Here is a 61,861-nt window from a genome sequence, read left to right on the forward strand (position 1 = left end):
TCAGGTATTCAGGTTAGTGTCATCATGAGGACGGCAGGAGGGAATGTTGATAAATGAGTCCCATAGCCAGTCAATTCTACCGTCTGTGATCAGCTCTCACCTCCATCCCATACTGTTAAAGTAACATATCCACTTGGTTCCAGAACATTGTTTTTATGAAGGCTTGTGTAGTGTTACTATTAGCAGTCGTACAGTATCTGAATCATACATGTTAGAGAGAACAAAGCAGATGAATACAGAGCCCACAGTCCCCAGTGTATAACCCATGCCTCAGCAGCAGCAGCAGCAGCATTAAAGCATCGCTTGCTTTAGTGCTGAGAGGCAGGTTTGTATGGTGGGCTCGGTCAGTGGGGCCTGACTGCTTCATTAGACCCTGTGGCTATGCTGAGCTGGGTGCTCTTTGTGACATTTCCCATCTTGCCTGAAATGAAAACCCACTCACAAGCTTTTGCTCCTTTCCTCTCCTCCTCTCCCCCCAGGAGCCATAGCACTGGAACCAAGACCTGTCACAACAGAGTGCCTAAAACAAACCTCTCCACACTGCATGGGCCCAGAAAAATGCCCCTCAACTAAAGGAAACTAAATAGCACCAGGCGGTGCTAACTGTAAATGACTCATGAGGCCACAAGACCATACTGCACATTACTGCCATAGAACCCACAGTCATTGCATAGAACCCACAGTCATTGCATAGAACCCACAGTCATTGCATAGAACCCACAGTCATTGCATAGAACCCACAGTCATTGCATAGAACCCACAGTCATTGCATAGAACACACAGTCATTGCATAGAACCCACAGTCATTGCATAGAACCCACAGTCATTGCATAGAACCCACAGTCATTGCATAGAACACACATCTGTGATCCCACTTCCGGCGCCGACAGAGATGGCCGCCTCGCTTCACGTTCCTAGGAAACTATGCAGTTTTTTGTTTTTTTACGTGTTATTTCTTACATTAGTACCCCAGGTCATCTTAGGTTTCATTACATACAGTCGAGAAGAACTACTGAATATAAGATCAGCATCAACTCACCATCAGTACGACCAAGAATATGTTTTTCGCGACGCGGATCCTGTGTTCTGCCTTACAAACAGGACAACGGAGTGGATTCCATGCAGCGACCCAAAAAAACGACTCCGAAAGAGAGGGAAACGAGGCGGTCTTCTGGTCAGACTCCGGAGACGGGCACAGCGCGCACCACTCCCTAGCATTCTTCTTGCCAATGTCCAGTCTCTTGACAACAAGGTTGATGAAATCCGAGCAAGGGTAGCATTCCAGAGGGACATCAGAGACTGTAACGTTCTTTGCTTCACGGAAACGTGGCTTACTGGAGAGACGCAATCCGAAGCGGTGCAGCCAACAGGTTTCTCCACGCATCGCGCAGACAGGAAAAAACATCTTTCTGGTAAAAAGAGGGGCGGGGGCGTATGCCTTATGACTAACGTGACATGGTGCGATGAAAGAAACATACAGGAACTCAAATCCTTCTGTTCACCTGATTTAGAATTCCTCACAATCAAATGTAGACCGCATTATCTACCAAGAGAATTCTCTTCGATTATAATCACAGCCGTATATATCCCCCCCCAAGCAGACACATCGATGGCTCTGAACGAACTTTATTTAACTCTCTGCAAACTGGAAACAATTTATCCGGAGGCTGCATTCATTGTAGCTGGGGATTTTAACAAGGCTAATCTGAAAACAAGACTCCCCAAATTTTATCAGCATATCGATTGCGCAACCAGGGGAGGAAAGACCTTGGACCATTGTTACTCTAACTTCCGCGACGCATATAAGGCCCTGCCCCGCCCCCCTTTCGGAAAAGCTGACCACGACTCCATTTTGTTGATCCCTGCCTACAGACAGAAACTAAAACAAGAGGCTCCCACGCTGAGGTCTGTCCAACGCTGGTCCGACCAAGCTGACTCCACACTCCAAGACTGCTTCCATCACGTGGACTGGGAGATGTTTCGTATTGCGTCAGATAACAACATTGACGAATACGCTGATTCGGTGTGCGAGTTCATTAGAACGTGCGTTGAAGATGTCGTTCCCATAGCAACGATTAAAACATTCCCTAACCAGAAACCGTGGATTGATGGCAGCATTCGTGTGAAACTGAAAGCGCGAACCACTGCTTTTAATCAGGGCAAGGTGTCTGGTAACATGACTGAATACAAACAGTGCAGCTATTCCCTCCGCAAGGCTATCAAACAAGCTAAGCGCCAGTACAGAGACAAAGTAGAATCTCAATTCAACGGCTCAGACACAAGAGGCATGTGGCAGGGTCTACAGTCAATCACGGACTACAGGAAGAAACCCAGCCCAGTCACGGACCAGGATGTCTTGCTCCCAGGCAGACTAAATAACTTTTTTGCCCGCTTTGAGGACAATACAGTGCCACTGACACGGCCTGCAACGAAAACATGCGGTCTCTCCTTCACTGCAGCCGAGGTGAGTAAGACATTTAAACGTGTTAACCCTCGCAAGGCTGCAGGCCCAGATGGCATCCCCAGCCGCGCCCTCAGAGCATGCGCAGACCAGCTGGCCGGTGTGTTTACGGACATATTCAATCAATCCCTATACCAGTCTGCTGTTCCCACATGCTTCAAGAGGGCCACCATTGTTCCTGTTCCCAAGAAAGCTAAGGTAACTGAGCTAAATGACTACCGCCCCGTAGCACTCACATCCGTCATCATGAAGTGCTTTGAGAGACTAGTCAAGGACCATATCACCTCCACCCTACCTGACACCCTAGACCCACTCCAATTTGCTTACCGCCCAAATAGGTCCACAGACGATGCAATCTCAACCACACTGCACACTGCCCTAACCCATCTGGACAAGAGGAATACCTATGTGAGAATGCTGTTCATCGACTACAGCTCGGCATTCAACACCATAGTACCCTCCAAGCTCGTCATCAAGCTCGAGACCCTGGGTCTCGACCCCGCCCTGTGCAACTGGGTACTGGACTTCCTGACGGGCCGCCCCCAGGTGGTGAGGGTAGGCAACAACATCTCCTCCCCGCTGATCCTCAACACTGGGGCCCCACAAGGTTGCGTTCTGAGCCCTCTCCTGTACTCCCTGTTCACCCATGACTGCGTGGCCACGCACGCCTCCAACTCAATCATCAAGTTTGCGGACGACACAACAGTGGTAGGCTTGATTACCAACAACGATGAGACGGCCTACAGGGAGGAGGTGAGGGCCCTCGGAGTGTGGTGTCAGGAAAACAACCTCACACTCAACGTCAACAAAACTAAGGAGATGATTGTGGACTTCAGGAAACAGCAGAGGGAACACCCCCCTATCCACATCGATGGAACAGTAGTGGAGAGGGTAGCAAGTTTTAAGTTCCTCGGCATACACATCACAGACAAACTGAATTGGTCCACTCACACAGACAGCATCGTGAAGAAGGCGCAGCAGCGCCTCTTCAACCTCAGGAGGCTGAAGAAATTCGGCTTGTCACCAAAAGCACTCACAAACTTCTACAGATGCACAATCGAGAGCATCCTGGCGGGCTGTATCACCGCCTGGTATGGCAACTGCACCGCCCTCAACCGTAAGGCTCTCCAGAGGGTAGTGAGGTCTGCACAACGCATCACCGGGGGCAAACTACCTGCCCTCCAGGACACCTACACCACCCGATGTCACAGGAAGGCCATAAAGATCATCAAGGACATCAACCACCCGAGCCACTGCCTGTTCACCCCGCTATCATCCAGAAGGCGAGGTCAGTACAGGTGCATCAAAGCTGGGACCGAGAGACTGAAAAACAGCTTCTATCTCAAGGCCATCAGACTGTTAAACAGCCACCACTAACACTGAGTGGCTGCTGCCAACACACTGACACAACTCCAGCCACTTTAATAATGGGAATTGATAGAAAATGATGTAAATATATCACTAGCCACTTTAAACAATGCTACCTTATATAAATGTTACTTACCCTACATTATTCATCTCATACGCATACGTATATACTGTACTCTATATCATCGACGGTATCCTTATGTAATACATGTATCACTAGCCACTTTATACTATACTATGCCACTTTGTTTACATACTCATCTCATTTGTACATACTGTACCCGATACCATCTACTGTATCTTGCCTATGCTGCTCTGTACCATCACTCATTCATATATCCTTATGTACATATTCTTTATCCCCTTACACTGTGTACAAGACAGTAGTTTTGGAATTGTTAGTTAGATTACTTGTTATTACTGCATTGTCGGAACTAGAAGCACAAGCATTTCGCTACACTCGCATTAACATCTGCTAACCATGTGTATGTGACAAATAAAATTTGATTTGATTTGATTTGATTTGACATGTATATACATGTTTTGAGCACTCCTCCTATTAATCCACAAAAAGAAGATCAAATCATTTTGCATATGCACCTTGATTTCATCAATAAAACCTGGTAAAAAGGGATATTACAGAACATGCTGCGTTAACATAAGTAACAACATTACTGTGGGTATAGGCTGCTAGAGGCAAAAGACACAGTTACAGCTCTTCCCAACCACAGCTTCACCAGTCCTCCACACCATGCCAGGCAGGCTCTGTACCAGTCAGCTCTGCCCTCATGCCTGCAACCTCTCCCATCCGTCACACGCACACGCACGCACACACACACACACACACACACACACACACACACACACACACACACACACACACACACACACACAAAACAACATAGACTACATGTACACTCAGAAATACCTTGTTTGCACATGCACCTGCAGTTGCATCTTAGATAGCCCTCTAAAATATGAAACAAAAACTGGAACAGCATGATATGGTGCAAGGGAAAGTAGCTTTTTCTTCAGAGTTGACAGGTAGGTTAAGAAGTTGAGTAGAGGAGAGTGGTTCTAAAGGGAGACATGGCTTTAGGCTGGCTGCACATCCATGTGCCTGTGTCTTCTCTCCTGCACCAGGACTGTTGGGGTTGTCGGTGGTGAGGCATATGCTGCCTGGCAGGGGAATCTGCTTTTGTTCCAAGACTTTCTCTCACTCCCTGGCTGTATACATCTCTGGCACAGGGTGCAATAACATTACTGTGACCTTAGCCCGTAACCTGGAAGAAACTGGAGGAAACTTCAGGACCAATAGATCACAGAGGACTGATTAGACATGAGAAAACATATCTTTAACACGAGTGGAGGGATGGTAGAGTAGTGATATCACCTTGTCAGCCTAATGAGTGGATAATTAGGTCCAAGTTAATTGAATTAAACACTGCAATCTAATTTAATCAGAATGTGTCTCACTTTGTTCACTCTTTAATTTCTGAACCAGATTATTCCTGATCCTGAAGCTGAGGATCGTTGGGCTGCTAAGCCTTCTCTTTGGATGCTGCATTCAATTCATCAGTGATGATGATTCTGCATTTCCAAGCACTTAAGAGCGATGCAATCAATGCAGGATGGCCACATTAGGTCAAGCTGATCAAGGGAGGTAGTGAGAGTAGAGAGGGATGCAACTCTGATGATGGCTAGCAAGTCAAAACCATGTGTGTGGCGGGGGGAACCCTTTGGACTGGTCTGTTATGGTCAAATCTGCTGCAAAACGTCTCGCCGCCAGCAGTGTTTGGTTGTGGAAATTAGCATGTGTTCATCAACCTCGTTTGTGACATCAGAGAGACAGGGTAGGAGACAGAAAGGGGGGAGGAGGGTGCAGTCTCCTGGGGCACTGGGGCATTGGGGATGGGAGGGGCACGGGATGGCAGGTGGGGGGGGGGGGGGGTAGTTTAGGAGGTTGGGTAAGTCTTCTGGTCAGCACTGGCTGCTATGAGATGTCAGTCCCATCTAGCACAACCCTGTGCCACAAGGTGAGTCAGTTAGACTGACACATTGGTTCTGTTTTTATGTCAATACAAATACTTGTACAGTCATTTACCTACAAATGATGCATTCTCTTCCACTGAAACAATTCAGTATTAAGCAGAAATGACATCTACAGTGGTGTGCTCATATTCCTAATGTAAAGACAATAGGTATAGCAGGTGAGAATAGAGATGGCATCACACATTGATTCACCCGTTAAAAAGCCCTGTCTGTAACAAAGCCCGGACCAAAGCTCCGTCTTCTACATTTCCATATGGCATCCTAGAGAACTGGAGCAAATTACGCTGATCGGCATCAATTATGGTATGACGTTTCACTGGAGTTTTGGGAAAGGACTTTAAGAGCAACTTGGATGGGTGACATTAAGAGATTGCAATTGCCTGTTAAAGTGTCCCTTGTGTCAGCTAGTTGTAGCTGCAGTAAAAAACAGATAGGAAGGAGTAAAGGGATGTCAGTGGCTGCCACTGCCAGTCCTCTCACAGACGGTCCTCTCACAGATCCAGTCCTCTCACAGACGGTCCTCTCACAGATCCAGTCCTCTCACAGACGGTCCTCTCACAGATCCAGTCCTCTCACAGACGGTAATCTCACAGATCCAGTCCTCTCACAGACGGTCCTCTCACAGATCCAGTCCTCTCACAGACGGTCCTCTCACAGATCCAGTCCTCTCACAGACATCAGATGTAGCTAGCATTTTACTGATGAGAAAAACATGTCTTCTGACTCATATTTGACTTTCATTTGACACAGATAAATGCACTTTATGTCTCTTCACACAGATTTCACCACAGGTAAACATAATCATGATGATGTTATTTGTTGTCACAGTAAATCCTAGCAATTAAGTTAGTATTCAATGTGTTATATCGTTGTGTCGTTAGGAGTTTTAACCTTGCTAATGTATGACCTTGGGTTCACTGGTAACATGAATGTGCATTTTTATTATCTGCAGATTTATTGTCGACTACTGACTTCTACAGAGTCTAAATGAAATCTTTCTGCTGCAATGATTTCACAAATTTCATTAACAGAGTCCATCAGTAGGAATATGACAAAAATAATTGGAAAAATATTGTGTAAGTGTGTCCAGTGAAAGATAAATCTTTTAATTACATTTTCTTTGAACCAAATGTGTTTATTATGGGTGAATAATGATTAACCTTTCAAATGGGACTGACATTTCCCTTTTTCCTCCAAATGCAGAATTAATGTACATTTTAAAATCATTAGTTGAATTTTCAGGATGATACTTTGGTTCTTTTGTCTGTTGAACTGTTATGGATGTTACAACCCTTCAGATTGTTTGCCTCCTTCATGGAGACTATTAAAAAAAAAAATCATTAAGAATTTTTAGCCAAGCGTGCAGCACCTCATTTAGCAGAGCATTCTTTCCTTATGTGTGCCTGACAGGCAATCAAAGTTTGTATCAGTCCAGAAAATCTGCAATTTAGAAATATACTTGCAATCAGATAACCCAGGATTGGCATGTTGGGGGGAGAGATAGAGGATTAAATTAAGCGGAGAATAGCTAGGCATGGTTTAGACAGAGCAAAACAAAGAGTCAGCTTCTTCAAAGTGATAGGGTGATAATAGGTTCTTCTTATTAACCTACTGCCTAACAATCTCTCTGCATGAAAACAGCTTAATTTCATCTACAAGTTACAGTGAATAACAACCATAGAGTAAGCCATTTTCAGGCTGGCTGCACATCTGCCTGCATATGTTCTCAGAGGAGGTCTTCCTAATCATGCCATCTCTCTCAAGCACAATTACAATGCTCATAATGAAAGGGCAGTCGAAGCCCAGAAATGTAGGCTATCCCTACCCTGTGTAACTGTTCTAAATATGTCTGTGGCCCCATGGGGCATCTCCGCCAGGCTATTCAGGTAGGCCTTTACTTGTTTCTATCAATATTCAATAAACTATTGGTGTTAAAAGTATTTGATATGTTTTTAAAGTGTTTCTATCCTCGGACGCGCGCGCGTCACACGCAAAAACAGACCGAGCTGCGCACCCGGTTGCTTAATACTCTGGACAGTAATGTGGTGAGGAAAAACACGGGTCCATTAAAACATCTCCCACCCTTCCCTGACCCTCATTAAATACACGGCCAGTCTTGTTAAAATACAAGCCATTTTTGCGCTTAATGATCTCGAAAGAAATGTAATTGACTGTGCATTACCATCCAAATGGCCTCCCAGCACACGATGTGTACCGTACATATTTCTGGAGCGATGGCTGATCAACTCAACATCAACTGCTTGCGAATGAAGAAAGTGTTTGACCAAATACAACCATGGATTTGACCCCTCAGTCGATTACTCATTACGTAACAGTTCCAAAGATACAAACGGAGAAATAATATTATGTTACATAATATAATATACAATAGAAGCCTAGTGCATTGCAGTAAACTATTAGGCTACTAAACAATGATGGCTTTGAGGCCGCAACCTAAAATGAGCTGTCCTTTCAACACCACATAGTGTCTTTCAGTCCACAACTCAAGTAATTCAAAAGTTTTTGATAAATGCAAGTGGTAGTTTGATTCTAAAGAAATATAAAATTGTGCCAATAGCTTACTCACAAATTTGAAACTGTGCCAAAAAAAGTTTTTTCAAATCATTGTGTCGTTTCTCAGTTCCATCAAAACGTAACTATTAAAAACTAAAAACCACAAAGAAAGTGATGTCAGACTATTTGAATCGTAGGCAACTGAAGCCATCCCATGGATGTATGCTATTTTCTACCGCTAGAGGGCATTCCAACATTATGCACCAGGCAACCGCTGCAGCGTGAGTGTGAGGAAGTAGCAGTGGTGGACGAACCCTGCGTACGACGGAGGCAACTGAACTGTTTACCATACTGCCACGGACTCTCAAGTGAATTTTCAAAATCATTGGACCCCAAACGTTAACCTTACTAATTACCTTACTAAGAATGATACTTTGGTGAGCCTCAGAAAAATGCACAGGGAATGCACAGAAACTATTGCTATGCCAAGTGAAGCAATAAGCAAAGTTTTTATCCACAAAGCTATTTGTTTTCTGAAAGAGTTAGTTCAATTGATCTCTGTACTTCGGTAAACTGCTTTAGTGGGCCTATAGGACAATCATTTTTGTTTTTGTTGATTTTGTTCTATGCAGAACTCCGTCGTGTGTTTTTAGCACTTGATTGTAGCCCTTCATTTGTGGAGAATTTTCTGAAGTGTTGTGTAAGCGTTAAGGACTGTTGAGTGTCCTAACTTTCCATCTGTTGTCTATATTAGCTAATCAAAGTCCTTAGGCCTGGCACAAGTAGGCTAGTCCACTATTACTGCAGACAATACAAAAATAACAATAACTTTTATTTACAATTACTATTCCTTAATAAGCAGTGGCATGTTTATCCTGTCTTTTTTGTGCATGTGAGAGCGTGGACCCAATCCCCTGAATATATGCATGAATTATGGGACAGAGAGAGAGGAGTCTCTTAACATCTGTAAACACTGTGTTGATTGTATGTGGCAATGGAGCATCCAGCCACAAAATGTTTCTTATTTTAGAGTTCTGTGGAATAATTTGTGTTTTCAGTCAAAGTGCACGCACAGATCATTAACAAAGGTATGTATGTCCAGAATATATTTCCACCACGTGGAATAACATTGTTTTCCCAAAAGTTAAACCAAAGTAGCCATAATTCATGACAGACAATTGACATGTTAATCTTGCAAACTAATGGCTGATCCTAGTTTGAGAAACATGCGGGCAACTCAAACATACGCTTTTTTTTGTGTCTATAGACAACCACTGTCATGGAGTAAAGTAGTTAACATTTATTCAAACCAGTTTAACGTCATTCCTGTTTAATCGTTTGGCCTCTACCATACATTAGCAACAAGCTGATTTAGTGTAGCTGTAAAAAGGCGGACACAGTTATGGCACAGTGGTCACCATTTTGGATTCTATTTGTATCATAGAATAAATGTCAGTATTTGCATTGAGTATGGTCATGCAGCTGGGGAGATGTGTTGATAACATGAACATGGGTCAATGACCATGTTATCATGTGCTGCAGTCAGAGGTCAGGCCAGGATCCGATGCTGGATGATATGATCCAAAATAGAGAATGACATATGTAGTCACCTGACCCCAATGCATTAGATACTATTTTGAGATGGTTGAATATGGAGCTACAGAAAGCTTATACAAGTGTGCATCATACATGAATGTGTATTGGCAGTGTATAGGCCGCTGAGGGGTGCATAGAATAGTAATACTTAGCCTACTATACAATCTTGGTTCCCGGTTACAAGGAGAAAAAACGGCAAAGTGATTAAGAAAATTCCGAATTTGAGGAACAGCATTTACAGCATTACAGCATTTCTAAACAACTTGGAACACTCATTTTATGACAAATGTTGAAATGTATTATAAAAACATTGGTTGTATTTGCTTGTTACATTTTTATAATAAATAAATAATTACTGAGCGTTATTATAAAGAAGAAAATATGCCACTGCTCACGTGGTCCGCTATCTCCCAACGTTCGAGTTGTGCCATTAAACTAACGCGTTGTGACTTCTCTTCTCTCTTGAGACAAAGTCTTACAGCTGCTTCGAAATCAATAGATGTCAAAGAAATATGAAAACTATCATGACAAACCTGCATGACTAACGAAAAACGTGCCCCTATTCTCAAGACAACAGATTAATTCTACTCAAATTTTGGTCGAATTGTATTTAGTATACATTGTTTCATCCCGCAGATAATGGCAGTCAGTCACATATGTTGGGGTTGAAGTGTAATTTGTAATGTTCTTCATGTGTTCTACAGCTTTGAACCATCTTTAATTAAAAACATAATTAAGGGTCTATCTTAAGCAATACCATAACCACAATAGCCTAGACGAAGTGAGGACTTATGCTGACTTGTCACTAGGCGGCCATTCATGCTCATTCAAAGTGAGAAAAAAGCCTCTGAACTTAAAATGAAACAAGAAAAAAAAGTATTTTATTGGATTTCATTAATAAATGAAATCAACTGATTCAAAAATGTCCCCCAACCAAGGGAACGTGCGTGTGTGTGTGTGTGTGTGTGTGTGTGTGTGTGTGTGTGTGTGTGTTTACCTGCCTATGAACTACAGTTAACACTCCATGGGCTCGATCATAACCAAATAAAGGGAGTCTGATTTTCCTATGCATTAACAGGAATTACATTCTATATAGGATATAGTCTATATATTCTTCAATTATCTTCAAAGTATCTACTTTTTATCAAAATGTATATTCTAAAGAAATGGTCATTTTCCATGTAAGTCTATTTTCCAGACGGTTTTTCGTTCTTATTGTCTGATTTAGTGTGTTGCTGTTTTAAATACCATGCTTACCTCTGTTTATTCTAATTACGCACTTATAAATGTATTTTCTCATATAAACATAGTATTATTTGGTAACTAAAAGGAGAAAGGAGATGAAGAAACGGTTGTTTAACTCTAATGTAGCATGACTCCTTTGTTTACTATGTAGTAGCTGAGAATAAAACGGTTTTCTTGGGAGAGATATTGGTGTAATTTCATTTGAGCCATGCTGTACCCCTTTCTGTGGCACACAGCACGCACACTTCGCTTTCACTGCAGTCTACTGGACTGTAGCACCTGGAGCTGCCTCGACAGGAAAATTAGCATTGATATGGATTTAGTTGAAATGCAATCTTTTAAATCTTTGCGAGAGGGAGAAAAATAATTACACTTTCAGCAAATTGCCAGGGGTCACTGTCGCCGTGGACCCAACATGCTGATTCCCTCACAATAGAGTGTACATGGAGCAAAGCACCGGCTGAGATTGCAGTGTTAATGGAAGAAGTCGCTGGGGAATGGGGAGGGGTGGGGGTGTATCAGGGAAAAACTAATTCAATGCTCAAAGCATCTAGGCTGAATTTGGTCTGCTTTATATTATCACTGAGTCTAATTTAGGGGAATGGACTCGTGATCACTGCAAAGGAGAGGATGAGATACTAGGCTTGAGGATTTGCTTTGTGTCCATTATACATGAGAACAGGTGATTTGTTCCTAGTCAGCTAGAAAACATATTACAGTCACTTTATATACAAGTCTAGCAAGCCGTTTTGCTGAGCAACATTGTAGTAGGCTTATATAATATCAGCTTGAAACTTAACTTATAGATCCCCATCCTGTAAGTTCCAAATCCAATATTTTTCCTGGCTAAACTAAATTCTACAGCTATGTTCCACACTCAGAAGAGATATTAGCATAATGCCACAGGTGATAAATCAAGTTAAGGCAAATACAAAACATACCTGGCAGATAATGTCACCCTATGTGGAGGTGGTGATTGAGAGAGAGAGAGAGAGAGAGAGAGAGAGAGAGGGAGAGAGAGAGAGAGAGAGAGAGAGTGAGATGGAGAGAGAGAGAGGGAGAGAGAGAGAGAGAGAGAGAGAGTGAGATGGAGAGAGAGAGAGAGAGAGAGAGAGAGAGAGAGAGAGAGAGAGAGAGAGAGAGAGAGAGGGAGAGGGAGAGAGGGAGAGAGAGAAAACAGCCTTGGCCTCTAGCTTGGTCTGTCTCATAGGTGGGGGCATAGTGGAATGCTGCACTTTTTATGGATTTATGATCAGACCTCGAGATCAAGGTCAGCCTGATGTTACTGATCAAATGAGAAAGGAAATAACCATTTATGGAGTGGAATCTGGACTTGATACTTTAGAACTATGGCGTGGGGTGCAAACAAGTTTTGGATTCAGCACATGGTGATCAGATCAATAGTGTTCCTAGTTTCTGTACCAAATATAACCTATTATAACATATCACGACCCTATTCAAAATCGCAATCTAATTTTCACTATAGTGGCAGAAGGGAACCAACCGAGGTAAACTGCAATCCTCATGGCTTAATTAAGTAAATAATTCCATCTCTCTAATTCAGCGTGCTGGAAGAGAACATTCCACCGACACAATTCTTGCCTCTGCATGAGCATAGCCCTCATGCCTCATTATACAACATAGGTGTATTTAAAAGCAAGTCAAAGTGTTATCTGACACGTATGGGATACCGTTTGTCAAATCTGATCGAACAATACAAATAATTATCGGTAAAAGGCGTTTGAAAATACAGTTGTATTTGATTAATTATGTGCGTTATGGCCATTCATTTTGGACTGTGGGGAGAGGGATGTAATCACATGTTTAAACACTCTGGCACTTAGAACGGTGTTGGACGTCCGCGTTGAGAGTGATTCGTTTGTTAGAGGAGATGTGTGTCCTCATTTGTCTTGTCAACATGGCTGGTATTCTCGTTAGCGTTCATGTTCCCCTTGTCATCGTAGGTGCCATATACGTCTTCACTAACTCCCCACTTTTGTGGCGTGGAAATGACAAATATGTTACTTTTTTCCCCCTATACCATTTGGTTCATTATTGCAGCCAGGACTTTGCATCAAAGTCATTGTGAGTGGAGAGTAGTCGGAAGGTGTCAATCTCAGTATTTTGCTTCTTCTCTGTTTATAGTTAATCTTATTACCAGGGCCAAGGAGTAAGAGCCAATCCTTCTGTTATATTCTCAAATTTAAAAAAGCATCGAGCATGGACGCTGGCGGGATCAGCAGCAAATACATGTCTATGAATGTTATCAAGGGTTTTGTTGTAGGAATACTCAAATGCATGTCCTGAGAATGTTTTTGTGCGAATGAAGGAATAATATTGTTGTCCTGTTAGAGAAGAGGGTAGGTTTACTGATGGAGGGTCTTTCCGCCCGATGTACTTTCAAATACATTGAGATCGAACTCAGCCTTGTCACGTCGAGAAAAAGGGTATTTCTAGCATGCAGGACGTGGCTGTCGACTTCGAACAAATTGCATCCAATCACCCCGAGGGTATGCAGCTAATGTCCCAGTCTAGGCCTGGACTAGGGACAGAACAACAAATGAAACACTCAGCTATAGATTTATTAGAATATTTAACAGAGAAGAGAAAAAGAGAAAAATAATAAATAGAAACAAAGAAAAATAACAAATATAAAAGTACAATTGGCCTTAAAATAACTACTAATAACTTTATTTAGATTATGCTATTTTCTGGACCAGTATTTCACAAGTAATTTGCTTTACATGTTTGGTTGGTTAAAGGTTAAGGTAAATGTCATAACTGAATGGTGACACGAGGCTTTCCAGTAGACTGTAAAAGAGAGTTGATTGCCAAATTAATATTTGATCATTTATATCAAAGATGAACTCCCCTGCTATTTTGAATGCTACTTCCAACAATCTGATAACAATAAAATATTATTACAAGTATATTAGGCCTCCCAAACCATATGGACAGACTTGCTGCACAAAAACGTCTAGGCCTACCAGAAGACACATAAATCCAAATTGAACACAATATGATTTTTAAGCATACCTGACTCCATTAAAACATCCAACAGTTATTCCAGTCGAGCCGTGGGTATAATCAACTCACAGCTGTACTGTGGTAACATGGTCAGTCCCTGGACTTTTACATCAGACTCGCCGCAAACAAATGCTTCGGGATGTAGGACACGTGTTATTGCTACCTTCGCTCTGGCTAGGGAATCAAGGCAGATCATTCATGTATTTGTTTTTCATTTTCTCAGTTGAGCACAAGATTGGATCTCCTGTAAATTAATGGTGCCATTGCATGTACAAATGTTTCCAAACCTTCTTTATTGGATTTTGTTATATAAATATTTGTATTTGTATTTATAATATAAAAATGATTATAACATATGATTACAACATATTATTATTTGTATTAACATTATTATTATTATTATTTTATGTTTCGTAGAAAATTATTTCATTTTTTCATTTTCATATATGCTGTGGCCTACATCACACGCACGAGCACACAAACACACACACACACACACACACACACACACACACACACACACACACACACACACACACACACACACACAACAGAGGGCCAAGATGAGTAAGGAAGGCTGGCTGGCCAGATTTAAGTTTCCGCCTGATCGGGTTCTGGAAAGGGGGCTAGCAGAGAGAGGGAAAGACAGCACCTGGACCGGCTTTAGCGTCCCATCTCCTTTTATTGACAACCTGATAAGCGGGCAGAAGCCGTGTGGTTTCCAGCGGTGAGCTAGAGAACCCTGCAGTTGCAGGATTTCACACAGTACCTTAATGGTGTCGCCACTAAACAATCAACCAAACTCTACCATATACCTCACCGCTATTCCATGATTTTAAAGAAATATATAATTGTGTATGTCTTTTTCGCGCTTTAGGCTATTTGTGTATTGTGCACGCGAACCTTATTGTGTTGGGTTAATAACATTGATGACTTGTGGTCCCCATATCTCCAAGAGGTCAGAAAGACAATTATTTGACCTATGATCATTTCGTTAGGTTTGTCGAGACAAGACAAACTAAGCTGCATTACATTATTAGAGGTAGCAAAATGTCCTGTAGGCTAGATGTTAAGAAGCAATAGCCCACTTCCGTTGAATATGTTCATGTTTTCTTGACATGGCCTCCGTTAGCTGAATGAGACATACTATTTCAAAGAGCACAACATTAGTCCAGGCTAAGACCTAGTTTACCAAATAATGAACCAGTCAGTCAAACGTTTAGGCTTAATTGGTGTCAATATCCTACTTTGTTTTAGGCTATTTTCTGTACTGCTCTTGTTTAGGCTGCAGAGGGCTGTAACTTACATCCAAAAATAACTCGACACTCTGAACACAATGCATCAGAAATTATGACTATTTTAACTTGACACTGAACACAACGCATCAGACATTAGGGGAAAGCCTAGTCAGTTGTACAACTAAAATGTGTCTTCTCCATTTAACCCAAACCCTCTGAATCAGAGAGGTGCGGGGGCTGCTTTAATCGACATCCACGGCGTTAACTGCCTTGCTCAGGAGCAGAAAGACAGAATTATTGTACCATGTCAGCTCAGGGATTCGAGCCAGCAAACTTTCAGTTATTGACCCAACGCTCTAACCGCTAGGCAGAAATTATGACTATTCTAACTTGACACTGAACACAATGCATCAGAAATGATGACTATTCGAACTTGACACTGAACACAATGCATCAGAAATGATGACTATTCGAACTTGACACTCTGAACACAATGCATCAGAAATTATGACTATTCGAACTTGACACTCTGAACACAATACATCAGAAATTATGACTATCGAACTTGACAATGCATCAGAAATTATGACTATTCGAACTTGACACCGATCACAATACACACGACTTAGGCTACATCAACCAAATCAGCTAGAAAGTGACTAAATAGATGAAAATCGGAGATAAATAGGACATTAGCTCATCAATGCATTCTGTTTGATTGGCATACGAGTGGTTATTCTCATAAGAAATTGTATAGGCTGGCATATATTGCATGAGCATAAGCGTAATGCACAAGTGGGTTTGGACATCTCCCGCGACTTCCTAGTTAGCAGAGTGATAAGTGGTGTCCAAAGTGACGTGTAGCGTCACTGCGGCCAATCACTGCCAAGTTGTGGATGATATTATGGGAAAGTTGGTGGTAGAAGCGACAGGGTCATTTTATATGATCATCGACTTGGAAACAGACCTGCAATTCAATACATGAAAACCATGGACTCTAAATGTCACATTCTATACATTCTTTCTTCTGTTTTATGATGATCAACACTGACTGGAAACACAAGTGAAGCGGATCTTTACGTTCTTCCAGGTAGGAATCTTAAAAATATTTATCTGTCAGCCATTACGCTTTATATTGCGTTCCTGGCTTGGTGGCTAGGATATATGAATCCTTACTATTCAGCCTTTGATGGATTTAATCCAACTACAGTTTTACGTAAGCATGTTTAATGCTTAGGCTAATAATATAAATAATACAAATGATAATAATTATTGTTGTGTTTCGTGTGTTATTAGGTTTTAGAGTTGATATAACCGTAGGCTATTGTTCTAGTTGTATGCACTTTTAAATTGTTAAAAGCATGTGAGTATGACAACACGTCCGTGAGTGTACTGTATGTACACTGCAGTTTACCTCGTGACTAAATTGAACAATTTCCACACCTTCCTATTTAGGGGCATTTATAGAGCAATATGTTTATGCTGCTGTCAGGAAGTAAATAATCTGGCAATGAACCATTTCATGAAATATGTCAAGATCTTTAGTTGCACTTTACATTCGGAATATGGGCCTGCATCTCAATTAATAAACACATAGGCCTGCAGGTATAGCCATAGCAAAACATGTTACTACCCCCTCCATACAGGAGTTAATGGTTAGACCTATATGACAAAACATGTATTAATTCAGCAGTAGATCATTTATGTCAAGTATAGCCTAGCTGCAATTTATAATTTGTTAGCTGTGATACTCCAAGATCAAGTGCTAGACTACTAGTTAGCTGTTGAATATAATAATAAACCTCACGTTCCCCACAGCCATCCTGTCCATAACTTCTTATAAATCAATGGCTGTATCAACCCACTTTATTCGCTTCGGCTGATACTTCTCTCTCTCTCTCTCTCTCTCTCTCTCTCTCTCTCTCTCTCTCTCTCTCTCTCTCTCTCTCTCTGTCCTGTTTTCAATGATGACGTCAGCCACATTCAGTGCCACCTCCTCTTATGCTGTTTTGAGGGGGGGGGGGTAAAAACTTTTAGGGGGTGCTCAAAAACCACTCTTTGCCCGAGGGAAAAAGAGCGAGAAGATTACAGTATTTTCCCATGGTCTGAGAAAGTACTTTGTGCTAATCCAAAACTGCGCTAATTGATAGTTTTCCACATAGCAATTGCAACTCGTGAATGTTTCCTGAGTTGTTCCAATGAATGGATTTACATTTTAAATGTTGTTGTTTTTCACTTGTTGATTTCGAGAAATGTGTTCTGGAGTCAAGTAACACGATAACTCAACCACAAGAAAACAACAAGGCGGATTACATCTTTCAAAAGAATGAAATGATCCATAGGTGCTATTGTTGAGCATTGTTTCAACAGCTTGATCTGGGATCTTCTCATTGAATGGAGTGAAGCAGAAGGAATTGTGGTTTGTACATTACAATATAACAAATGTTGTTAGCAGTGCACTGCATGGTTTTCAGTGGGTTTATGGACATGAAAGACGGAGTTTTTGGTAGTCTGGTTTTAGGGTAAACTTGTAATGATGTATTTCGCCCATTGATGTGCATCAAAGCAAGTATAACTACATTTTCAACATGCGTTGACAGTGTCATGTTTAGTTTATTTGCATGCATAAAATGTTTGGCCTATGCTGTGCATGCTCAAAAAGCTTAATCAAATATCATTTTCAAACGTTAGTATTTAACCAGGCAAGTCAGTTAAGAACAAATTCTTATTTACAATGACGGCCTACCCCGAACAAACCCTAACCCGGACGACGCTGGGGCAATTGTGCGCCGCACTATAGGTATCCCAATCACGGCCGGATGTGATACAGCCTGGAATCGTACCAGGGTCTGTAGTGACACCTCTAGCACTGCGATGCAGGGCCTTAGACCGCTGTGCCACTCGGGAGCACAAGTTTAAAAAAAGCCATCGTAAAAATCTTTGGTTTTGACATACTAATAACCAATATTTTACTACACAGAAACCTTAAAAGCAATACAACCCCATTGTAAGGGTGGCATATAGTTTATGCAGCCTACAGATAAATATAATCTTGCTCTTATACAAATAATGTAATTAGAATAATTTGCTATTTTATTCCTGATTCTAAGACACATATAGCCTACTTTACTGCGTCTAACTATATATTCCACTTATGACAGCAGCGTTCCTTGTAATAAAAAAATAGCCACATTGGTAGCCTAACTTCGTTAGCACTTCTGCGCACTGCAAAAACAGTGTGTAGGCAACAGTAAACCGTCCACGTCATAAGAATTTGAAGCAAGGATTGTAGAGGAGTGGAATGAAAGTTTTGTGCAAATATTAGGAAGTGACAGAGTTTCACCACGGGACTCGAGATGACAGTGCATGACGGTCGCGGCAGCTCATTATCCTAGCCGCCCTTTCATTGCGATGCAAACTCTTTGGCAGTGTCGTTTGTCTTCTCATTGTACTTTAGTTGGGAATGCAATGGTTGTCAGGACTTATTCAGTTTATTGATGAGCTCTGACTTTTAGCACTTTTCACATGTCAAAGGAAGTCAAGTGTATGCATCCACGACTTCATTTTATGCTCTGCGTCTCCCGACACTTTTCTCCCCTCTTGTAGGTTACCCCACCATGCCACAGCCCCCCCCCCCCCCCCCCCCCCCCCCCCCCCCCCCCTTATCCCACGACCCGGAATCTATTCCATTTGAATAAATGATGGGAACACCCATAGCCGAGACTGGTGCTCCAAGTGTAAAGTCAAATGCAGGCACGGAGGGGTTGATTTGGAGTGTATGGTGTGTTATCTGTCCTATAGAAGCTTGGACGCTGCGTCTTGGCTATCATTTGGTCCATTGAAAATGAAGTAAGATTATCGTTCTCGCTATTATATTAATTTAGTCCATAGATATTGTTTGTAATTTAGGTCTTAACAACCAAATATACCATGTGATGTCATAATCAACAGCGACTAGTGCAGAAAGTTTGCAATTATGACACTGCACTTCTGGCTGCTGCGTAAAGATCGCTTTCAGAAGTGATAGCCAGATAATTCCTAAACTGAATATTTAAATTCAGCCTTTAGATATATATATATATATATATATAGTACAGTTAGTAAAGTGGTGCTTTGTTGGTCTTTATCAGTGGATTATCAGTGTAAACGATAAAGATGGACTGCAAATTGTTAATGTTGATCAATTTGAGGTCGGCGCGCACCATGTATGTCCCTGTATAACTTCAGGTTCATCGTTAGTGTAGGAAAGCTTGTCAGCGTTCCACGATGGTGGAGCCCTGTGAGTTGCACTTGCCGTTCCTTATCCAATGGTTAGCCTTCAATAGCATCCAATAGCATTTCTAAAGGACATTTTCAGTGTGTATATATGTGTGTGTGTGTGTGTGTGTGTGTGTATATATGTGTGTGTGTGTGTGTGTGTGTGTGTGTGTGTGTGTGTGTGTGTGTGTGTGCGTGTGCGTGTGTGTGTATGCGTGCATGTGCGTGCGTGCGTGTATGCGTGCGTGTGTGTATGTTAGAGAGGGAGAAGTGAATTTGCATGTGCAGAGTTATTAGTAGGTTTGAAAAGCTAGCACTGGCTCTGCCCCGTTTCCCGCTCTGCACGGCGGTGTAGGAGGAAGTGTTTCGCTGGAAGATGATGACAGAGGTCAGGCACTGCTAATCGGCACTGAAGAGGAGTGGAGGCGAGGCACAGACCAGGAACACATACATTAATACACTTGTACCATCACCAATCAGCATAGGTGCGCTGCTCTGCGCTACCCTCTCTCTCTCTCTCTCTCTCTCTCTCTCTCTCTCTCTCTCTCTCTCTCTCTCTCACCAACTCACGAGCGCACATTTTCAGTCTCGCGCTGCCCTGACAACCCATTTTATTGTCAATCTCTGCTTCCTTCGCAGGATTTCCATCTCTATTCAAGATCACTTGGAACATATATACAAGACAAACTCTTCGCAGGGGCTATACAGCACTGTGGCTCCGTCTCATTTGTGCTCAGACTTATCAACAAGGGCTTTGGCTGCAGTGTACACAGGATGCCTCAAAAAGGTAAGCTCTAATTTCTTGGCACTTTGTACCTAGCCTACATTTCAACACACATTATTCACTCGTATAGCCTATAGCGTACACATTACACCATTTTAGAGTGAAACATCAAAAAGTAGGTTAAGTCTTGGAAATGCTAATTAAACTACAAGTTAATAACGTTTAAGTTTTTGTAATTTAGGAAGAGTCCGAACGGCTCAAAAGTTTTTAGTGCTGATCATTTAACAAAGGAACTTTGGTACGCAGACTAGTGGCAGCCTAATTTGAACATTTAGGTTCCTCCTTATGTATTTATGCTGTGCTTATGCTTTTATTCCGTCGGTGCTTGCAGTTATCTTAATGCTTATGTATGACAGGGAAGAGTAAAAAGTCAGGCCAAGACAATGATCAGTCCAAAGAATGGGGACGTGATGATGCGATGATCAAGGGTGTCAAGTTGAATCATACAGTCGGCCTCACCCGGGCGCCATCACAAAAAAATGTTCTTTTAACTTTTTCCTAAGTTTGGCAAATGTTTAATCATTTTCAGGATACATTTTCCTCTATTCAATGACAATTTAAGTATTATACTTACTGAACTCAAATAGTAATGTTTTTAACATGCAGGATATATATGTGAAAATAATTCAGAAATAAACTCGAATAGATTAGTCTATTATAGCTATTTCTCCACACAAGGTAATAATGATTAGAATAAGTGCATAGTTACGTTTTACGTACTACAAATATAAGACAATACAGAAAAATCACAACTTCAAAACCATTGTTTATATTAGTGGTTAGTTACCTAATATGATTTATAACATTAGGCTGTGCATTATGCATTTGACTCTCCCAGTACGATATTGCTGTAGTCTATTAGCAAAATATATGGAAGCTATATATAGTGGTAGATATATCAAATGTTACTGTGTTCAACTTCCTGCCAGGACATTGTTCATTTATGGAGTTTTTCTGCATATAAATGAAGGGAATAATCAGGAATAATATAGGTCTCACAAGTCTGAAGATGCATGTTCAATTAAAATGGTTGTAGTTGTGAATTAAAACGGGCAAAATGCAGATGAGGCCTTCCTCTTTTACACACGGCATCAAATAAATTATACAATTCTAGCTAATAAGCTAATTATTGGCATCTCATGACATGAAAACGTGTGGTTTACAAATAGACTGCTTCCGGGTTAAGTTTATGCTTAATTAATTTCTATATCAAATGAGTTGAATGATTAAAGGTTAATGGATTATTTTACACATACAATCAAAATAAACTCGAGACCCTTTACTTTGCTCTTCCCCATTTGCCCATTGCATTATTGCATTTGAAAATAATTAGAAGAGAGAATGAGAAAAATCAAATACATGCTTTGAAGCTACACCTGTCTAATTATAAACACATATAATCAGTGAACTAATAGTGCATTTCATTTTCCTAACTTTATTTTAGAAAATTATTATAAATGATGAGTTATGATGACGAGTTAGTTGAATTTACAACTTCTTTAGAATATCTTCATACACATGAATAGCAGCTTGGCTCTATGCTTGGATGTAAGCTATAGGCTATTTATTTGTGGCTGCACACTGTAAATACACACACGGTCAGTCCATTGCCTGTTTAAAAAGGAGAAGATAAAAAGGGAGAAAATCAAAGCGTGGACTCTTTCCTTAGTGGCCTCCTTTTCGGCAAATGTTTTGAATGGGCTCTTTATGGCAATTGTCTTTTTCCAATTGAGCACCCCACTGAGCTGTTGTATATTTTTTTACAATCCTAACGACACACACCAGCAACAGAATTACCTCCAGATATTTAAAACAAGAAATTGCGTTTCTATTTTCCAAATCGAGACAAACAAAAAAGCAGAGGGATACGGGCACCGGGTCACGGCAAGCAGCAGTGTAACTGTGGCGGTGTGAGAGGGTGTTGTGCTGGGCATGGTTGCAGTGGGAGGGGGTTGCTCCCTACAGCTCTTTGTATTCCTGAGAGTTGTTGGTACGTTTAGTTCGAGGCTGTGTAGCTAGTTAGTGAGCTTGAGTTATGCTCTCTGGGTTCTGGTGTAGAAGCAGAAAGGACGCCATTGTTGAAATTCTGCAGGCTTTGTTGGAGAGCCTTCACCCCCTCCCGATGTCACTTTCCAAAGCAGCCAAGCGAGGTAGACAGCGTGTGTCACTAGACGACTACATATAAAGACATCTTAAACCTATATTACTGACTAAAGTTTTCACGGCCAATATAATAACAGTAATATGTGAGCTCTTAATATGCAAATTAATTCAAAATTCCTTAACATTATTTCCAATACACCTAAAATACACTCAAAAGCTGATAATAAACTATTTAACGTTTTCTAAAATTACTGCAATGCTATTTATCTCATGAAATGAGTTAGAAAATATTCCAGTAAGTCTGACTTAATAAAAACGAAAGCTCAGGTGCCAACTAATAAATTGTTTTGCTTTGTCCATAGGGAGAATATATTAACTAGTGAGAAGCAGATGAGAGATTCTTTAAATTGTTTTAAGCGGACAGTCCACACTGTTTCCAGGCAAGTTTAAACACTGAATATATATATATATTCAAAAATCTATAGAACAACAAACGATATTATGCTCTCATATTATGAAATATCAATGAATAATAGCCTAATGCACCCTGAGGTATTCATGAGTGATATAGTTCCCACCGTAATTGTCTAATTGCACCAAATCAATGTCTGCGATCTGTATGTATCCTGAGTATTGTAGTATTATTAGCAATACTAATCATTGCTATTCTTTCCCCATGACTAATAGAATACTATAACCGGGCCACGTGGGAATCTGGCGTCGCGTCCATGATGCAAAACAGTAAGTGAATGTTTTTTTCAGAGTAACTATATACACTGAGCTGTAAAGAAACATGTGGCACATAACATTTATGCTGCATATGTTAGTTTGCATGTTTGTGTAGAATAAGGCCAAGATTTTTCGACATGTTTACATTTTCTGAATTAGGAATGTTTTATACATGCTCATTCTCATTATTTTGATCCACACAGTTGTATTTGTATCAGTGGACTTTGACTAGTATGCTTCTATTAACCTGTACGTGTAACAACTGAAATATACCCAATATCTGCACCTGCACTATCACGAACTATCAGAGAAGAGGCTAGCAGGAAGTAGAAGGCCTCGATGGTTGTATTTATTGTCTAATTACATACAACTTCCAAATAAGCTGTGTCACGTATAGGCCTACACAATAATAATACAACACCAATAGAAAGAAAGAAAGAAAGAAAGAAAGAAAGAAAGAAAGAAAGAAAGAAGAGGAAAAGTGTATTCTTGATATGATAAAATAACATTTCAGAAACGCCAGTTGGGGTGTGCCAATTCACATTGCCCATTATATATGCACTAATGGACATGGCATGCATCTCGTGGAGAATATGTCATGTTTATGAAAATGTTATTCGTTCTGTATAACCACAGTGTGAGAGGGGTAATGCTTTGATGAGACTTTCAGAGTATTTTTTTATGAACACATTGGGACTATAAACGTTAGAGGAGTATTTACATATTTGAGATGCTATTCAGTAATTCACAATTCATCATCATTGACAGAGTGACAATAAAATACATATATTTTCTTTTTTAATGCTGGACAAGAGGTGTATGACTATAACGAAGGTGTGTGGAATGGCTTACTCTCATTCTCTTAAAATCAACGACACGTTTGTGCTGTAGTGTGCTTTCATATTTATGCCAATACATTATATTGTCTTGGCTTAGCCTTGCACTTCATGTATATATATTTTTTCTATATCAGACCTAAATTTAACAAGCTATAGACGTAGGATCAGAGGGAAGATGTGACGCACACACTTGAAAGGCCTCCAACCAAACAAAGCATTTGAATCTAGGTCAGTTTAAGTAGGCCATATTCAATAATTGAACGGTGATGTGAAGTCCCATATTCCCTCTCACGTTTGAAAAGAAAACGGAGGTCTTCAAATAATTGCAATATACGAGTTTTTTCTTTGCATGAAAAAAAAAATCCGCATCAAAATGTACATTGTGTTTGTCCTTACTTTTTAAATGGACCTACTGGCTACCAAAATATTAGGGCTATGTATTATCCTGTCATCAAGATTGTATAGAACTATGCCTTCATTTATCTCTTGTTACATTTTTACATTGTGATGGCAATGGACTGTGGTGATCTCTTGAGCGAAATACTGAGCAGATATGATTCGGGTGAGGCCTTCAGTTTGTCTAAAGGTCGCGGCTGGCTCTGCAGGCTTTGTGCTAATAACTCCTGGGTGTATATGGAACTGAGCGTCCAAATTGACGCCATATGTTTTCCTATTAATTGACTTGCAATAGAATACAAGGCGCATAATCATTGCCACCAGGCGAGATCGACACCACTCGCCGTGGGGAATTATTTAATGATTGAGATTTAACCTTTCGAGTGAAAGTTAGATTGGATATTCTTATCTCTGTGTGGCAGTGATCAAGTGAATTTATATGAGCACTAGGCCTATACGGGAGGCGCGTTCAAAGCCAATAAATCTTCAATATGCTTTTCCCTGCTGGCCTATCAAATGCACAAACACAATTGATTTTATCTAATCCTGGAATTAACCTCAACATAGCGATGGATTTGCTCTTACAGCAGTCTTCTCCTGGGCGAATAGCCTGTATTTACGCCCTGGTTTGGGCTAGAATTTGTGAATTTAGCACAATGGCAGTAGACAACAAATTCACAAGCAGGTGTACTTTTATTTTTTAAGGCCTAATGTAATGTTATAATTGATGTAGGGCTTATTTAATTATTATTTGAAAACAATAACAGTACATATATAAAACAAGAGAGAGTGCAAACATCTACAGCAGACTCATAATAACAAATATGGTTTGTCGCTTGAAAAAAAAAGGTTGTCACTTTTGATATATTAAGAGCGACGCGCGCTCCCATCCTCGTGCCCGCGCACAGCCCCTTGGCTACCATAAAATGAAGCTTCCCTTGAAGGGTAAATGAGTAGAGTCCAATTTAGTCTGAGTGATATCCAAATGCAGACAGAAAGGGTCGTTTTATCGTGCTACTATTTGTCGTGACGATGCCATTTTCAAAAGCAGAGCAGTGTCATAAAGTGACATGCCTGCCACAAGTGCTCCAACTGATCTTTTCAATTAGCCTTCCATGCATGATCCAGGGCGACTTCCGCCTATTTCCAGAAATTAACATCAAACTTGACGTGTAGCTAGCTTTACTCTAAAGACAAATGTCAGCCAGGCTCATCATATTTTCCCCCTCTTCTATATTTGGAGCTTATTTATTGCTAAGGAGCTTGTGCTCTTGGAGTCAATTTAACGGGAGGCTTCGAAGGGAAGGGAGCGGACAACTAGAGCAGACGTAGGCGGATACAAGGAGGCTGCTTTTCTATTGGACTTCAGGTTTGGTTTGGTTTTCTGGGCTATCCTAAACTGGATATTGCTAATGAACTCGCATGAAACCTGTTTAAATTAGCGTTTATGGTGTTTTAGCTGGTGTAATATCAAGTTGATATAAAGTTGGATTAGGTGACGATTTGTTTTTAAATCTTGAAATGATACTGTAATTACTACCTTAAAATGCTGTGCCGCAAATGCCATTACGCTATTTGATCTTAAAGCTTTGCAAAGATGCACAAATCTCGGATCAGTGGGCTGGAGATGTTTTGGTCGAGATCATACCACACCGCTAATCAATGTTCTGCTCGTGTGATTAGAACAAGAATGTAGAAAATAATGACATCGGAAAGCATTTAGAGCATATGACAGATGAACAATGGCAATCATTACAGACTTCAAATTCCAGCGTGATTTTCCCGATGTTTGGCGCTGAACGTCCAGTTTAGTTTCTTGTCTCCTGTTCTGTTTGATAACTTCTATTTTGCATAGTTAACATCTAAACACTTGCATCGGAGACATCTGTATTGAAGAGGCTGCTGTTTTTTTTAATCACAGCTCTTGATTAATGGCTTAACTAAAGAGAGTGCATCCCCTGTCTCTGCCCAGGTCACAGCGGAGTGAATCAGCTTGGCGGAGTGTTCGTCAACGGCAGACCCCTGCCCGACACCACCAGACAGAAAATAGTCGAGCTTGCTCACAGTGGCGCGCGGCCGTGCGATATATCCAGGATTCTGCAGGTGATAACACTGCATTCTTCTCTCTGTCTGCATCAGTAAAACGCTTTAGAATAAGATTCCTAATGCGTGATTTTTATTTAGAATATAGACCAACTCAATGCACGTCCAACTATTGTCAGTTCAAACCATTTTAAGTTGCAGTTTTGAAAATATAATATTACGCACGAATAAATAGGCTACTTCATTGTAGCAATGAATTATGGTTTGTGGTGATACCAGGATATGTTAGGATACAACCTGCAAACACAACCATCCAAAGTAGATGCCGTGATCCAGTGCAAATTAAATTACCGTACCATTCAAGGTATATTTCTTGTGTTATAGACCCATGGTGATGCAAAAGTTCAAGTGCTGGACAATGAAAACGTAAGCGTAACAATGTTTGTAGTATACACATATATTACACATTAGTCTTGAATAATGTATGTGATTTGTGTCTATTGTTTTCTATTTAGGTGTCAAACGGCTGTGTGAGTAAGATTCTGGGCAGATACTATGAAACCGGCTCCATCAGACCAAGGGCGATCGGGGGTAGCAAACCAAGAGTAGCAACTCCCGAGGTGGTCGGAAAAATTGCAGTATACAAGAGGGAGTGCCCGTCAATCTTCGCGTGGGAAATTCGTGACAGACTGCTATCCGAGGGGGTCTGCACAAACGATAATATACCCAGTGTAAGTTCATTGAGTGTAAGTTATTAGTCATACCATTTTATAGGCCTATACGCTTAAAAAATTACCATGAACAACTGACCTCCATATTGGTTATGATTATGCACCTGTTTCAGAATAATTACACAAATTGAAAATGCAATTGATATTTTGTTAATCTCCCATTTCGATAGCGATTTTCTTATCCAAATACATATTGTGAATGTGAGGGTATGCATGCACTTATGTGACAGATCACTTGCAAGCCAATGTGCCATCACAACAAGGGAAACAAGCGCCAAGCACGTTTAATTAATGTGAAGGATTTTGGATTTGTCTTTCAGGTGTCGTCGATAAACAGAGTACTGCGCAACCTGGCTAGCGAGAAGCAACAGATGGGCGCAGATGGCATGTATGAGAAGTTGAGAATGCTGAACGGTCAGACTGGGACGTGGGGGACCCGCCCGGGCTGGTACCCCGGAACCTCAGTGCCAGGACAGCCCAACCCAGGTAAGATAATCACTGGATTGGACGAGTGAAGTGCAGGTGTCTTTATTATGTTGTTTTTATAACGATTAATTACTATTATTATTATTAGTAGTAGTAGTAGTATCGTAGGCTGTATGATTATATTATGTCTATATTATTACAATAGTGTTATTACCAAGATAAACAATAATATTTCATTTTTATTTTATCCTGTTACAACATTATTAGGTTAATTATTGTTACATTGTTTAAAGTAACATGGGAATATCAAACATCTTTGAAAAATTCGAAAATCTTTGAGTTCAGCTGATATTGTTTATCACTAACGCATCTGGTTCATTAGACTTATCTGACTTATGCATGGAAGTATAATTAATTTGCTGGTCTATATGCAGAGAAGTAACCAAACACTTTTGGGAAGCATAGATGAACGTCTAATTCTGATGTGAGAGCTTGTTGAGATTCACAGATTACTTGGTTGATTCGACTAGTTATTACATTGCAAATTCTTGACATGTTTTTCTATCAACTTTTTTTTACAATATGGTTGTAACTTCACAATTTAGTCTTCACGATTTAGTCTGCACGATTGATCCATTCCTAGGCCTATAGGCCTACTATATTTTGCATTGACCGAGGATGAAAAATATCTGAAGCTGTGTGCGGAATATCTGTACAAAGGATGTTTCTGTCACACGCAAGAATTTGTTATGGGAACAGGTCTGTCGCTATGTAATTGCTCATTAGAGAACGTTTTGTTTCTCATTAAGGCGACATGAATAAGCGTCTAGTTTGAGGAGACAGCTGTAGAAATGTTCCACTGGAGACCTCTGGACACGATATGGCATCACTTGCCAATTAGACACGTCAGTTTTAAGAGAACTAAACAATAAAGTATGGACACGATAGATATACAAATAAACGTGTTTTCTCCCTCATAATATCTGCAGTTTTTTGTTGTTGTTGGCAACTATTTCTGTCTCGAGAATTGCTTTGATGGGCCTACATTTAAAAAAAATTCACGATACATTTTTTTTCCAACTCTTAAAGTCCTGTTGGCTTTGGAGCTCTTGGTAGAATGAAGTAACCCCAACAATTACATTAAGGTGGATGAAAGGTGAAGATGAAAGGTGACGATGAAAGGTGATGATGACAGGTGATGATGACAGGTGATGATGACAGGTGATGATGACAGGCGATGATGACAGGCGATGATGACAGGTGATGATGACAGGTGACCAAGTGTCATGAGTAACAAATGGTAGCCTATTTTTTATTAGCAATAATTTATATATATTTATTTTATTTTATTTTTTGTTATTATTATTATTATTATTATTATTAACTAGGCACTACTGTTATTATAATAGTATCATAATAGTATTAAGTATATAATCTAAAGCTATATAATCTTATCACAATGATATAGGCTAATATTATTATATTTGAATAATAACGCTGTTGTTGTTTGTACTTCAAATGTATCTCTTTTATCCTGTCTATTCAAAATGTGTGTGTAAACAACACAACCAGCTATACCAACATCATATGTTCACTTATGTTCTGCCATAAGTGTCTATACTTGCGTGGAGTGCGATTTCAAGGGCATTAAGAATCCATTACTCTGGAAGCATGCGGTTGGGTGAGGTCTCAGAGGGGGACAAATATGGTCTCAATCTGATAAACGCCATGCAACAGTGAATAAAATAACGAATTCATCAGAGTGACAGGGTCTAAAAAGAGAGAACTCTTTCACAAGGAGCGGGTAAAAGCTCTCCCTAGCTATTTCGTGTTTTTAGGGATCAACGTGACAGTTTTTCTGATCTTCTTTTTCTTTCTATAGCACTAAAGCTGTCTATAGGGTTTAAGCACTTTCTCTTTCAGGGGGTCCCAGAATGTTTTAAGTTTCTTTTTAAGGTTCTCTATATTTTGGCTTGTTTTACGCCTCACTGATTGCGACACGTGATACTATGGAACGGTATATTTCCCAGCGTCTTTCATTAATGAAAACAAATCCGACAGTTGATCTAGCGACAGTTGATCTGGCTGAGGGATAATAGGAAGCTCATTCACTCCTTTTGACAGATTAGCTACAAAACTATAACGCACTGGCCACTGATAAACGTTCTTTTTGGAGAGACATTTAAAGGGGATAACTTAATCGTTGCGTATGTTTACACCTGGTTCTGAATAATGCATTTGGTTTTGAAACTACAAATCTGTCAGAAAGACATACACATAACGTCAACGCAGAGTGAATAAGATACCCACATATGATGATGGGTCACTGCTGATGTGTTTTTTAAAAAATATATCAAGATTATATTCCTTATATTCCTTACGAATACAGTTTATGACTATACTGAGCAACCTGCCCGGGCATGTAGAAAAAATCACACGAAACGTAAAATGGTAATCGCCTGCACAATAAACTGTCAAAGCAGATTTATCTAGGCCTACATAACCAGTCTATATCATCTTGCTACATAGACATAATGTAATGGAGCAAAGGGATGCTGAATAAAGTGTTTAACAACGCCACTCACTGAGGCCCCCCTAACTCACTGTTGGTTTCCCTGTCCCCTTTATGTGGCTCTAACAAACAGGGGCTGAGCAAGTGATGTCTCATTCAGTATGTGCTGGGTGATTTTCTTCTATGGCCTAAAGAAGGTATAAATCCTAACTGGTGTTGAACAGGGCATCCTAGGAGACAGTGATTAATGATAGCAGTGCATAAAGGTTAACATACTAAGCTGAAAAGTCTGTTGACTGGAATCCTCCAGCTACAATGAAGGGTACTGAGTGCCTTGAGAGAATCCCTTTGTTGCCTTCTCCAATTGTGTCCTCAAAATTCTGCCCACGAAAGTTTGCCAACCCCTCCATAGACCGTGAATTGAATAGTTTCCCTTATGCTCTTGGTTTTGTGTGGTCGTGAAAAATAGCTTTTATTCAAGTGTTGGGGGTTATTTCAAAAGGTGCACAAACATCCATGTGGAAAAAGCTCACATTTATAAAGGGAACGTTTGGATTTTAAAGCATTTCAGGGGATCTGAATAGGTTCTACCGCATTTTGTTGTATTTCAGCACGACAGGCATTGTTACATGGTCATAAAAGATATCTGCCAAAATAAATAATTTCCCACTAAATTGTATAGCCTTTTCTATAGCCTGACGCAACTAATAATATCTGGTGGAAATAATGCAATGAATTGTCAAACCAAGTCAATATCAGCTGGAAGAAGCATAGTCTTCTTCCACCTGTCTTAACATTTCACTTATTTTAAGATAATATTTTACACACAGATGGGTTTTGGGTAAAACTCTAACATGATCACATTTACTTCCCAACAGGTGCACCTCATGCTATGCATGGAAGCTAAAGAAGGAGTGATAGCTTGTATTGATTGATTGATTCTGTATGTTTCAGATGGTTGTCCACAGTCAGACGGTGGAGGTGAGAACACTAATTCAATAAGTTCGAATGGAGAAGACTCAGATGAGACCCAAATGAGACTTCAGCTCAAAAGAAAATTGCAAAGGAACCGCACTTCTTTCACACAAGAACAGATAGAAGCACTTGAGAAAGGTACATTATACCGCCACTGTCACAGGTTCTTGTCCAACTTTCGGCCAAAGAAATCTCATTAAGAGCTGGTGATACTAAATTAATCTCTTTTACACAAAAGTAGAGCATCATGGCTGACTCATAACTGGGTCTATTTATTTTGAATATCACCACAGAATACTGTTTTCAGAATAATTTATTCACTACAAATGATCAGTTTTTCAACAACTACATTAGTCTGAATGATTTTTTAGGCATATGTTATGTATAGCACATTTAATGACTTCCTTTGTAGTTCATACTAATGTTGTTTTTGTTTCAGAGTTTGAAAGAACTCACTATCCAGATGTTTTCGCAAGGGAAAGACTTGCTGCAAAAATTGACCTCCCAGAGGCCAGAATACAGGTACAGCAACCGCTCCTTGTGCCCATTAACATCACCTTGAATGTAGGGACGTGATAACCACATTCACAGAAGTGACAGCAGACAAATCCAACACTAACCTTTGAAACATGACTGTGGTTTCAGGTGTGGTTTTCAAATAGAAGGGCAAAGTGGAGGAGGGAGGAGAAACTACGGAATCAAAGACGACAAGCCAGTAACTCTTCCAGTCACATCCCTATCAGCAGCAGTTTCAGCACCAGTGTCTACCAGCCCATCCCACAGACCACAGCACCAGGTTGGAGTCAGTGATCTTTATCAAAACCTTATGTTACATCAGATACATTCCACCGTCATGTATTGCCTGTAGGGTCTATTTTTGTGATTTTAGTACTGTAGCCTAATCAGAATGGAGAACAAACATTTAGTGTACAAATATGTGAGAGTCAGGAGAGCCACACAATCCATTCTATGTTCCTGCATGTCAATGATACAATTGGCAATCAGGTGCAGAATGGTATCTAAAATACCTTTCTATATCCTCCCCCTGCAGTGTCGTTCTCATCAGGATCCATGTTGGGAAGACCAGACACAGCCCTTACAAACACATACAGTGCCCTGCCACCTATGCCAAGCTTCACCATGGCCAACAACCTGCCTATGCAAGTAAGTACATCACTGTCAGATCCAATAATTAAAGCAGTATTTTGGCATTGTTTTTGTAATTACTTAGTATAGCATCTAAATTAATGACCATGATAAAGATATGTTGAAAACCTATAAAAAGTATACGGCGGCAGGTAGCCTAGTGATTAGAGTGTTTGAGTAGTAACCCGAAAGGTTGCTAGATTGAATTCTTGAGCTGACAAGGTAAAAAGCTGTCGTTCTGCCCTTGAATAAGGCAGTTAACCCACTGCTCCTAGGCCATCATTGTAAATAAGAATGTGTTCTTAAAACCTCTCTGGGATATGTGGGACGGTAGTGTCCCACCTCGCCAACAGCCAGTGAAAGTGCAGGGTGCCAAATTCAAAACAACAAAAATCTCATAATTAAAATTCCTCAAGCATACATGTATTTTACACGATTTTGAATATAAAATTCTCATTAATCCAGCCACAGTGTCTGATTTAAAAAATGCTTTACAGCGAAAGCACCACAAACAATTATGTTAGGTCACCACCAACTCACAGAAAAACACAGCCATTTTTCCAGCCAAAGAGAGGAGTCACAAAAAGCACAAATAGAGAAAAATTAATCAATAACCTTTGATGATCTTCATCAGATGACACTCATAGGACTTCATGTTACACAATACATGTATGTTATGTTCGATAAAGTGCATATTTATATTTTAAAAAATCTCACTTTACATTGGAGCGTTACATTCAGTAGTTCTAAAACATGCGGTAATTGTGCAGAGAGCCACATCTATTTACAGAAATACTCATTATAAATGTTGATGAAAATACAAGTGTTATACATGGAATTAGAGATATACTTCTCCTTAATGCAACCGCTGTGTCAGATTTCAAAAAAACTTTACGGAAAAAGCAAACCATGCAATAATCTGAGTACAGCGTTCAGACAACAAAGCAGCCAAAAATATATCCGCCATATTGTGTAGTCAACATTAGTCAGAAATAGCATTATAAATATTCACTTACCTTTGATGATCTTCATCAGAATGCACTCCCAGGAATCCCAGTTTCATGATAAATGTTTGATTCGTTCGATAATGTCCATCATTTATGTCCAAATAGCTTCTTTTGTTAGCACGTTTGGTAAACAAATACAAACGCGCGTTCAGGTCCAGACGAACATCGGACGAAAAGTTAAAAAATGTCTATTACAGGTCGTAGAAACTTGTCAACCTAAGTATAGAATCAATCTTTAGGATGTTTTTATCATAAATGTTCAATAATGTTCCAACCAGAGAATTCCTATGTCTGTAGAAAAGCAATGGAACGAGAGCTAACTCTCTCGTGACTGCGCCTTAGAGCCTGTGGCACTTTGCCAGACACCTGGCTCAATCAGCTCTCATTCGTCCCCACTTCACAGTAGAAGCCTGAAACAAAGTTCTAAAGACTGTTGGCATCTAGTGGAATCCTTAGGAAGTGCAATATGACCCTATTTACACTGTATATTGGAATGGCAAAGAGTTGAAAAAGTTTACTCTGGGCACCTTATTCATCCAAGCTACTCAGTACTGCCCCCCTGTCACCAAGAAGTTAACTGATTTGCCTTGTTAAATAAAGGTTAAATAAAGAAAAATACATACTTGTCACACAAGTTAATGCTGAAACCTGCAATGCTGTATTAAATACTATGATGAATTTCTAGCTGAAATATGATAGACAATATTTGTGTTCCCATGCTTGACGTGGCCCATCCCTTAGTAGATACAGTAGGAGATGTTGCTAGGTGACAGAGAAGCAGGTGAATCTGACTGGCCTGTGTGTTGTCCCCTTAGGCCCCTGTGTCCAGCCAGACCTCCTACTCCTGCATGCTGCCCACCAGTCCCTCAGTCAACGGACGGAGCTACGACACGTACACCCCTCCTCATATGCAGGCACATATGAACAGCCAATCAATGGCTGGTTCAGGAGGCAACTCAACAGGTAAGCAGAGAAAAATGCATGACAAAATAAACAAAATCCAAGAAATTACAAAACATCATTTGCAAATGTTAGTAGCCCTTCAGAAGGTATTCACACCCCTTGACTTTTTCCACATTTTTATGCATTACAACCTGAATTAAAAATGTATTAAATTTCGATTTTTTTGTTGGTCACAGACCTACACACATTACCCCATAATGTCAAAGTGAAAAATATCCGCAGCAAGGCACCAAAGTAATATTGCAATAAATGTGGTAAAGCAATTCACGTTTTGTCCTGAATACAAAGTGTTATATTTGGGGAAAATCCAATACAACACATTACTGAGTACCAATCTCCACATTTCAAGCATAGTGGTGGCTGTATCATGTTATGGGTATGCTTGTAATCATTAAGGTCTGGGGAGATTTTCAGGATAAAAAATAAATGGAATGGAGCTAAGCACAGGCAAAATCCTAGAGGAAAACCTGGTTCAGTCTGCTTTCCACCAGACACTGTGAGATTAATTCACTTTTCAGCAGGACAATAACCTTAAACACAAGGCCAAATCTACACTGGAGCTGCTTACCAAGAAGACAGTGAATGTTCCTCAGTGGCCGAGTTAAAGTTTTGACTTAAATCTGCTTGAAAATCTATGGCAAGACCTGAAAATGGTTGTCTGGCAATGATCAACAACCAATTTGACAGAGCTTGAAGAATCTTGAAAAGAATAATGGCAAATGTTGCACAATCCAGGTGTGGAAAGCTCTTAGAGACTTACCCAGAAAGACTCATAGCTGTAATCGCTGCAAAAGATGATTCTAACATGTATTGACTCAGTGGCTTGAATACTTGTGTTATCGAGATAGATAGTGTTTTATTTTTCATAAACGTTTTACAAATGTTAAAAAAACAACTACTTTGACATTAGAGTATTTTGCGTAGATTGTTGACAAAAAAATACAATAAAATCCATTTTAATTCCACTTTCTAAAACAACTAAATGTGCAAAAAGTCAAGGGGTGTGAATGCTTTCTGAAGGCACTGTATTTTGATAGATAGGTAATATTGATGATCACATGTAAAAAAAAAACAATTAAGAAACATTTTTGTAATGAATATTGAACATGTCAATTATATGGAGATTCTTGTTTACAATAATTCTGTTATGGGAATACTGGCGTGTTTGCTAAAACTTCAATGAATGTTACTGAGCAGACACTAGAAGGTACTGACTATATGGTGCCAGAACTGATCCGCCGCTCTGTGTTGGTTGTGTCAGGTCTCATCTCTCCTGGAGTATCTGTTCCTGTTCAAGTACCAGGCAGTGAAGCAGACATGTCCCAGTACTGGCCCAGGCTACAGTAGAGACTTTCAACGTGTGACTCCTTGGATATTGTCTGTCCGGCAGTATTTTATTACAGACCTGAGAAAATACTCTAAAAGAGACTATTTTGTACTGGGATTGGGCCATTCTCTATCATTCTTTGGCCACAAAGACTTGAAGAAGAAAAAAAGAGAAAGGACTTCTGTAAAGTGCCCGGTGTAACATCGTAAATGGGGGGGAAAAACTAGCTGTTTTCAGTTTCCAACGTATGTCATTTTTGGTGTATTTGTATATGGCCAGTTGTATGTCATGATGAAAAAATAACAACGTGGATGGACAGTGAAACTGAGTTGGTCCTTGCTTCTGCTGAAAAGAAGATCATTTGTGAAGAATTTTCTTCCATGAATAATTTTTATCAATGTATATCAAGAAGCTCTCCCAGTCTGTGTACAGAATGTGGACTCTGGTGAAACAAGTTTGTATCATTCCAGGTACCAGTTGGGTATGAGACGCCTGTTTCTCTATTCTTTTCTTTTCAAAAGCTTGCTGGCAGAAACATTGTAAATGGAAAGCATTAACCGCTGAAATGGAGTTTTGGTAGCTAAAAACGGTAGATTGTGTCTTCGATATAATTCAGTTTGTTATGTCGAAATGTAAGTATTTGTCTTCCCTAGCAGTCTCCCGGAACAATTTCTATAATAAAGTTAATTTCATTTATATTTCTCAGAATATTCTATATGTTTTACACATTTTAATTTCATTTTATTCAATCGGGTACAAGTTATTTGCTATAGTTGTACTTAAGTGTTTTACTTGACTTTGTGCTACTAGAATACTCTCACTGCAACAATGCATAGAAATGCAAGGCCTGCCAGAGTTTAAAGCCTTTTGAGGTTTGCATCTATACATATCCAAATTAACCATTGTTGATTGTACAAACTGACCAAAGCCTTTGTATATCATTTATTACACAACCTTAATTTCCTTTTGTAGTCTTCTGTTGCCAATTTTGTAAAGATTTTGGTAACTTCTAGATAAGTACAGAGTTTTAAATGTTAGTCTATCAGTTGGTCTTTCACTTATGAGCAACAATCTTTCCTTACAGTTGATGACCTGAGCTCATTTCTCTCTCTCAGTTCCATGCTAGCCTAGACTATTGTATGGATGGGGAGTCAAATTCAATTGTATTTAAAATATTTCCGTATACATTTATTTAAGCATTCTTGTATTTTGTCAAAATATAAAAGTAATTTTGTACAGTATGATAGTGTCTAAGTGGGAGCTTTATGTTGCTAACTAATTCTATCAAAACAACATGCTATTGATGATGGTAATGAGTGTATGTTGCTGCAACATTCAGGACCTATAACATTGGTAAACAAAACGCCATAAGATCATCATACAGCCAGAATTATTTCATGCAAGTAGACATCATTCATCTCATATGAGGGCAAAATACGTTTATCTTACATGAAGACTATAGGAAGACTGTAGTATTACTTATATACAACAAGAACCTTCTGAAAATGTAGCTGTTATAGTTTGGAAAATATTTTATATTACCCAAAGGTCAATAGTACTTGGATAACTAGTGGGCCCTATGTATGCTAAATTGTGAACAATCACACTCCAATGCTAAACCACCAAGAGTAGGATATACAGCACAAACAGGTCTGGGTTCAGGCTAACAATTGTCCTGCTCTTCCTACACATTTGTGGGTATTTCAGTCCAAACAAGCCACATGTAGTAATGAAACCTGAGTAAGATATCCATGTTGGAAAACGTTTAGAGAAAGAAACCATTTAGAGGGAGAGAGCCCATGTCACAATGCCTGCTATGCTGTGCATAGAGCTTTACATTGTCTATTTTAAAGACAATTATGCTCCCACGCCTTCATATGTACATTACAATATCATGACAATTATATGTTTCCAAGCTTGATCCGCTCATTATGTACTTCTTGGTTTAATAATTAGTAAGTTTACTCAAACTATGATTTAGTGCACACATATCATATTTCAGAATATACACTTATGACAGCTATCATCTTTCAGAATAGATACTTAAACAGATATCATCTTTCAGAATAGACATAACAGCTATCATCTTTCAGAATATGCACTTATAACAGCTATCATCTTTCAGAACAGATACTTATAACATATATCATCTTTCAGAATAGATACTTATAACAGATATCATCTTTCAGAATAGATACTTATAACAGCTATCATCTTACAGAATAGATACGTATAACAGCTATCATCTTTCAGAATAGATAGTTATAACAGCTATCATATTTCAGAATAGATACTTATAACAGCTATCATATTTCAGAATAGACACTATTTCAAACAATTATGAGGGTTCTCTCCAGGGTTCTCTCCATGGTTCTCTCCATGGTCCTCTCCATGGTTCTCTCCAGGGTTCTCTCCATGGTCCTCTCCAGGGTTCTCTCCAGGGTTCTCTCCATCATAAACTTCAGGCCTAGCTTTATTATCTAGATCACTTGACTTAAGATAGCTGCAATCAAGAATCCATACAATGATGCCAAACTCTCAGTAATGAGGCCAAGTTTCTGGACCATGGACTTTCCTCAAGTACATCTAACACTGAAACACACCTCTTTTCCTATTGATTTACCTTCTGTCTGTTCCAAAGAGCAGGTATACATTTGCGATTGGGTTCCCCTCTAGCTCTAGCTAGTGTAGGAGTTGAGGAGGTTACACATGCAGGATATTAATTTGAGCCAGTTTGCTACAGCAGGAAAATAATCCTGCAGCATCAGGAAATGTGAATGATCATGTCAATTGTGATGACCCTCCCACTCTGTCTGCCGTATTCTCTCTTGTGTTCTTGTTTCCTTATTAGGATGCCAGTGGGTGGAGTTGGGAGGGTCGTATAATTCATACATTTCTTTTGTAGGGGTTGATAAAACATTTTTGTGAGGGAAGATCAGAAGTCTGAAATCTCAAAGTGGAAATTACAAACTTCAGAGGCCTTTTGAAATCTCAAATACACTACACATTTTATGCAGGAAAGCTCTTCTGGAACAGGGTGATTACACTAAGACCCTACACCTGTATGAGGAGGTGAGGTTTAGAGTGGGACAAAGATGATAAAGAGGGAGGGACAGACAGGTGGCTGGCAGGGGAACATGCCTGTTTGGAGAGCAGCCTTCAGGAAGCAGGCCCAAAACAGACAGTAGACAGGGAGAGGCTTCTTCTTTCCTAAAGGGGGAAAGGGGGACTGGCTTCACAATTGGAATGCAATCAGCACCAAATAACCAGGGACTGTCTAGGGCTCCTTCTCTGTGGTCTCTTTTGCCAGCCATCCATTGGTACATAGCAAGCATTATTCTCCTGGAAGTTTTCAAGCCATATCAGTATTGGTGCCTGGCCTCAATCTCAGTTGTGATGCTCTACAGAAGGATTGTCAGCCATTGGGCTCTCTAACATAACAAAAACAACGCACTTCACCCATTTCAATGGTTGTGTTCGTTGAGTCTCTGCTTAAGAATCTCTTCTCTTCTACAGTGTTCTAGGTAGAGCAGATCTGTGGACACAGAGAGGGGTTGATGTGTCACAGATCGTAGCTGCTGTTCAGCAGTCAACTAGGAGCTACTAGACATCGACAGAAATGGGAATGTATCTCTTTCATACTTTTATTGGTGACATTTATAAAAGTGAGCCAGTTTGTGGTCAGGAAGGAGAGAGACTGTTCCTTTGAGCTGTCTGATATATGAGACAGAGTAGAGAGGAGAGGAGACCCCAATGAGACACAGGTAATGCTCGGAAGCACAATGTCAACTGATTTTTATTTCTTCTACATAACAAGATGACATTGACAACACTAGGCTGGAACCAGTGAGGCATCAACACACACCGACAGTCATTATTATAAAAACAACAATGCTGGGAACATTCAATGTTCAATGAACATGTTCTTTATCTCTTTTTGACTAACAGAATAAATAATATTTCCTAAGGCACTGTTGGTGGTAGCTATCCAATGAGGCTTAAAATATCTGATTGACAGCACTGGCATAAATACCATAATGCCATTTATTAGTATGTAATCAACAATGGAGCCAATCAGCCAATCATAAGCCATGGACAAGTGGCAACCAGTTAGAATGAGTCAAAGGTGTGAAACAAGGGGCAACCTTGAACATGATAGTTTCACACCCACCAGACTTACATTGGTAGACTTTGCATTTGTAGAGCACACAATGTGACACGTATCACCTAGCTGTGCGTGCGATTCAGTCAGATATGGCTGTGTCAGGACAGGACCAATGTTTCTGCTCAATGGAACACAGAGCTGATAATATTCATGTTGAGCCGCTAGCACTCCCATCACAAAATATTGAAATTAAACAGGAAATGCTGCACTGCTGTACACGTCTGCCAGAGTTTGATCTGATTCGTTCTTGTGCCGTCACAGAAGTGTTTTGTTTTTGTTGCCGAACATCTCTGATGAAACCTGAAGCAAGTCACCTGAAATAAGGCCTTTTCTTAATGCCCTGAATGGGCTTGTTTTTGTGCTGGTCAACCCTTCCTAGAACTTCCAAAGACTTGGACGATGTGTTATATGTGTTTGTGTAGATCCATTGCTGTACTCTTGCAGAGAGCCATATTGATTGTGAGAGCATGGAATGGTAGTTTGGTGGTCTAGTGACAGAAGTGGTTAAAGAGAGAAGGCAGAGGTAATCCAGGTGGCTTCTACCTGTGTCTACATGATGCCTATAGGCCTCTGCTCTGACTGCAGCCTGTTGGATTCTGCCAAATAGAGTTTTCTGCTCAAATGACTAGTCTGGGGGCAATGTTTCTACAGAGAAGGAGGGGGATAGTGGAAGAGAGGAAGTGAGAGAGAGAGATAGAGAGAGAGGGAAGGAGGGAGAAAGTGAGCAGGAGAGAGAGGTAGAAGGAGAGAGCGAGATAGCAAGAGAGGGAGAGATAGAGCATGACAGGGAGAGAGAGCAAGAGGGGGCAAGAGCGAGAGGGGGACAGAGAGAGAGATTGAGAGAGCTATTGCATTTGTATTTAGGCAGCAGCTACCATTCCTGGGGTCCAAACACATTAGGCAGGACGTGAGGAGGTTACAGATGTAGGATCTTAATTTGAACCAGCTTGCTGCAGCAGGAAAATAATTCTGCAGCAACAGGAAATGTGAATAATTAAAATTAATGGATTTATTTTGTGGTTAATACATTATTCGTAAGGGGAAATCAAGTCTGAAATTTCAAAGTGGAAATTACAAACTTCAGAAACCTTTTTAAACCTCAAATACACTACTATTTAAAAATACTTGCATTGCAGGAAAGTTCTCCCGCAACAGGGCGATCAAATTAAGATCCTACATCTGTAGAGGAAGAGGGAGAAGGATAGAGAGAGACACTTTGTCACAGATTTAGCTTTTAAGGAGTATTTAAATATGACAGGACACAATTATCCTCGGCGATGTCATCCGCTGCAGATGTGCTCGCTGAAATAATTCCACACTGTTCCTTTCAGCGAGGCGTGCGAGCTAACTCATCAGAGAAACAAATGTCAACCCGTTCCGTCGTGTTTATGCAGCTGTGTCTAACATAATAAACAAAAATAAGATCATTTGGAATTCAGCACAAACATAGAGATCAAAATGTCTGATTTCACTGCCACTAACATCCCGTGAAGGCAGGCAAGGCGTGCTCCAGCGTTTCATTATGCTACTGTGTTTATGCTAAACAGGTAATTTTCCAACAAGGTTTCTACTTAACAGACCAAGAGGAAAGCAACCTATTCCCTGGAATTGGCAAGAGGAGGGAAACACACGTAGGTTACCCATCTTATACTTGCTGCAGCTTTCAGTGTTTTCATACACAGGTTGGAATAACATTTTAATGTGACAGAGGCCTTTCTGTTGAATACAGCAATGGAACAAGTCTCTCAAAGTATAAACTTAAGCTCATTTCAATATTCTGAAAAAGTATTGTACCAAGCATAGCTCAACAAAACACATCAGAATAAGATGCCAACACAAGTGATTAAGCTTGGTACACATTCTGTTGCATGTGCTCTATGTGTGTGTGGACATACAGCTATAAGCCAAACACTTACATTGATAATCCTAAGTGAAACCACACTCAGACTGAGAGTCATTGGAGTGTAGAGGTGGTGTTCCATGCTAACTCCACACCAGCAGCTCTAATCCTCCCCCGAGCAGGCCAGTGTGCCAACAGTCCTAACAAAGGGCCGTTTAAGCACTGCTCTGTGTGTAAATCCACATAAGGTAACGTAGAACGTGTTAAAAGGGGTTAAGAGTGGCACTTGATGAACAATGCTGTGGGATGAGGAGGGGATGAGAAGGGTGCTTTTCTCCCTGCTGAAGGGTTTTCATAAGAGGACTTGTAATTTGCAGTAAGAGCCACTTCATCCGCCCCCTTGCCCAACACCACCTCAGCCCTCCAGCCGTGCAGATAAAGGACAGCTCCTGTCCTGTCCACACAGGCATACTTATCTCCTGGCTAATGAAAGTGCCTGATGACCATCTCCTTTGTGGGTGTTTACAGGGACACAAGTGAAGAGTGGAGCTCCGAATAGAACCGCAGCCACTAGATTGTAACTGAAGTGACTCTTCAGTCCCTGATCCCTTTCTTCTCCAAGACTCCTCTACACACTACACTGGCTGGTTGAATGGTGGGTCTGATTTACAGATTTTGTTAACACAAGACCAAGTGGAGATTTGTCAAATTGGATGACAAACCACTTCTGGAACGCTTAACTTACTGGAACGCTTAACTTACTGGAATTTGAATACTGTACATCAAGGGTTGATTTGAGTGCAGTAGTGGTCTAGGCTGTGTATCAGTCCAGCTAGGTAAGTGACAGTAGTGTAACAGTGAGGTGACATCAGATGATGGCGGCCAGCTGGGGAGCAAGGTCAGGGACAGACCAGAGGAGGGATGGATGGAGGGAGAGAGAGGGGGGACAGACACATTTGTAGCAGATGGAGCGGGGGAGGGGGTGTGGGGGGGAACGATTGTCTCGAGATCGCCACTCTTCACCCACTCCTGCTTTCATGAGCCTTTTGACTCTGGGCCCAGAGAGACAGACAGAGAGCGAGCATCTCTCTGGAGCCTGGCCGGGCCTGGCAGATCCTGGCAGCGGTGGACAGGGGGGACTGAGGGAAGAGTCCCACTGTCACAGCTGTCCCAGCCAAGGGGCCTCTGGGAGGTGGCGGGATGGCAGTTGCCCTCCTTTGTTCCATTCTTCCCACCTGTGGATGGAGGAGGAGTAGACAGGAACCTGCTACAGATACAATACTTCGTAAACAGATGTGCACCTTAAGCAGTTCTAAGTTGATATGATAAACAAGTCTAACTAAGTAAAATGTGATTAAATACTTAAGGCATATACATGGAGCTTTCTGTTCAACCATACAGTATATGTCCATTTCATATCTGAGGGGCATTCATTTTCCTTTTTTTCTCCAGGTTAATTTTTTTCTGCAATGCTTTACCACGTTGTACTGCCACTGTCGGTTTACACATGTGCCCTGTGGTCAATGTAAAGTATTAGAGCATCTGTTCTCGTCATGTGTTCGTCATGTGCCCTGTGGTCAATGTAAAGTATTAGAGCATCTGTTCTCGTCATGTGTTCGTCATGTGCCCTGTGGTCAATGTAAAGTATTAGAGCATCTGTTCTCGTCATGTGTTCGTCATGTGCCCTGTGGTCAATGTCAAGTATTAGAGCATCTGTTCTCGTCATGTGTTCGTCATGTGCCCTGTGGTCAATGTCAAGTATTAGAGCATCTGTTCTCGTCATGATGAGAATCTCCATCTACATACAAGTGGGAGTGGAAGCGATGTGGATTGTGTGTAAGTGAAGCCAGGATCAGGATGGATCCAATATAAAGACTTAAATCAAATTAAGCGTTAACCGGCGATAGCAGACAACCGCATAGCGGATGTTTTGGAAGTGTTGGAGGTGGAACTGCGTTGGAGCCGTCAAATCGGCGATCAGCTGATTTTGCCATCATTGTCACTAAGACACACCCGACCCACTCGCGTTAGAAGTTCAGAAGGAGGTTATATAGAAATAATTGAAAATTATTCAAATAAATAATGAGGGTTTATATCATCATAATGGAGGTGTAGATTACATCTCACATTCCAGTCTTTGGAAAAAGGCTGCATGGGATTACAGACTCCGTATAGCCAATGGCAACGTCCGCTTTAGGTATAATTCCAGGAGCCACTTGTAGATTTGACAGCTCTAATGCAGTTCCACCTCAGACACCGCCAAAACAACCACTATGCGGATGGTGGCTAAAGTGGGTCTAATTGAACAGAGCTCAAGTGAGGTTTAAATGTGTTTATGTGACTTAAACCAGTGAATCATTTGTGACCTAAATAAATGGAGATTAGGAAAATAACCTCACTATAGCATCATTGTAATTCCGTTGGCTGGGGTTTATGGCTAATAACTGACGGCTGCGTGGTCCCATGGTGTTTATACTTGCATACTATTGTATGTACAGACGAACGTTGTACCGTCAGGTGTTTGGAAATTTCTCCCAAGGATGAACCAGACTTGTGGAGGTCTACATTTTTTTCTGAGGTCTTGACTGATTTCCCCATGATGTCAAGCAAAGAGGCACTGCGTTTAAAGGTAGGCCTTGAAATACATCCACAGGTACACCTCCAATTGACTCAAATTATGTCAATTAGCCTATCAGAAGCTCCTAAATCCATGACACTATTGGAATTGTGATACAGTGAATTATAAGTGAAATAATCTGTCTGTTAACAATTGTTGGAAAATTTAACCGACTTGCCAAAACTATAGTTTGTTAACAAGAAATTTGTGGAGTGGTTGAAAAACGAGTTTTAATGACTCCAACCTAAGTGTATGTAAACTTCCGACTTCAACTGTATACGTATATATATGTGTGTGTGTTTTTGTCTCTTCAAACAAAAGAAAGAACACAGAAGTGGCTTCTACCTGTGTCTACATGATGTCTATAGGCCTTTGCTCTGACTGCAGTCTGTTGGATTCTGCCAAATACAGTTTTCTGCTCAAATGACTCAATGTATATAACAAGTCTGGAGACAGTGTTTCTACAGAGATGGAGGAAGATAGTGAAAGAAAGGAAGCGAGAGAGCGAGAAAGGGAGGGAGAAAGAGAGAGATGTAGAAAGAGAGAGAGAGAGAGAGAGAGAGAGAGAGAGAGAGAGATAGAGAGAGAGAGGGAGGGAGGGAGGGAGGGAGGGAGGGAGGGAGGGAGGGAGGGAGGGAGGGAGGGAGGGAGGGAGGGAGGGAGGGAGGGAGGGAGGGAGGGAGGGAGAAATAGAGCTATACTAAGGGAGCTTAGAGAACAAAACTCAAACTTCATTAATCCAAGCCCTACGTGCAATCCGAACCTCTTTGACTCCAGCGAAAGATGCAACTCCTACCCTAACATTAGCCTGAACCTAAACCCCTAACACATACCTCACTGTAAACCGGGGGTAAGATTGCCATCAAAACTTGTTCCACAGTAATTCTACCCTGCTGTCTACTCAAAGATGTCTGCTTCTTAAATCATCTTGAGATGGAACTCAACTCTACAGTCGGTCACACATACAGAATTACAAGGTGTTGTTCTGGGTCTATTCAAGGTGTTGTTCTGGGGCTATTCAAGGTGTTGTTCTGGGTCTATTCAAGGTGTTGTTCTGGGGCTATTCAAGGTGTTGTTCCGGGGCTATTCAAGGTGTTGTTCTGGGGCTATTCAAGGTGTTGTTCTGGGGCTATTCAAGATGTTGTTCTGGGGCTATTCAAGGTGTTGTTCTGGGGCTATTCAAGGTGTTGTTCTGGGGCTATTCAAGGTGTTTTTCCGGGGCTATTCAAGGTGTTGTTCTGGGGCTATTCAAGGTGTTGTTCCGGGGTTATTCAAGGTGTTGTTCTGGATCTATTCAAGGTGTTGTTCTGGGGCTATTCAAGGTGTTGTTCCGGGTCTATTCAAGGTGTTGCTCCGGGGCTATTCAAGGTGTTGTTCCGGGGCTATACAAGGTGTTGTTCTGGGGCTATTCAAGGTGTTGTTCCGGGGCTATTCAAGGTGTTGTTCTGGGGCTATTCAAGGTGTTGTTCTGGGGCTATTCAAGATGTTGTTCCGGGGCTATTCAAGGTGTTGTTCCGGGGCTATTCAAGGTGTTGTTCTGGGTCTATTCAAGGTGTTGTTCCGGGGCTATTCAAGGTTTTGTTCTGGGGCTATTCAAGGTGTTGTTCTGGGGCTATTCAAGATGTTGTTCCGGGGCTATTCAAGGTGTTGTTCCGGGGCTATTCAAGGTGTTGTTCCGGGGCTATTCAAGGTGTTGTTCCGGGGCTATTCAAGGTGTTGTTCTGGGGCTATTCAAGGTGTTGTTCTGGGGCTATTCAAGATGTTGTTCCGGGGCTATTCAAGGTGTTGTTCCGGGGCTATTCAAGGTGTTGTTCCGGGGCTATTCAAGGTTTTGTTCTGGGGCTATTCAAGGTGTTGTTCTGGGGCTATTCAAGGTGTTGTTCTGGGGCTATTCAAGGTGTTGTTCCGGGGCTATTCAAGGTGTTGTTCTGGGGCTATTCAAGGTGTTGTTCTGGGGCTATTCAAGATGTTGTTCTGGGGCTATTCAAGGTATTGTTCTGGGGCTATTCAAGGTGTTGTTCTGGGGCTATTCAAGGTGTTTTTCCGGGGCTATTCAAGGTGTTGTTCTGGGGCTATTCAAGGTGTTGTTCCGGGGTTATTCAAGGTGTTGTTCTGGATCTATTCAAGGTGTTGTTCTGGGGCTATTCAAGGTGTTGTTCCGGGTCTATTCAAGGTGTTGCTCCGGGGCTATTCAAGGTGTTGTTCCGGGGCTATACAAGGTGTTGTTCTGGGGCTATTCAAGGTGTTGTTCCGGGGCTATTCAAGGTGTTGTTCTGGGGCTATTCAAGGTGTTGTTCTGGGGCTATTCAAGATGTTGTTCCGGGGCTATTCAAGGTGTTGTTCCGGGGCTATTCAAGGTGTTGTTCTGGGGCTATTCAAGATGTTGTTCTGGGGCTATTCAAGATGTTGTTCCGGGGCTATTCAAGGTGTTGTTCCGGGGCTATTCAAGGTGTTGTTCCGGGGCTATTCAAGGTTTTGTTCTGGGGCTATTCAAGGTGTTGTTCCGGGGTTATTCAAGGTGTTGTTCCGATGATGATTTTATGAACCAAAAAGCAATGTGTAAATCTGAAGTATTTATTTTCACATAAAGGTTTTTCCTGGTCTAAATGTATAAAACACTGTCGGTATTTATGGTGCAAATGTATGTGGTAAAAAAAATAATATTCCACTCAAGTCCAAATAAGCAAATCCATATTCTGTTTAAAGGTCTATATGTTCTACTTAGCTGGTAGTCTGCCTAGTCCAGTCCATTGTCTGTAGGTTGTAGGATGTAGGCCTGGTACAGACCTGAGGGGGTGTGAGGCAAGCTGGGCACGACAGGACAGTGAGTGTTCAATATTTGATCATAGCGAGCACTCGCCGAGGGGCTGGGGGGAGGAATGAAGACAGCACAGTGTGTAGGGGGAAAATTCATGTAAGCGCTGCCTTCACATTAAATACACTGTCTGGAAAAACTTGTAGCCCCACGTATTGTAACAGGCTACTGTCTCTGAGAGGTGAATAGTCTCCTCCTCATCTACCCATTCCCATTGATTAATCTCAACTAGTCGTTTATTAGTATGGATTCACTCCATATAATAGCGCTACAAACAATGTCTCTCATTAAATAATTATTTCAGTACAATCAGCAGGCGTATCATTCTATCAGGTTTGAAAAAGCGTTTATGTTTTTTGTAAATCATTTTCTTTAACAAAACAAAAAACACTGGAATGTTCTGATCTCACCTACAATTGTTAGGATTTGTTAGGATTTGTGATATACTAAAAATCTACAAATATTCTCAGGCCACTTAGCTATATTTTTCTCGCCAGAAATCATCGATATACATTTCTCTGTGCTTAAATGTTCTTGTTCATTTTAGTAGAGAACATGCACAGCCTTGTGCAGAACAGATCCTCTGATTGGCTGTCGCCTCTACGTGTAGCTCTAGCCTGGAGACTTCAGCTTAATTAGCCGTAAAATGAGCAAAAGCAAATATTTATCAGGGTTAAAGAGGAGTGTGGAGCCCAGCCGCACAATGGAGATGCACCTTGTATTGGATCTGCTGGAGTGGTCTGACAGCCACTATACAGATGACAGGATGGTGACAGGACAGCCTGGGGATGAGTGGTCCAGCGTGTTCATCAATACGGTTATTAGTTACTGTAATCATCTCATTGCAACCCAATCTCTTAGATCATTTGTCACTATTATGCCATAATAGCATCAAATATGTCAGGTATGTTGAAAGGCTATCCAAATAATCAAATCAAATGTTATTTATTTGTCACATGCGCCAAATACAACTTACCCTGAAATGCTTTTTTAAAACTAGGCAAGTCAGTTAAGAAAAAAATATAATTTACAATGACAGCCTACACTGGCCCAATTGCACACTGTCCTATGGGACTCCTAATCACAGCCAGTTGTGATACAGCCTGGATTTGAACCTGGTTGTCTGTAGTGACACCTCTAACACTGAGATGCAGTGTCTTAGACCACTGCACCACTCGGGAGCCCTAAATGTTACAAGCCCTTAATAGAGTTAAGAAAATATTTACTAAATAAACTAATGTCAAAAATAAAATAAAAAGTAATACAATAAAATAACAATAACAATAACGAGGCTATATACAGGGGGTACCGGTACCGAGTCAGTGTGTGGGGTACAGGTTAATCAAGGTCATTTGTATCAATCAAGCTGATGTCACAAAGTGCTGTACAGAAACCCAGCCTAAAACCCCAAACAGCAAGCAATGCAGATGTAGAAGCACAGTGGCTAGGAAAAACTCCCTAGAAAGGCCAGAACCTAGGAAGACACCTAGAGAGGAACCAGGCTATGAGGGGTGACCAGTCCTCTTCTGGCTGTGCCGGGTGGAGATTATAACAGAACATGGCCAAGATGTTCAAATGTTCATAGATAACCAGCAGGGTCAAATAATAATAATCCCAGTGGTTGTCGAGGGTGTAACAGGTCAGCACCTCAGGAGTAAATGTCAGTTGGCTTTTCATAGCCAATCATTCAGAGTATCTCTACTGCTCCTGCTGTCTCCAGAGAGTTGAAAACAGCAGGTCTGGGACAGGTAGCACGTCCGGTTAACAGGACAGGGTTCCATAGCCGCAGGCAGAACAGTTGAAACTGGAGCAGCAGCACGGCCAGGTGGACTGGGGACAGCAAGGAGTCATCAGGCCAGGTAGTCCTGAGGCATGGTCCTAGGGCTCAGGTCCTCCGAGAGAAAGAAAGAAATATAGAAAGAGAGAAAGAGAAAAAGAAAGAGATAAAAAGAGAGAAAGAGAGAGAAATTAGAGAGAGCGTACTTAAATTCACACAGGACACCGGATAACAGGAGAAATACTCCAGATATAACAGATTGACCCTAGCCCCCCAACACATAAACTTCTGCACCATAAATACTGGAGGCTGAGACAGGAGGGGTCGGAAGACACTGAGGCCCCATCCGACGATACCCTCGGACAGGGCAAAACAGGCAGGATATAACCCCACCCACTCTGCCAGAGTATAGCCCAAAAAGATCTCCGCCATGGCACAAACCAAAGGGGTGGCGTCAACACGGACAGGAAGATCACGTCAGTGACTCAAGCGACGCACCCCTCCTAGGGACGGCATGGAAGAGCACCATTAAGCCAGTGACTCAGCTCCTGTAATAGGGTTAGAGGCAGAGAATCCCAGTGGAGAGAAGGGAACCGGCCAGGCAGAGTCAGCAAGGGAGATTCGTTGCTCCAGAGCCTTTCCATTCACCTTCACACTCCTGGGCCAGACTACACTCAATCATAGGACCTGCTGAAGAGATGAGTCTTCAATAAAGACTTAAAGGTTGAGTCTGCGTCTCTCACATGGGTAGGCAGACCATTCCATAAAAATTGAACTCTATAGGAGAAAGCCCTGCCTCCAGCTGTTTGCTGTAGTGACACCTCTATTTGTACATGCAGGTAGGGGTAAAGTGACTATAATAATACCCCTTAATAATATCAACAGTAACAATATCCCAGGTCTGGAGTTGGTTTTAGCCATTACTTCCCTGTTACAGTAGCTCTGTACTGTATGTGAATACATGTGGAGCATTAGGACAATATTTCATTCATGCAGGTTTCTCAGACAGGGCCTGACTGGGCCTGGAAGTGACAGTATTTACAAGCAGAGCTCTGCATGGAGATGGCTGGAACTCTGTCCTCTGACGAGACATTTCCAAGCACACAACATGAAGTTCAAGCACAGTTTAAATGAGCTGCGTTTCACAGCTGAAAGGCCACCCAGGGGTTACTGTGTCAGGCAGCTCCAAAAAGAGGGGCACTATCTGGCAGAGCCTTGGTGGGAGGAGTGCCCCAGCTGGTGGGGCTTACACTTGCAGACACATCATGTAGAGTGTTGGTCCCATGTTTCATGAGCTGAAGTGGGGGATCCCGGCAATTTTCCATACGCACAAAAATTATTTCAAATTTGGGCGCAGGTTTGTTAAGGGATACAGCCAAACAATGCATTAATAAAGAAATGAAAAACAATCCTCATTATGTACTAATAAATTATGTAGGTCTATTTGTGTGTCCATGTGCTGAGAAGAGGACCTCTTTTCTAAGACCCTCCAACATAAAGGAGCTGTAATGTTAACTAGGCCTTTTGGTGTGCACCAGGGAGGTGGAAGGAGCTATGAATCACACTTAGAGAGGGTGGTTCATGATGGAACAAGTCAGGTCCGGGTGAGAGGACCACTGGGATAGGGAGGGAGTGAAATCCAGGAGAGAGGACCACTGGGATAGGGAGGGAGGGAAATCCAGGAGAGAGGACCACTGGGCTAGGGAGGGAGTGGGGTCCAGGAGAGAGGACCACTGGGATAGGGAGGGAGTGGGGTCCAGGAGAGAGGACCACTGGGCTAGGGAGGGAGTGGGGTCCAGGAGAGAGGACCACTGGGATAGGGAGGGAGTGGGGTCCAGGAGAGAGGACCACTGGGATAGGGAGGGAGTGGGGTCCAGGAGAGAGGACCACTGGGATAGGGAGGGAGTGAAATCCAGGAGTGAGGACCACTGGGATAGGGAGGGAGTGGGGTCCAGGAGAGAGGACCACTGGGATAGGGAGGGAGTGGGGTCCAGGAAAGAGGACCACTGGGATAGGGAGGGAGTGGGGTCCAGGAGAGAGGACCACTGGGATAGGGAGGGAGTGGGGTCCAGGAGAAAGGACCACTGGGATAGGGAGGGAGTGGGGTCCAGGAGAGAGGACCACTGGGATAGGGAGGGAGTGAAATCCAGGAGAGAGGACCACTGGGATAGGGAGGGAGTGAAATCCAGGAGTGAGGACCACTGGGATAGGGAGGGAGTGGGGTCCAGGAGAGAGGACCACTGGGATAGGGAGGGAGTGGGGTCCAGGAAAGAGGACCACTGGGATAGGGAGGGAGTGGGGTCCAGGAGAGAGGACCACTGGGATAGGGAGGGAGTGGGGTCCAGGAGAAAGGACCACTGGGATAGGGAGGGAGTGGGGTCCAGGAGAGAGGACCACTGGGATAGGGAGGGAGTGAAATCCAGGAGAGAGGACCACTGGGATAGGGAGGGAGTGAAATCCAGGAGAGAGGACCACTGGGCTAGAGAGGGAGTGGGGTCCTGGAAAGAGGACCACTGGGATGGGGAGGGAGTGGGGTCCAGGAGAGAGGACCACTGGGATAGGGAGGGAGTGGGGTCCAGGAGAGAGGACCACTGGGACAGGGAGGGAGTGGGGTCCAGGAGAGAGGACCACTGGGGTAGGGAGGGAGTGGGGTCCAGGAGAGAGGACCACTGGGATAGGGAGGGAGTGGGGTCCAGGAGAGAGGACCACTGGGCTAGGGAGGGAGTGGGGTCCAGGAGAGAGGACCACTGGGATAGGGAGGGAGTGGGGTCCTGGAGAGAGGACCACTGGGATAGGGAGGGAGTGGGGTCCAGGAGAGAGGACCACTGGGATAGGGAGAGAGTGGGGTCCAGGAGAGAGGACCACTGGGATAGGGAGGGAGTGGGGTCCAGGAGAGAGGACCACTGGGATAGGGAGGGTGTGGGGTCCAGGAGAGAGGACCACTGGGCTAGGGAGGGAGTGGGGTCCAGGAGAGAGGACCACTGTGCTAGGGAGGGAGTGGGGTCCAGGAGAGAGAACCACTGGGATAGGGAGGGAGTGGGATCCAGGAGAGAGGACCACTGGGCTAGGGAAGGAGTGGGGTCCAGGAGAGAGGACCACTGGGATAGGGAGGGAGTGGGGTCCAGGAGAGAGGACCACTGGGATAGGGAGGGTGTGGGGTCCAGGAGAGAGGACCACTGGGCTAGGGAGGGAGTGGGGTCCAGGAGAGAGGACCACTGGGATAGGGAGGGAGTGGGGTCCAGGAGAGAGGACCACTGAGATAGGGAGGGTGTGGGGTCCAGGAGAGAGGACCACTGGGCTAGGGAGGGAGTGGGGTCCAGGAGATAGGACCACTGGGAATAACCCATCATAAGCCACTGGTGACCTTTCAAAAGAAAGCTTGTGCCAAGATGACATCACTCCTGAGAGAAAACCTTACCACACTAGGGATTTTGCAGGCCTGCACTGAAAAGGTGTTGCCTATAGTAACCTTCCATATAGTAACCTTCCATACTATAGCAGGCATGCTGGACACTTGTGCCTATTGTCCCCCCCACTTTAACCATCCTGGTCTGGGCCTCACATTAGCACCTTCATGGCTCTGGATTCAGCTATCCTACTCATCTACTCTGTCAATTAGGAGTGTTTATGTTTTTCTCTCAGGACTCAAATGGTATACTCTTGGAAAACTTCACACTTTCCAGGACTGAAATTCATTGAGTACGTTGCAATCTATTACTTTCCCATTGCTATAGTCAGACTGAACTGACAAATCAATGGTGGGAAGAATTAGGCTTTTGCCTCAGTCTGAGTTAGTCCTCCCTGTGTTGCTGTCACTGTGGGATAGCTCTTCTGTTTAGCCTGAGTTAGTCCTCCCTGTGTTTCTGTCCCTGTGGGGCTAGCTCTTCTGTTTAGCCTGAGTTAGTCCTCCCTGTGTTTCTGTCCCTGTGGGCTAGCTCTTCTGTTTAGCCTGAGTTAGTCCTCCCTGTGTTTCTGTCCCTGTGGGCTAGCTCCTCTGTTTAGCCTGAGTTAGTCCTCCCTGTGTTTCTGTCCCTGTGGGGTAGCTCTTCTGTATATCCACCAGTAGGTGAGTCCTGGGTCCATTCATTCAGACACCTTTAGGGTTTACAGGGTGTCACAGGAAACGAGACATCAACCCAACCAGCCTGTCAAAAATTCACAGCCTGCTCTTTTTGCACATTCCCAAGGCATCTCCTCATACAGTTAGTTGCCTGTTGCATGGTCTTTTGCCATGCTGTTGTTGTTTGGAATCTGTTGAGTTTGATGAATTTTCTTATATTATGTGTGTTAAACAGGTTGACTCTCTGTCTCAATAAAATTCAACTCAGACTTGATTGCCCCATAATGCTAGATTAAATCCTTATTCTACGTATGGACTCCTGGGTGTTAATGGTGAGGGAGAACTGCTGCCTATCATAAGTCCTGGGAGTATTACAGTAGTTGCCCTGAGACCCCAAGCCAGGCCTCTGACAGACTTTAGGTACATTGGACATATATGCAGTGTGACGCACTATGAGTCAGTGGAATGGTCCCTGGTGTCGGTATGGTGTGGTGGTGCTGGAGAGAAGGGCACTGTTCCGATGCACTGTGCCTGTCAGAGGGGATCTCACTCTGGGTAAGGACTGCTAGAGCGGGACACTGCTGATGAGGAGGACAGTGCCTACTCTATTTAGTCAAAATGACGGAATCGTGGTCATTTCACTGGACAGAAAACATTGCTCTGTATTTAGAGTTTTATTAGGATCCCCATCAGCTGTTGCCAAGGGGTCCACACAGAAAACAAATGTTTGTAAGGGGGTGTGTGTGCTTGCGTGTATGTCAGGGTTTCCATTCAGAAAATGGACAACGTGATCAGGAAGATTTTAATTTGAGAAATGTACCGGACCCATATTCATTGGGTGAGTAACCCAACACCCACGGTGTTCAGAATGACAGACGTATGGAAATTCATCTTAACAGAACATGCAACTCCTGTAATGAAGCAGCCAACAAAACATCATTTGCCAAAATACAATTTACAGGAAAACACAATTCAAATCAAATATTTGTCACAGGTGTAGAAATGCTTACTTATGTACAGGGGTAAGAGGTAGTTGAGGTAAATATGTACATACCATGAGTGTACAAAACATTAGGAACACTAGCTCTCTCCATGACATAGACTGACCAGGTGAATCCAGGTGAAAGCTATCATCCCTTATTGATATCACTTGTTAAATCCACTTCAATCAGTGTAGATGAAGGTGAGGAGACAGGTTAAAGAAGGATTTTTAAGCCTTGAGACATTTCAGACATGGACTGTGTATGTGTGCCATTCATAGGGTGAATTGGCAAGACAAAATATTTAAGTGCCTTTGAACGTGGTATGGTAGTAGGAGCCAGGCGCACCTGTTTGAGTATGTCAAGAACTGCAACGCTGCTGGGTTTTTCACGCGCAACAGTTTCCCGTGTGTATCAAAACCCTAGACCCACTCTAACCCGGAAGCTTACAATAAATCCCGCTATGCCCTGCGACGAACCATCAAACAGGCAAAGAGTCAATACAGGTCTAAGATTGAATCGTACTACACCGGCTCCGACGCTCGTCGGATGTGGCAGGGCTTGCAAACTATTACAGACTACTAAGGGAAGCATAGCCGCGAGCTGCCCAGTGACACGAGCCTACCAGACGAGCTAAATCACTTCTATGCACGCTTCGAGGCAAGCAACACTGAGGCATTCATGAGAGCATCAGCTGTTCTGGACGACTGTGTGATCACACTCTCCGTAGCTGATGTGAGTAAGACCTATAAACAGGTCAACATACACAAGGCTGCTGGGCCAGACGGATTACCAGGACGTGTGCTCCGGGCATGTGCTGACCAACTGGCAGGTGTCTTCACTGACATTTTCAACATGTCCCTGATTGAGTCTGTAATAACAACATGTTTCAAGCAGACCACCATAGTCCCTGTGCCCAAGAACACAAAGGCAACCTGCCTACATGACTACAGACCTGTAGCACTCACGTCCGTAGCCTTGAAGTGCTTTGAAAGGTTGGTAATGGCTCACATCAACACCATTATCCCAGAAACCCTAGACCCACTCCAATTTGCATACCGCCCAAACAGATCAACAGATGATGCAATCTCTATTGCACTCCACACTGCCAATTCCCACCTGGACAAAAGGAACACCTATGTGAGAATGTTATTCATTGACCATAGCTCAGCGTTCAACACCATAGTACCCTCAAAGCGCATCACTAAGCTAAGGAACCTGGGACTAAACACCTCTCTCTGCAACTGGATCCTGGACTTCCTGACGGGCCACCCCCAGATGGTGAGGCTAGGTAGCAGCACATCCGCCATGCTGATCCTCAACACGGGGGCCCCTCAGGGGTGCGTGCTCAGTCCCCTCCTGTACTTGTTCACCCACGACTGCATGGCCAGGCACGACTCCAACACCACCATTAAGTTTGCAGATGACACAACAGTGGCAGGCCTGATCACCGACAACGACGAGACAGCCTATAGGGAGGAGGTCAGAGACCTGGCCTGGTGGTGTCAGAATAACAACCTATCCCTCAACGTAACCAAGATGAAGGAGATGATTGTGGACTACAGGAAAGGAGCACCGAGCTCGTCCCCATTCTCATTGACGGGGCTGTAGTGGAGCAGGTTGAGAGCTTCAAATTCCTTGGTGTCCACATCAACAACAAACTAGAATGGTCCAAACACACCAAGACAGTCATGAAGAGGGCACGACAAAGCCTATTCCCCCTCAGGAAACTAAAAGATTTGGCATGGGTCCCGAGATCCTCAAAAGGTTATTCAGCTGCAACATTGAGAGCATCACTACCTGGTACGGCAATTGCTCGGCCTCAGACCGCAAGACACTACAGAGGGTAGTGCGTACGGCCCAGTACATCACTGGGGCAAAGCTGCCTGCCATCCAGGACCTCTACACCAGACGGTGTCAGAGGAAGTCCATTCTGACAATTCTTAAGGCCTTCCTCTGACACCACCTGGTATAAAGGTCCTGGATTGCAGGGAGCTTGGCCCCAGTGATGTACTGGGCCGTACGCACTACCCTCTTGTGGTTGGATGCCAAGCAGTTACCGTACCAAGCAGTGAAGCAGCCAGTCAAGATACTCTCAATGTTGCAGCTGTGGAACTTTTTGAGGGCCCAATGCCGAATCTTTTCAGCCTCTTGAGGGGGAAGAGGCGTTGTCATGCCCTCATCATGACTGTGTTGGTGTATGTGGGCCACGATAATTCTTTAGTGATGTGGACACAGGAATTTGAAGCTCTCGACCTCTTCCACTACAACCCTATCGATGTGGATGGGGGAGTGCTTGGCCCTCTGTTTCCTTTAGTCCACGATCAACTCCTTCTTGCTGATGTTGAGGGAGAGGTTGTTGTCCTGGTCTCTCCAGGTCTCTGACCTCCTCCCTGTAGGCTGTCTCATCGTCGTCGGTGATCAGGCTTACCACCGTTGTGTTGTCTGCTAACTTAATGGTGTTGGAGTCGTGCATGGTCACACAGCCGTGGGTGAACAGGGAGTACAGGAGGGGAATAAGCACGCATCCCTGGGAGCCCTCATGTTGAGGGTCAGCGTGGGGGATGTGTTGTTGCCTACCCTCACCACCTGGGGGCGGCCCATCAGGAAGCATTCTTAACAGGGCATGAAAGAAAGTTGATATGAAAACCATTAGAACAGGAGAGAAATGCTGGTTTCAGTGGCATACATGGAAGTCTTTATAAAATACTTTTCTCCACGTTTCAATGGTGGGATTTTGGCTAGGTTCCTTTGAAGAAAGTTAAGACATGCCTCATAATATGAAGTCAAATGTTCAGGTTTCAAACAATTATGTACATGTTTTCAAAATGCATACTGCCTCCAGCTGACATTGTAAAATGGTGGGTGACGCACTTATAGCCTACTTACCTTTGCCTGTGTACCAGAATGACGAATGGGAGGCGCGCTTCAATTACCAGTTGAGAATGTTGCTCTTTTAAATCGTGGCGATCATAACAGTTTTTAACACGCGACTGCATCTAGAATTGTTTCACAATGAATGGGTTTACTGCATAAAAGCGCACGTTTCACTCCAGCCGCAACAAGCAGAGGATCTTCAGTAGCTCTAGCACTGAGGTGATATTCCGCTCAATATAGGCCTTGTATGCAGTGTGAGTGTGATAAATAAGACACATGATGACTAAAGAGAATACACACGCACCAATTCAATTCTGTGAAAATGTGCAAATGAACCTATAGACTGATAAGCATGACGGTCAAATGTATTTCCATCGACTAACAGAAAGTATTGTTTGGCAATGTTTTTTTTTCTCCCGGTTAATTTAGCCTGCAACAATTTAATTTATCGCCTTTTAATTTTTTTTATCTGCCAAAAGCTGGCAATTACCAGCTAACGGTAATGTTGAGGGTTTCCCTCACACAGGGGTACCAATTACGTAGTGTAGTGTCCGCTTTAATACATAGTAAGTACATATAGATAGATGCTGATCCAAAGGGAAAGGTAACCATGTATAAAGGAGAGAGGTGATCATCAGGTTATCAGTGCAGCCTTCAGCAGACAGGAAAATAATCTCATTCACCTCCCTGTGTTGGTTCTGTGACCAGTCTCACACACAAATACACCTCTCCTCTGTCTGTCTGCTCTGTCTAGCCTCATTAAAACCCCTCTGGCTTCACCCCGTCTCCAACTAAAAGCTTTAAAAAAGACCACAGCTAGATCAACCAATGAATTAAAGATAAGCAATAATGAATGAATGAATGTGCTGCAAATACATGAATATGACTGAACATGATATTCTACATTTAGCAGTACAAGAAATCAAGAGTCAACCTACAAAATCATTATTTTTTCTTTACAAGACCATCACTGAACAGTGAGGTCAGTTGCACCAGTCCATTTCTCTCTCTTACACCGCCCTTCATCTTCTTACTGAACTGATCCACCAACTCTGATGCCTCTGATGCTTCATTGTTTAAGCCCAGCATCGCCAGCACCATAAACACTTCTTCACAGCCCGAATACCAACAGTCCTCTTTCTGGGAAACTGTTTCTGAATCTAATAATTATCCTCTTCATCCTCTTAATTCAGTCTTCAGTGTGTTTGGCTGTGGACTGGGCTGACTGGGCTGTCTGCCAGGCTGGGACAGAGTTAGAGTTGTCAGGAGGATTACAGTCATATGCAGCACTCAGCAGGAGGCCGAGCAGCCCGCAATTACCCAGCCCTGCGCGGCGCCTTTGATTTAGAGGAAACTTTCAGAAAATGGCTAAAACGTTGAATAATATGCCATTAGCGACTCCCAGTCCAGTACAGAAAAGAGTCCCCCCTCTTTTAGTATACACTCCAAACTGTTTGTTGCAAAGACCGCCATACAATTAGCTACCGGCTGGAAACAACATGAAAATCTAACAATGTTTTATTTCTATTTGTATTCATTTATCCACCGACTAGGCTAAACACCTGGGAGTTGAGCAACCATTTTAATTTATCTTTCCAACTCAGTGGAAGTTATAAAAACCTCTTTGAGAGTTGTTAAGAGGAGTAATCACTTTCCTCCCCCAAAAATATATCTGTATATTCTATTGTGACGGAGCACTGAATTAAATCTTTTCAAACTGAATCTTTTATATGATGGCCTGGATTTTTAAATGAAAATGGGGGTCAACTTCTCTCATTTTCCTGACAAAGGAGTGAAAGAGGGGACTGAGCGGACTTGATGGCTGCAGCAGAAGGTGATGTGATAAAAAGGAGACTGCGAGCGCCGCTCAGCTCACATCAATGCCGCATTGTGAGCTCTGCCTGAGACAAACGAGCACTGGCCACAATCTGAACGCTGTAATTAAATTTCACACAATATGAGGCAGCAAATGACATGTAAATTATGAATGGCGGATTCCTTGCTTTCCATGACAGTGTTAAATAAGGGAGGTGTAAGTGAAATCATTAGATAATGCCGGTTGGGGGGGAGGGAGGCTTTTCAAAGGTCGTCTTCGAGGGCCTACAGCCAGCTCTGCTACAAACCGTGTAGTCGGAGACCATTTCAAACGGCACTGGGACAATGAGGAACCCGGCCTTGATTGTGTTTGTCTATCTAGGTATAAAATAGACATTATGGGCATATTGTCCTGCCAACCAAGATGCTCCAGCTTGCTCTGAAGGGAAGTGAGATAAGTGGATGTACTTCACCAGTTCCTTGTTTCTCTCACCAATTACCCCTAAATAAATAGACACAGCCCACTGGCACCAACAATGAAATATAGCTTGAAAGGGAAGAAAAGACCATTTTAAAACCATTGGCATGCATATAAAAGTACTGTTGGGTAATTGCAGGGAGAGAAGGACACAGCGGAGGAGCTGGAGCTTTTCATTCACTGTTCCTTCAAAAGGAAGAGAAGATCAAAGAAGAAAATAACTGACCCCAGTTCAGAAAAGTGGGTGCTTCATCCACAAAGAGTGACCGTTTTATTCAGGCTTGAATATCAGTCTTATAACACTGTACAATGCTGCATAACATCTTCACATAAACTCCTCAAACCACATATAATTGAGATCTGTCTCACTAACAAACAAAAATCTAAATTCCAAGGGATACAAAATGCAACTATTTTGTTGTAACTACACAAGCAAGGAAACTTTTAAACAAAAAATTTGCTAATAATGCAACATAAGTTGTCAAGATCACAAGTTTGATCTTGTGAAGTGAAGCTCCCAAAAAATGATTAAAAGTCATGTGAGCTGCACTGTAGGCTATCATATACAGCCCTAGCCTACTTAATTAGGACAAGTCTCCTTTGAGCCTACTCTGAGGAGAGAAGAGAGAATAGGCAAGCCCACGGTGTTTGTAAGGAAGCTCATTAAAAATACCAAATGCTGCAGAGAGAGAGAGCGAGAGAGAGAGAGAGAGATAGAGAGATAGAGGGGAGGGAGGGAGAGGGCGGGAGAGAGAGAGGAGGGGGAGAGAGAGGGGAGAGGGGGAGAGGGGAGTGAGGGAGAAAGGGGAGAGGGAGAGAGGGGAGGGGGAGAGAGAGTAAGAGGGAGACAGAGAGAGGGACAGAGAGAGGGGGGTGAGAGAGTATCTCTCCCCACACAGCATCTTTCTGCTTGAGTAGCTCCAAGAGGTCTGCAGGATAAATCTCCCTCTCTCGTCTCAAGTAGTTGTCTTGCACCCACCGCCGAAAGAGAAAAGAGCCACAACTTGTTAGTCAACAGCAGCTCTGAGGGGCTGGGGAGGGGTGTAGAGGGAGGGGGAAAAGCCACTGTGGATCCACATACTGCACACAGTATTCCAGAGAGAAAGAAACCTCCTCTTCCATGTATCATATCAAAACAGCACAAGATATTTGGGTATGTTGATGGGAAAATCATGATTGAGATGAAGATTTTACTTTATGTTACTCTACAGCAAAAGCTTGAAGTGTGAACATAAAATAATTTAGCAGAAATAGCAATTAACCATAGAAAACCATAGAATCATCAAATATAAGTATTACTTTTTACTTATCTAAAAACAGAAAACGAAGGACACACAGGCTATACATTCTGAATAATAAAGATTGTTGAACACACAAACCACTGTAAGAAAACACTATAAAATCTACCAGTCATTATCAATGTCTCATCATGACTGTATGAAAACACCACAGATACTTCTCCTGCACTTCAGATAAACCAATGTGACTTTATATTTAACCCTGAGTATCCCCACTTCTCCTCTCATCTCTGTGTGTGTGAGGAGAGTGGAGGGGAGAGAGAGTGGCCCCGGGGCCAGCCCTGTCAGCTCCAAGTGCTCTAGGGCTTGCCTGCACATGGATTAACCCTGATAGAGCCCTGGCCCCCAGGCCACATGGATGTCCTGAACCGACTTCAGCTAGAGTTCATCCTTATAGACTCAACACCAACTCTCCTCTCCTCTCTGGGCAGGCCCACAACCACTCATATACACTCATGCATATACACTCATACACTCACACCAATGAGGCTATGATTCTCAGTGAAGCCACTTTGCCCTGCTGTGTGGCTAATGGCTACAGCTCCACAGAGATGGCTTCTCGCCCTGTCTTTGAATAGAAAACACAAATAGCTGTATATTATTCAAAGGTAATATTAAAGAAATGCCTGATTATCTTTCCCCTGGTAGAGTTCGAAAACATTAAAACAATGTCAACCGCTCATTCGCCGGCTTTTGAAAAGAGGAAAATTAATTATTTCAAGTACAAGCGCTCCTTTTATGAGCACAGACTTATTTGCATTGAGGAAAATTCAGCAGAAGTAATTGATGCACACTGAATGAACTCAATTTTAATTCCAAATTTCCTCAAAGTCCCCAGGCACACGTGTGTTGGATGCAAGCGGCCAAATAAACAGGCGTAATATGAAAAGGGAACACGAGGAGGGAATATTGCAACAATCAGAGGACAAAAGGAGCGCAAAACAGTTTGAACGCCGCAAATGAATGATGAAGCCTTCATTCAGCCACAGCAGATATACTATGGCAAACTGACAGTTGATGTCTTCATATAAATGTAAGAATTTACATTCTAATTAAAAATAATTTACATCTTAATCACTGTGGTACTCATTGTTCAGTATTTTCCTACAGTAATGAACAACAACACTGTTCTGCTTTTTCAGACAGAAAGTTCTGGGAATTATTTGAATATTGTTTGCCCATATTAAATGTATGTAGATGCATTTCAAGAGGTATAAAATATCTTACCCAATTTTTAAGGTAGATATTAAGACCCATTATAAAATATAGGCTGCATACTAAATGGAATGAGTTGGTAAATCGTTGAATTATATATTTCGAGATAGCAATGTCCTGGAAATTCAAAATGTAAACAGTTCCTCCTACAAACAAACAAGTTGAGCATGTTGTATTATGTTACT

The 61,861-nt window shown here is 42.2% G+C and overlaps 1 pseudogene; it reads left to right on the forward strand.

Annotated features, from left to right (window-relative positions):
* The first annotated feature begins 16,538 nt into the window (after positions 1-16,538).
* Positions 16,539-36,934, forward strand: LOC139374776 (paired box protein Pax-6-like; annotated as a pseudogene).
* The last annotated feature ends 24,927 nt before the right edge of the window (positions 36,935-61,861 follow it).

The sequence above is a fragment of the Oncorhynchus clarkii genome, chromosome 2 (genome assembly GCF_045791955.1).
Source record: "Oncorhynchus clarkii lewisi isolate Uvic-CL-2024 chromosome 2, UVic_Ocla_1.0, whole genome shotgun sequence".
NCBI classification, from domain to species: Eukaryota; Metazoa; Chordata; class Actinopteri; order Salmoniformes; family Salmonidae; genus Oncorhynchus; species Oncorhynchus clarkii.